Here is a 72,089-nt window from a genome sequence, read left to right on the forward strand (position 1 = left end):
ACACTTTACAATGTGCCAGAGGCACGGGTAGAATTTACTGGGGATATGTACAAGACAGGGCCACCTGGACCACTGTCAGGAATCAGAAGTAACACTTTCAGAAATAGCACTTAGAATGTAAAATTACTTTAGCACAAAATAGCACACAACCAGTAATCACTGGTAACCAGGACCTCACTAGCACCACCTGTACTAGGGAGAAAACAACCACCTACATATCACAATACCTGTAGGGGTGTAAGAACATAACACATGATGCAATGCATAACATTCATTCAGAGGTGTAAGGGAGGAAAACACATGATGCATCAACAATACATTCAGAGGTGTAAAAACATGGCACATGACGCATAAAAACACATTCAGAGGTGCAGAACAATAACAATGGCACCAAACTCACAAGTCACCACCTGTGACTGTCCCTAGGCCAACTGGCCTCTCTAGGGCTAGGACGCCCTGTGTCCCAAATGTCAGGGCCTAAACGTGGCAGCTGCCCACAAAGTGCTGGGCAGCTGTGGGAGACAAGGCTGGGGCCAGCGCTGGAGCCTCACAGGCTCTGACCAACTGACTGTCTCCTGAGCCTCTCTGGCTCAACCAACAATAATGCGCCTGAGCCCCTCGTGGGCTTTTAACTGCAGATGTGTCCCTTGAGCCTTCTCTCAGGGCTCACAACAAGGTGGGGGCAAGGTGGGGCCTTCTGGGGCCACTCCACGACAGACACCAAATGCCCCCTGAGCCTCTGGGGCTCGTAGATCAATAATGGCCGCCACCAGCCTCTCGGGCTCTTGAAAACAACTGCTGCCCTGAGCCTCGCTGGCTCTTCGAAAGAATGCAGCCGCAATGTGGGAGCCCCGCTCGGGGGACTTGGTTACCCAGGAATGCCCACACTCTTCAACAATTACCACGTGGCTTCGGCCTCTCTCCCGCTCCTCCCGGGCAGCTCCACTCACCGGGCTCCTGTGGCAGGGGGGGGGGCTCCTCCGGATATTCCGCTGCTGGGGCGGGTCGTCTTTGCTGGCTGCGGGGCTCTCCCTTCACTCAGGGAGCCTCGTAGCAGATGCCGGCTGCAGGATTCTTCCTCCCCGGCTGCTGCAGGAGTCCGGGGCTCTCTCCTCACTTGGGAGCCCCGGGCAGGAAAGGCAGGCTGCTTCCAGCTGTCCCGCAGTCCCGCCCACGGGTTGCCTGGCTTCCGGCCGGGCAGCCAATTGCAGCACGGCCCCTCGCAGGGAGGCGGGCACTTCCGGGTCGCACTTGGCAGCGGCCCGGCAACGTTTTAAAAACACTCCAGGCTGCGGCGGTGAACCGTCTAATTTAAATATAAGGCGAGGTGGGCTCTCACTATGGAGGCAATGTCCCTGGCAGGGCGGGCACCTGCCAGAGGACTCGAAAATCGGCAAAAGCGGCGTGGGCAGCCGCGGAAGGACAATGACAGCGCTCCCAGCACTTAGCCGAGAAATAAAGCACTTCTAAGCGCTAGGGCCACAAATAAAGCGCTTCCAACGCTTCAGGGGTAAAAGAAAGCGCTCTCAAGCGCTACGGGCCACAAGGAAGCCCTTCCAAGCGCAAGAGGCAAAGTCCAGGCCCCAAAGTCCTTGTAGGCAGGCAGGGGGGGCAAGGCTGGGCCCAGAGCCAGCACACTGGGTCTCCAGGCAGGGAGATACCCCAAGTGGCAGTCCTCTGGCCCAGCAGCAGCAACAGCCCCCTCTGGCAGGAACAGGAAAGAGAACCCCTTCTGCGGGGACACAGCCCCATTTTATACAGTACATTCCTTTGTCTGAAGGTGCAGGGTGGGGGCGGAACCAGTCGCAGCTGGTTTGGGAGCACTCTTGATGGCCCAACCACCCATTTCTTTCACTGGGGAGGCTAGGGTCGTTAGACACACCACAGGGGAGCGGAGCCAGCATTGTGTGGGGAAAACCCAGCCCATCCAGGACACAGGTACACTCCTCCCACACATCACTCATGCTAATCTCCCACTCACCACCGGGCAGACCCATCCAGACTTCCTGGAGCCTGGCATGCCAGCCAGCTCCAGCCAATCACGCTCCAGCACCCTCACTGCACACATATCTCAATGTCCAGAAGTAGCACTTCCCTTCTAGACAGATACATGCCGCATACACCATCTCGCAGCATTCACTCTCACGAGTTCACACATACTAAACTCGAGCCTGTACACCCCACGCATCAGGAACTACCACTGACACATACATTCCCCATGCATTCCTATGGGCGGGCAGGCCTAGCTCAGCACATCCACTCAAAGTGCGCACGCACTTTCCACTGGGACACAGTGAAAGTGCGCAGAAATCCTAAAATCACCATCACCAGGTCACCATTTCACGCAAACAGTCTAGGGGTGAACCTGCCCTAAGGGTCCAAGTCCAACAACATGCAATTGAAAAAAATTATCTCTGTCATTTACCAGTCTGGCGGAATATATGGGGGGGGTCAGAGATTGTGACATCTGACCTCTGGGGCAAGATCTCTGCCCCATAAAGATAGAGATCTGCATTCCACTGCCTCATGGCAGATAGGATGGAAATTTAGGAGACACATATGTGGTTCAAAGGAATTCCCTTTGAACCATGCCCCAACTTCAAAGGGCCAATGGGGTATAACTACCCAGTGCCAACCATGGAAGGGGAGATCCACTCTTGGGAACAGAGAACCTGTACTGCATGATGCACATTTCCAAAGGACTTGGTTGTGCAGAAGGAGAATAACTGCCCTAGGAAAGGATTGCGTGCCTTCCTGAATAGTGGCTTACCTGGGCCGACTACCTGCTGACATGTTGCACCCGCAAGTGGGCTTCCAAAGACCTATTGGCTGGTCTCCTGTTCTCTCTGAGGTCTCAGGGATATCAAAGATCTCCTACGAGGTGCACACACCATCTACTGGGAATATCGGGAGAGCGGTGCCCTATAAGTGCCCTCATCACCTGCTGAAAGCTTGACAGTGCATTGTGAGCTTGGAACTACAAAACTCGTGCCTGGAGACCAGAGAGCCTATTGTGGAGCTCAAGACATTGCCTGCATCTAAGGCAACGTGGTTCCGGTACTGCAGGGACCCCGGCATGCATAAGTGTCTTGTTGGTGGTGAATAGATTCACAGGTTGCGGGATCCAAAGTGGCCAGTTTTGTCGACTGTGCTGCGTTTCTCTTGTGCACCAGTACGACTACAAGCACATTGCATGCAGTGTCCATTTCACAGGTTGCAGCCCTCAGATGTGCGGGCATACCTATTGCCGAGTCTCACTCTACCTTATTCTACCTTGGCTGAACATTGTGCCTGTGTGTGTGTCCGGAATTGTCTGGAGCAACTGACATCAAGGTGTACCGGACATAGTACCTCCTTTCCAGGGAGGTACGGAATTGTACACCTACTTTTTGTAACCTAAAGTATCTGGTGCCACTCATCTGCGCCAGACCCTGTGCCCCGATTGTCGGGACACAACCCGGATCAAAGTGTACCAGATGGGGTGCCTCCGGAAGCTGAGAGGCTCCCCTGTGTGTTGTTCCCAATTCACTGTTTGTTCCCTCACTGGCCCCATCACAGTGGACCAACTGCCCTCTCTAAAGACTTTGTGATGCCAGGTTGGAGTGAGAGGAATTGACGAGGCTGGTGTGATGTTTCCGAGAAGGTTTGGGAGCCCGTCAAGAGAATGCATAACCCCCCTTTGTTTCACAGAACTGGGCTGGTGCCTGAAGGCCCTGGTGTACCCCTGTTTGTAACAAATTGTTGGACCTTTTCTGCTTTGCAACTTGTTGGCGAACTGCCTGAGTGGCACCAAGAAACCCTTTGTTTACGTCTACCACTTGTTTATGCTCATTGTCTATCCCTACCTGCTTTCTGGGGACCCGTATGAGGTGTGACCTCAGCCATGAATGGCCTTGTGTCCAGCGGGAGGTGCTGGAAAACTTCCATACGGGGTGGCTGGGACAGTAGGGATGAACTGGGGGGTAGCAGGAGGCTTGGAACCACGGGGTCTGCAGAGTGTTACCTATTGACCTGCTTGGTATCAGTGGCATCCCATTAGGGTATTGGGAGCTTGTGATTGTGGAAGTGCCCATACAGACTGGGCTGGTACTTCTTCCATTGCACCAGCAGTGCAAAGCGAGTGTGCTGGAGTGACCGTTTGTTGACTGCCTGTGTTTAATGATATTGGTCAGTGGGTTTGGGTTATACGTTGTTCTTTTGCTAACACCACTTTACATTTCAATAGTGGGTTGACCCACATGGCCTTGTCCCGTGGTGCTGCTAAAAGTGTTATATTTCAGTGCATGAACATATTATTGATACCGCTGTAGTCCAGGGTGCACCCTATAGCCATGTTAAATTGCCTTGTTATTGTGTGGGTGAGCTAGGGCCTGGGGCTGATAATGTGTCACACCACATAAGGATGTTGTATGGGGTTTAGTATTGGGCTTTTCCCATGTGTGCATATTATCGATATCTGATCAACACAAAATGGGGCTGGTAATCTTGCAAGTGTGATTTATGCTCCTCATGATGCATTGTTGGATGTGTGTGTTGAATATAAACTACATTTCTAGACATCACATGTGAAGTCTCTCTTTTGTGTTGTACTGAATATTTATGGTGTTTATGTGCTTTGCTCTTGCTTTACACATTATTTCTGTAGGGCACCTGACTGCTCAGTGTCAAGCTACCCAAGGGTGAGTGCGGGTGAGTGCGGGTTGTACAGTGCCCTTGATGGGAGTGGTGCATCTGCCTGGCTGGGGCATCCCACCAGCCAACTAGAGCGTGCCAGTTGCAACAGCCTTCAATCTTGAGTCCATTAAATGTTTGTATTTAGCCCCACCCAAGCTGCACAGCGTTTTTGGGTGAATACCTGCACTTATTTTTTCCCACTTAAAACACTTCCAGAATTGATCGAGAATTAGGCACCTTGTTCTGATTTGCACACAAAAAGACATACCTTCATCATCAAGACCGATGTTAACTACTGGTGTGAGAAATAAAATTGTGACAACAAAACTGTTCCACATTAATGACTTTTGCACTTTGTGAAGATGGAAAGCTTGTGTAAAACTGTCTGTTGGCAATGGTTTCTACCAAAAACCTTTTTGTTAAGAATTTTCTAGCAAAAATATTTTTACAGGAATTATTTAGCCAAATTTTAGGCTTTCAGGAAGTTTTCTCCTGGACAAACATTCTTTTAGAAGGTGTTTTCTCCCACTATTTAAAAAAACCCACCAAATTCATAATCTTCACGCACTTAGCAAAGTTTTTACAAAACACTTCACAAAGCACAACTACGCACTGTTCAACAACTATTTTCAAACATAATCTTAAACGTAAATAGTGAGCCAATGTGAGGCAATGAGCTACTAACCCTCTAAACTGGGCACTAAATCCTCCACTCCCTTCAAATACCAGGGTACTGACAAAAACCCACATCCTGACTCAGACTAACACAATACTCTCAGGCAAGGGTGAGTTAATTGAGGCCTTCGCCCATTCCCTAAAAGTAGGTTTGTTTGACACCTAATCAACCAAAAAGCACTATTTGGACATCTTTGCTTACATTGAGAAAATGCCACACAATCATCACTGTTGATGATATCATACAAATCAAACACAATATCATCTTTAAAATGTGAAAGAGAGAAGAGCCGCCGGTGCATGACTTTTTTTTGATGCACCAGAGGCACAGTGTGGTGCTCTATATTTACAAGGCCACCTAAAGCCACACTGTGTGCCTTTTCTTGGCCTTGTAAATATGGCCCCTTTTCACACAGCACTTTGTGTGAAAGGGTTGTGCCATGGGTGTTGCTGTGGATGTTCCCACACAAAACCCATGGATTCTGCGGTATTCTTTTTTAAAAAAAAATATTTTTATTGTTGTAGTGCAATATATACGAAGAAACTTATCGACAGTTATCATTGTGGCTTCAACATTCAGCCATACTTAACCTTGAATGCACTTTACATTTTCTATTTTAAGAACTTAAAAACTAAGAAAAAAGGGTCACTGATTAGATATCCGGCACCAATACTGACAGTTAACATCACCATGTATAATAGCAAAGCAGTTGTTCAAGCTATATGCCATATGATCATTATGAAAGGTATCTCCAACAGGCATGCACAAAGTGTCAAATCCCACCCACTACCCGCGCCCAACATCTCCTCTCAGCTCTAGCTTTCCTCATCATCATCCCCCGAGCTATCCATGTCTTCTTCCTCTGGTAGAGGCTCGCACACATCCCCTCTATAGGCATTCCAGGGCAGCCATAATTTATTCCACTTGCGTGGGTTAGATCTTTGTTTATACACCGCCCTTTCCGTTACCATGATCATGTCCATATTCTTACACCATTGGGCCAGGGTGGGTGTTGCTTCCGCCCCCCATTTTTGCGCTATATCGCGTTTTGCCAACATCATACCAATACCTACCCACTGCCTCCCATATGTCGACAAATCAGGAGGGCCCCACACATTAAGTAAGCAGAGTCTGGGCTCAGGTGCAATGGTCACTCGTAGGGTTTGAGCCATAGTGCGTGTGATTCTCCTCCAGTATGTCATGACATGAGGGCATTCCCAAAGTGTGTGGAGCAGTGTCCCTAGCGCTCCGCAGTTGCGCAGGCAGTGCGGATTGTCGGCCCTGTGTATTTTGTGAAGCAGAGTGCGCGTGTAGTAAACTCGATGTAATATCTTAAATTGCACTAGTCTAAATCTCGCTGATATTCCGGCCTCCCTGGGGGACGCAAGCGCGGCATTCCAGCAAGTCTCATCTAGATCCCCTACGTCCTCCTCCCATGCCTCTTTTAATTTCTGCAACGGGTCCGGCAGGTTGTTCAGTAATTTACGATAGGTGAGCGAAGTAGCCTTGCTTTCCATGTAATTAGTCAACAGTCGGTTCTCTAAGGGAGCCGACTCTGGGACCGTGACACCGGGTTCTAGTGCTGCCAACAATGCGTGCCGTATCTGTATGTAACGGTAAGTTTCTGTTGCTCCCATGTCATACTGCTCCCTGAGCGTCGCAAATGGTATCACTTCCCCCCCCACCCACAGGTCTCCAACCGCTGAGATCCCGATGGTGTCCCATTGGTCAAACCCCTTGCTGTGTCGTAGGCTACCCAGGGCTTTGGAGTCCCACAACGGCGTCATGCGCGTGAGCACTCCATCCCATTTCAGTCATGCTTGGGCTTTATGCCACAATGTCACAGTGTGCCTAGTGGGTCCCACCAGTTTCTTAAGCAGCCCTTTATCATAGAGAGGGGCCAGCAGGGTGGCAGCTCCAAGTTGTTTCCTATCCGCTAAAAGTGCCGGGTCATCCTGCGGACTATGTAACCACCTGTTAACCACCTTAAGGTGAGCCGCCCAGTAGTAGAGTTCCAAGCTTGGGAGTGCTATCCCCCCACTATACCAATCCCTAATCAACTTCGACTGTGCCACTCTCGCTGGCTTGGTCCCCCACAGTAGGCTCGATACTTGATTAGAAACCTGCCGAAAGAACTGCACCGGGACCATCGCTGGTGTATTCTCTAGGACATATAGGAAACGGGGCAGCGCCATCATCTTGAACAGCGCTGCTCTCCCTAAGAGCGTCAAGGGGAGGGTGCTCCAATGGCGCACATCTGTTTTCAATCGTTCAAGCAACGGTCGAAGGTTCAGGTGTCGGAATGTACCATGATCCCGCGTAACATTGATCCCCAGATAGCGGAAGGTTACATCCGCCAGTAACAGTGAACAGCTGTCACCCAGGTCTGGCGCCGCGCCATTGAGCATGTAAAGTATCGATTTCGTCCAGTTGATAGTATAGCCCGAAGCCTTCCCATGTTGTTCGCACAGCGCCAGTAGTGCCGGTATACTTATCGGTAAGTCCATCACATAGACCAGCATGTCATCTGCATATAATGACACCCTGTCCTCCCAACCATCCCCCCACTGCACGCCTCTCAGCAGTCGGGTAGTCCTAATGACGGTGGCCAACGGTTCCAGGACCAAGGCAAAAAGTAGCGGTGAGAGCGGGCAGCCCTGCCTCGTACCCCTCTTCAGCGATATTTCTCTGGAGAGACGACCATTAGCCAACACTCGCGCTACTGGGTCTTGGTATAGTAATTTGATCCACGCTACAAACTTCGGGCCAAATCCCAAGTGTCCCAAGACCGCAAACAGGTAACTCCATTCTACCATGTCAAATGCCATCTTGGCGTCGAGCGAGAGGATCGCCGCCGGTTCTGTCAACATCGGCGCGCGCGCCATTGCCCCATGCAGACGCCTCAAGTTCATCGCCGTGCTCCTATGTGGCATGAATCCTGATTGGTCAGGATGGATCAAATGCTCTAGATGCGGCAGCAGCCGGTTGGCCAATATTTTAGCCAAGATTTTAGTCTCGGCGTTCAAGAGAGAAATCGGGCGGTACGAACCGCAATTCTCAGGTGGCTTGCCGGGTTTGGGAATTGTCACTATGGTCGCCGTTCGCTGGTCGGGCGGTAGTTGACCTCGCTCCAAACTGTTCTGAAACATATTGAGGAGGGGCGTAGAGAGCGTGTCTGACATCATCTTATACCATTCTATTGGTATCCCATTGGGACCTACAGCTTTCCCCGAATGCAGGTCTGTTATAGCCGCCTGGATCTCCCCAGAGGACAAGTCCATCTCCAGTTCATCCACGTCGGCCTGTGACAGAGTGCGGGTAGGTATCCCCGTTAGAGATGTCACCGCCATCTCCGGGGTAACCTCCACGTCAGGCGTGTAGACCGCTTGGAAATGGTCAGCCATCAGTTCCACAATTACAGAAGGGTGTGTTTGCACTAGACCCTCGCCATCTTTCAGATGAAGTATGGTCTTTTGTCCGTCTCTCTTCCTGTCCAGCCATGCAAGGAGTCTGCCGGCCTTGTCGCCCACTTCGTATACTCTCTGGTTTGTGGCCGCTAAGTTATCTAACACCCTACTACGTAGGTACTCAGTGTGATGCCGTTGACATAAGTGCAGTGCATGTCGCGTGTCAGTGGTCGGATTAGTTGCATGGTCGGTGTTCGCTCTGTCTAGGTCGTTCTCAAGGGCTACAAGTTCCTGCTTTTGTGTATGTTTATGACTAGCTATAACGGAAATGGCCTGTCCCCTAAGGACCGTTTTATAGGCTTCCCAGAGGGTGGTGGGAGAGTCCACCGATCCCTCGTTCTCGGCAAAGTACGCTGTAGTACCCTCCCTCAGCTTCTTGGTTATCAGGGGCACTCTAAGGTACCCGGGGTAGATCGGGAATATGCGTGCTCGGGTCCGCTCTGGGTTGGAGACGATTAGTGTTAATGGTGAGTGGTCTGAAACCCCCCTGGGCCTAATGTGCACATCAGTGATAGTGAGGAGGCTGTGTCCCAGTGTTAGGAGATAGTCAATCCGTGACAGGCTGTCATGGACCGCCGAATGAAATGTATATTGTTGATCCTCTGGATGAAAGTGCCTCCAGAGGTCCACCAGACCTTGTGCTTCCAGGAAACCATGCAGGCGGGAGGGCCCAGGGTCCCGCGCACGCACCGGAAACCTATCTCGTGTGTTATGTGCCACAGCATTAAAATCCCCCCCCAAGATCAGATCACCCTCAGGCAGTTCTAACAGAAATTTTCCTAGATCGGGAAGGGCAATTGCATGCAGCGCCGGCGGAATATAGACAGAGACTGCATTTAATGGCCTCCCCTCCCACTGACCATGCACAGCCGCAAACCGGCCCTGCGAGTCCGTTTTCGTGGATTGAACGATGAAACCCGAGGAGCGGTGCATGAGGACACCCACACCCCTGGAACCCCTAGTGAACTCTGCATGGGCAACCATACTGTAACCCTTCCTGTCCAGGGCTCGCGCGTCCGTGCCCATTAGATGTGTCTCCTGCAGTAGGACCAAGGCTGGATTAAAGCGCCGTATACTTTGCAGTACTAGCCCCCTTTTGACTTTGTCCCCTAAACCCCGAACGTTCCATGACATGACACCCAATTGTGGCACCCGTCTCAGTTCCGCATCCCCCCTCCCTGTATCAACCTGAGACCGTACCGCCATAGAGTACCTTTCTGCTTGCACAATCGCCATGCTCTGAGGGAGCCCGATCGTGTTGCTTAAAACCTGCTAAGCGATACACATATGCCACGTACTTCAAATCTATATCCGTGTGACCAACCTGAAAACAAGAAACCTCCCCCCCCCAATTCCCCCCACCCTGCCCCCCTGCTCAACGCACTCAAAACTGCCCGCCCCCCCAACTCAGCAGAGTGCTTGAACCCTTCCCCAAACATAGTACTTGCACGCTGGGGTTAAGGACCCTCCGTAGTCAGCGACCCCCTATCTTCCAGTTCCGGAGGCCCCTCGTCCAGTGTCCATGGCGGCACGCCCGGCCAGCAAAGCAGTTGAACAGGAAAAGACGTTCGTGTGGCAAAATCATTCTTCCGTGTCGCCTGTTTCCGGGATATCGCGCAGAGGTGAACGGCGCCTGGGAATTCAGATGGGAATCGTCGGCGCCGTGCATGGTCGTCCTGTTGGATCGGCGCGGGCGGGTCACAGGCCTCCATCCCTCTAGCCATTCCTGCGCAGTTTCGGGTGTTTCAAAGAACCAAGTCTTATTGTTCGCCACTATCCTGAGTTTAGCAGGAAAAAGCATGGAATAAGGAATTTCCCTGGCTCTGAGTTCCTTCTTCACTTCGAAAAAGGTTCTACGTCGTCGTGCGACCTCCGCAGTATAGTCCGGGAAGAATGCAACTGTGGTGTTATGGATTCGGACCGGCGGGGAGTTCCTGGCCGCCTGCAGGATCGCATCTCTGTCCCTGAAGTTGAAGAGGCGAGCTATTATCGGTCTTGGGGTAGCTCCCTGTTTGGGCCGGCCTCCGGGAACCCGGTGCGCTCTTTCTACAGAGAAGAAGGTAGAGAGTCCTTTCGGTCGCAAGTGTTGTTGGATGAGTTCCTCCACATGCAGGTCCATAGCTCTCGTACCCTCCGACTCCGGAACCCCGACGATGCGAATGTTGTTCCGTCTTGAGCGCCCTTCTTGATCATCCAGCTTGTCGCGCAGGGCCCTGTTTTCCTCGTGACCCTCTCCATGCTCGTTTGTAGTTCCGCGACGTCCTCCACCAAGGATTTGGTCACCACCTCCATTGATTGCACCTTCTCAGACATCTTATGGAAGTCCGCCCGTATGAGTGTGATTTCGGACGATATAGAACCCACCGTCATCTGAACCTGGGCCAGGGCCTTCATGACATCATCAATGGTCGCCTTCTTGGTGCCCGCCGCCTCCACCGCCTTGCCCGGTGGCGTCTTGGGCTCCTGTGAGGAGGAGGAGGCCCGATCGTAGGCATATTTTTCCAGCCTGGCTTGCGCTGCTCCGCCCTTGGTGCCCTTACCAGCCATTCGGAGTGTGTCCGTGACTCAGTGACAACGGGTGTGCAGACCTTCCTCCCCTGCAGAGTGGTATCCAGTGATATGCCGCTCCCGTGGTAGCTCCCGGGGACGTGTCGTGTCCGCGCTGCTATACTGTGCCAGCCTGGCCTGTAGTGCTGTCTGCAGTCCCTATGATCGTCCACTGGTAGTACGGTGGGGAAGCCGCGGGCAGCCACGGGCGCACGGTCCGGGGCCCTCTGGTCCACCCCAATCTCGGGCCCCCGGGTATCAGCAGTCAAAGCCGGTATCGACCTCTCAAAGTCTGGCAGGCGCCACCAGGGGCACGAGCTATGCGTGTGCTCGAATCCTCACCGAGCTGTCCCAGCCCGGCCACCAATTCGATTTGCATTACGCCGTGTGTCCCGCTCCACCCCCGTGTCTCTCTGCTCCCAACTGGACACGGGGCCTCCCGGACCTGGGTATGCCCCCAGGGGGCAGCACGTGGCGATTGCGGCGTGCCAGGCGCCGGTAAATATGGCGCACCCCTCCCCCACAGGGGCGACTGTCCCGCTTTCAGGTGTACAGCGGTCCGCTCCGCCTACTGCGTCAACCAGTCTTTGCCCCAGCGGGCCGGGCACCCAGTGTTGCGTCTGCCGCCCCCTCGCTCTCTCGGGCGCGGGCGCCGGGATCACACAGGCAGGGGAGCTGCCCTCGGCACAGGATCATCCAGCGCTGGGACCCTCAGCTGTACGGTCGCTACCTCCGAGGTGACCACTCCGGTGCTGCAGCCGCCTCCCGGTCGCCTTCAGGTCTGCTTCCCGGCTCCAAGCGGGCACTTCCGGCTGCGTCTCCCCTCTCGCGGCTGACTTCCGGTCCGCCCCGCACCGCAGGCGACTCCCCGGCTCCAACAGGCACCAGCGGCCCCACCTGGTCGCGCTCTGAACCGACTGCCACACCGTCGGATTTGGAAGCAGCTGGCCTCCGCTTGCACCGCCCGGTCCTGGGTGTCGGCACCTTCCCGTAATTGTCAATTTTCCGGCGGATAAATGATCGGATAGTGAAGGAGGCCGCCTCAGCTACGGAGCTCGCCTTTTACACCGCCGCCATCGTTGGCTGCTGGCCACGCCCCCCTTCTGCGGTATTCTTAGTTTTACAACATTACGTCAAGCTGGTAAAGCGACAGAATCCTATGCCTCCCGGGGAGGCGTAAGGAGGCTCAACAAGGAGACATATTTATAGTTCTCTTCATCTTTTCCTCTTTCTATGTGTGGTGCATTCTGCAGAACAATTAGAAAGAGGAAAACACCTCACATGATTGCTTTTGTGCAGGAAGAGACACCTTCCTAAAACGCAGATACCCTTGCACCAGGGCGCAAGGGGGCCTACATTGGCGCATGGCAGCGAATTGGGCACCTGTGACATATTGTTGTCAATATGATGCATCACTGTGATTTGAAAGTGAAGCAGTGTGGCACAGCTAATTGGCTTGCAGTGCCGTGCTGCATAACTTTCTTGTAAATAAGGCCAACAAGATACATTTTCTTTGAAAGTATTAATGCCTAATTAGCTGCAACACTTCATTTATTGGTATAGTGATGTGTTGGCCTGAAAGATACATTAAGGCCTTACTAGATAAAATACATTCTGATAATGGATTATTTTAAGCTGTTGGCAGAAAGACATAAAAACAAGCAGTGACAAAACTCTTTGAAAATCTCCAGGTCATACTCTTCAACCAAGTATTGAATTACATCATGCTTCTTAACTAGTGTTGCATACACCCCAAACACAAAGAAATAAATTGTTATATTCTAAAAATGAAAGGCAGTTTAACAGTGAGAACAAAACAGTATTGACCTTCACTACAGACCTTACAAAATGTTTGCCAAGACAAATTCCAAACATATCTTAAACATTCAGAGCCTGGTTCATGAAATGCATTTTGTAGGACATAAGGTAGTAACTCATACTACTGTTTGTGAAATGCAATCCACAAACTAATGAGTGTAAATCTCCACTGCTCCTATCTTTTCTATGGAGAGTTTCTCACACCTATATGTTTACTACTTAGGGGCCGAATATGATGTTGGTCGGAAAGCATTCTGACCCAAACGGTTACGGAATAGTTTCCGACCGACTTGGGTTCAGGGAGTCTGACAAATGGATTGCGATGGTTCTGAACACCGTTCGGTCGGACTCCCATTGATTTCAATGGGAGCCTGTGTTCCTACCGACTACACAGGCTATCATTGAAAAATGGGGTGGTGCCGTAAAATCTTGCAACCTGTGGCAGGCCCCCCATGGTGCCTGCCACACTGTGCATGGTTGGAAAGGGGGGTCCCTTGGAAACCCCCATAGGCTCCCACCAGAGGCCTCCGTGTGAAGGGGGGCCTGTCCAAAGTCGGATTCTGACAGCCGATCCATGTCAGACAGACCGATTCGAAAAGGCTGTCCGAATCCGACTTCGCAATCGCTCGTTCGGAAACACTGCCTGTAGAGACATGTGAGCTGGCTCCGAATGGCTCAGTGACTCCAAATGCTGTTCGGACGTGAGTCAGAACCGAGTCAGACAGTCCAAACAGTTTCCAACCACCATAATTGGTCAGTCGGAAATGTTTCCAAATCGGTCAGAAACAAGGCTTCTGAATCGGATTCGGACGAACCGAATGCCATTCAGAACCTGTTGGAAATGGAGATTTCTGGTTGGCTAAGGCTTGCGCCAAAGCCAGGCAGAAACCACCACTCTAGTCAGGGCAAGGCAGTCACCCGCCAAGATAACCCCTGCTCACCCCCTTGGTAGCTTGGCACGAGCAGTCAGGCTTATCCTGGAGAGAAGGTGTAAAGCATTTGTGCGCCCACCCAGCAACAACACCCAAGGCCCACCACAAAGGAAACTCCACACAAGGTTATATATAAAAATAGCCTTTGTATTATACCAAACACATTAGATAATAAACACACAATTTACACTGTGCCACTGGCACGGGCGGAATTTACAGGGGATTATATACATGGGACAAGGCCACCTGGCCCACTGTCAGGAATAAGCACTTGGAAGAACTAGCACTTCGTATAAATAGCACTTTGTAGGAATAGCACTTAGAACATAGAATAACTGTAGCACAAAATAGCAAATGTAGCACGCAACCAGTAACCACTGGTAAAAGGTAAGTACCTACTACGCAATCCTAACCACCTTAGGCATATATCACGCAGGGAACCATGAACTCACTAGTATAACCTATACTAGATAAAACAACCTCCTAAGCATAAACATATGTTTAGAGGTATCAGAACAGAGGGTAGGCAAAACATACTACACACAGTACATTTCCTAACACCCAAAGCATTAGCACATAAGTCACCATAGCACATAAATCACATTAGGGTCCAGGTTGCTCCACTGCGCCAAAACCTAAACGAGCAGCTGCCCACTACTTGCTGGGCAGCTGGAAAGCAAACTGCGACAGGGGCTCTCCCTGGCCCTTAGGAGCAAAACTGTGTAAAGGATTGGAGCCCTCTGGCTCTAGAAATAACTGTGCACATGGGAGCACTCTGGCTCTAGAAATAAACATTTGCCCATCGTTGGAGCCCTCTAGGCTCTAAAACAATGTGTCCCCAGGAGCCATCTAGGCTCTTAAAAATAATGGGGCCTCGTGGGAGCCATCTGGGCTCGGGGAACGTGGGAGCGGCCCGCTGCCAACCGGGGCCGCTCTACCCTCTGCAATGCCCCCCTTGTGCGTGGAGCCTCGTGGGCTCTAGATACAAACTGCCCTCTTTGAGCCTTCTGGGCTCGAGAAACAATGCTGCCCGCTGGGGGAGCGGCCCGCTCTCAACTGGGGCTGCTCTACCCTCCGAACTGTCCCCAAAACAAAGTTAGCACAGCTGGGGGGGTGGGCACCGGCAATGTGCCCCGACGCCCCCTCTCTTCAAAGGAACACCAAGGGCCCCACTCACCAGACGGCTAGCTCCTGGCGAGGGCTCCTCCTCTTTGAGCGGCGGTAGCGCGTGGCAGGGCTCTCTCTCCTCATGGGAGCCCCACCTTCTCAATGCACCCGCTTTGCCCGGTATTCACCCGGTCCCCCATCTCGGGACCGGGACTTAGGGTGTGGAGCCTTCGCGGCTCCGAGGCAGCAAACTCCTCTTCCGGCCGGGCGGGACTCCTAGCCAATCCCAGCGCGGCGGTGGGCGGGACTTCCTCCAAAACCGGGAGTCCCGCCCCCGCATCAGGCACTACGGTGCCTGACTTCCTGTTTGCGGCACAAGGGCCGTGGTAGTGACTTCTTGGGCACAGAGAGGGGTAGGCACCCTCGAGGTAAAAAATAAATGTAGAAGCGGGGTGGGCACCCGCTAAGGAGCACATTGATGGGGTGGGCACCCGTAAATAAGAATAAAATAAAATGAAGATGCAGGGTGGGCTCCTGCGCACTCGGGGCATACAAAGGGCAGGAGCGCTTCCCTCTGAGGGAAAACGACAGTGCTCTGCCCAGAAATGAAAAATAAAGTGCTCTCAGAATTCTGGGGGCACAGACAGCACCAGGCCCCTAAGGAATGACCCCTTAAGCAACCAGGGCCCCAGCAACAATGCCCTCCTAGGTGCAGAGGGCAGGAGGGTCCAAAGGAAGTCCTCCAGCATCCAGGGCATCCAGGGGCTGGGCAGGGCCCACGGAGGCAAGCCTTCCCCTGGACCCCAGCAGCAGCACACCCCTGGTAGATTCAAGTCAGGAAACAAGAATAAGAACATTTAACATGAGGTCACAGCCTCTTTTTATACATACATTTCCTTTGTCTCCAAAGGTGCAGGCAAGGGGAGAACCAGATACAACTGGTACCTGAGCACAGGGACATCAGACGCACCACAGGGGGTGGAGCCAGACTTGTGGAGGGAAAGCCCGGCCCTATTCAGGTCCCAGGTGCAGCCCCTCCCTGCCATTAACATGCAAATCTCCCCATTCACCACCGGGGCAGACCCATCCTGACTCCTGGAGCCAGGCACACCAGCCAGCTCCAGACAATCACAAGCCTGACAGTCAATTCACATTTACTGCACAGGCAGGCCAAATTCTAGAAGTGGCACTTCCACACTAGACACATGATCGCTGCACATATCATCGCACAGCATTCAATCTCACAAGTGCGCACATACCAAACTCGACCTTGCACTCCCCACGCATCAGGAATTACCATGGACACACATATTCTCAATGCATTCCTATGGGAGGGCAGGCCACTCTCACACTGCACTCAGAGAGCGCACGCACTTTCACTGCGCCACAGTGCTAAAGTGCGCAAAGACCAGAAATCATTATACTAATGTAACATTAAAAAGGCAAAAAGTTCAGGGGTGAACCTGCCAGAAGGGCCAAGTCCAACAGAACCTTTCCGACCGACATCGTAATAGGCCCCTTAGATTTAAATGTGAGAGGGAGTAGCTGAAAAAATGGAATACTTATCAGTAAATGGGATGAGTTTAAGGAGGAGTAGGGAGGGGTGTCTGCACTCCACCCTACAGCCACACAAATGCAGGAAATACACTTTCATTGTCTAGGGAAGCTGCCCTCATCCCCCATATTGTGCATGCTAAGTCAGTGTATTCAAAATGGAAACCACAAGCTTCAGTACTTGCCCTCATAGACATAGACTCTTACGATCACACATGTACTATACACATACCATAAACCGACCCTCTTGACATACACACAGGAAGTCAGTACAAGGTTATGTGGTAAGAATAACAGTGGAAGTTTACATAAAAGAGGGTCAATGGTTCACACTCTCATTGGGCCAGATAAAGATGTCTGGTCATACTAAGTATTCATTAAACATGGCGCTGCCTCCACCTCTTTATGTACTACACCCAGGACATGAACAGAGAGTACTCAGTAAACTACGAAGGCATGCTTGGCATGCCAATACAGGCCACAAGACAAGTCCTGGATCTCACATTGTCAGGGACATGCCATGACCACTAGGAAACACTAGATTAGTGTGATGCCAAGGCCCAAATGAAAGCCAAGATACCAGATTCACGCACAGCTATTCAGGCAATAGGAGCAAGTCCATGTACTATGCCGGGAACATCTCTATCCTAAACGTGCCCTCTAAGGTTCTATAAAAAGGACTTCTAAGGTTCCTGGCTTTGCAGAGCTGTTAAAGGATGCACTGAGTATTTTAGTAGGGACTTGGGGCAGGAGGCCATCAGATGTGCCTTTGCTGTTGAAAAAATCCACGCAAGAGATCCTCCCCTCCACCATCTTGCAGAGTAATTTATAAATAATAATAATGTCTAGATGTGTTTGCCTGTGGCCATTAATGTATGTCTGTAAACAAACCTTTCATATCAAAATGAATTTTTCCCTTCAGACTCTCGGACTACATGCCGTCCGTGTAGTGCCTGAGTAACGTAAATGTTTTAGGAGCTACATAAATTTCACACACAACAGCATAAACATAGCAAAAAAATAGTTACCATGCGCTTCAACATTTCTGGCTGGAAAACATACAGTAACATTTTCTGAAGCACTTTCTCCCTGCCAACATATTCATTTATGCGGTTGTGCCTGCTCCCATGTAAGCACCTCAAAGAGAGCCCAAACATTCTTCTACATCTGAATCTCTCCCTGTCTGTATCACTTCAACAGTGGATATACTCCTACATGGTAACAATTAATCTTTGTGAAAAGGGAAAATGCAGAATCCTTATACCTTTCATACAGAAGAATACAAAAAGAAATTAGCTTTGATAAATTAATAGATTAATCCAATCATTCCATCTATCACTTTTTGTACACATTAGTGTGTCACCCTGATTGGGAAAGGTATAACTAGATGGAGGTCCCTTGAACACTGTGCCACTGGAAGCACGTTATACCTGGCCGATGAGCCCTAAATAGGGTGAAACCGGTCCTGGGTTTCTTGTCTTCCAGTTGGGAGAGGTCCTGACCTAGAAGTTTGGACTGGAGTGATTTGCATATGGCTGGGTCCAAACCGAGGCTGCATGGTGTGCAAAATAACAATGGACTGGAATGCCGCCAGAATAATTATCATTGGCTGAGATTAATTCAAGCAATCCATTCATCACTTTTGTGTATACTTTAGTGTACCTTTCATTCTGTCACGCATCAGTTGCAATGTCACGACCATTTGCATCAGGGCCTTTGATAATTTGCCCTCGTTAAAATCTTTTCCTTTTGTACATATATTCTTCTATGCATTCCAATCCTCCATGTGCCTTTCTCCACCTCCGTTCATTTGTCCATTTTGCCAGCTACACTGTGGAATGAAGTTGATGAACTTCCTGTCCACATTAGGAGCACACGTCCTCTATTCAGTGCTAATACACGACAAAAGATCCATGTCCCTGCATAGCTCATGCAACCTTGATTCCTATTGAAAGCTTTTTTATTGTTGCAGCTTCTTTATTCGGAGCCGGCTTTTATCTCTTATATGCAGTAGTTTGGTTGAAAGCACTATGGTAAATAAATATAATTACAAATAGTGCGCTTCTGTAATCAGAAATTCACCACTTGATATGCCACACATGCAAATTGTTATTATATAAAAGGACTTCTGACCCTTGCTTTTAATAGACCTTAGAGAAGACACATAAATATAGAGGTACATGAGTATTACTCATTACTTGCCATTTGAGAGTCTAATACATTAACCACTAGGCAACAAGTAACTCTATGCTATTCTTGCCACAGCCTGGGAATATCTGTTTTGTACGTGTGCTCTCAAAGATTGAAAAATAGGAGGCGTATTTACAAAAAAATGCTGGAGCGCGGTGGTACGCCAAAATTGGTAACTCCACACTCCAATATTTATAAAATGCAGGGATGCGTCGTATTTACTCAAATACAATGCACCGCTGTGTTTCCGAAGCGCTGATGCTGATAAAGCTGCCTAGCGCCACTGGAGGCACCCTTGCGCCATGTTGCAAAGATGCCTTTGCTGCAGGAGCGATTGTTTATGTGCCAGAAGGGACACTTTCCTGCACATTAACAATCTAGAAAGGCGTTTTGCTCTTTCCATCTGTGCACACATGGAAAGAGCAAAAAATGAGGAGTAACATTTCGCCAGTCTAAGACCAGGTATTCCCTGTTCTTCGTTTTTGGTGCTGCCCCCGCCTTGCAAATAGGGGGCAGCTTCAAAAGCAATGGGTGTTGCAGTGGAATGTCCAATGCAACAACTACCCTTTCATGCTAAGTTAAGTATGGCATGAGGCCATATTTACAAGGCGGCATTATCTGTCGATCTCCCCCCTCTTTCTCTCTCTCTCTCTCTCTCTTTCTCTATCTCGCTCTTTCTATCTACTTCTCTCTCTCCCTCTCTCCTTCTGTCACTCCCCCCATTACATTCTGTAAATTATGTAAAAGGTCTCTCTCTCATTCTGTCTCTCTCCGTGCTTATGTCCATCCCTCCATTATATTCTGTAAGTGATGTAGCTGTAGGGCACTTTCCCCTTTTGTAGCATGTTTGACCAAACACTATGAATACTTACTTGCGGTCTAGCGGGTAAGTTCTCTGACTCTCACTCCTCAGGTCAATGGTTAAACTCCTGGTCTTATAATCTCCCTGTCGCATCTCTGACTTCTGTTTCATTAGGAAGTGCTCCAGTCAATAAACATTACATCCATATTTTATTAATTGAATGTTGGATAATTTCCTATAGGACCAGACCACAGCGCTGACACATGACCATGGAGACATCATACGTTGAACCTTTAACCGGCAGATTGAGAGACTAAGATCATAACTACTATGTTACAAGTGTTCTCCACTGACTCAACTATATGGGATAAAAACATAAATATAACATTTGACGCAAAGTCAATATTGGCCATAGGTGACTGCACACTGAAAGCTTCATCATTTACAGAATACCACAGAGGGACAGAGGCGAGAGAGAGATTGAGTGCATGGTGTCCTCAAAAAAGCAATATTTTCAGACAGATTGCTAAGAGTAATATTTGGCCATTAGTAAATATGACAGTCACCTTTTCACCTTTTACTTATTCATTATGCACTGGAAGTCTATAATGAATCAGATGTTATAGCTGGAATATGACCCTGGAGACACCATAGGTCGATCCCTTATTGTAATGACACATTTTCTGGCACAGAAAAGGCCTTCTTTGGCAGGGACCTCTTCCCTTTTAAATGGTGGAAATTCAAGTAATGCTCTGTGAGAACAATGGCTTTAATTGGGCACAAGGTATGTCCCACTGTCCTTTTAATGTCCACTCTGTGATGATGGGGGTGTTGTATGTCATGTCTGTCTAAAGATAAAGAGGGGTCCATTTCATGTCAATGTATGGGGCCCCTACTAATTCCTGAGACCAGATGTCATTGGAGACTTTCCCTTTGCAAATACCAATGACATAAAATAACTTTAACACAAATAAAGACAGCTAAATACATAATAAAAATATTCTTAATTACAAGCACAACATGAGCACCTGTTGTGGATGGAGGGCAAAGCATATTCTGAATGCTGCCAGCATGTCCATGCTGGATCTACAGTCTTCAGGTATGCTCCAACACTGGTTATGTCCCCTCAAAGCTTAAATCCTTTCAAGGGTGAAAGGGTCAAAATACTCTGATGAATTCATGGGGTGAATAATACAGGGGTAGTGAGGTGAGATAACTTACGCCCCTACCAAATGGGGATCAGAGTGCGAAGTTCCCTTCCACACGGCCTGTCGTCATGACTGTGGCTGCTGAGTGGCTGCTAGAGAGATGATGGGGGTTGTCTTCCACGTTTATTGTACACAATGACTTACCTCACCCATGTGAGTTGAGGAAGTTCCCCTTGAAAAAACAGTAATGGCCAGATTTACTAAGGGATGGTGTTGCCCATGTGTCATGCAAGGTGGTGCAAGGCTATCCAAGCCTTTAACTGGGATTTACTGAGCCACGAAAAGGCACCTTGGGTGGGTCTGCGTGGTTTAAAAAATCCAAGTTAACCCCTTCCATGCTCATGACGAGCTGAGCTCGTCATGAGTTGCGCCGCTCGCATGCTTATGACGAGCTCAGCTCGTCATGTAACGTGGAAAATGACCGCAGCACGCATGCGGTTAAATAAAGGCAATGCCTATCACTGCTTTGCGCTACCTTGCAGCAGGAGGCATTCCATGGGTGAGGTGTGGGCATTCCCATGCATCCGCCCATGTATTTTGGGGCATTCCCAGATTTGCAAAGAGTTGTAAATATGGGAATGCGTCAAAAAGGTGCGTCTCCCATACCAGGCGTAATAACTTTGTTATTTTTTTTTTTTGTGTGTTGCATTCTGCATCACACATAGAAAATAAAATCCTTTAACCTTCCTGCACAAAAACAATCCTGCTCATTATGCCGGCCCTCTTGCACCATGGTGCAAAGGTGCCTGCGTTAGCTCTAGGCAGCGCCCTGTACACCAGCGCAAGAAGGCAACAGAAATGCGCCATATCTTTGTACATATGACGTATTTCTGATGACTCCTTTTCATGCATCGTAGTGCAGCAGGTTGCCTTGCTGAGCTGCATTGCGTAAAATGATAGAAAATATGCCCCTAAGAATGGGATAATTTAGGCCCTTAGTGCAGACGACCGCACAACCTAGGGCCTGATTCACAAAAGTATTCCGAGACAAAATCCTAACTTTACGAGTTTTGGTATTCACAAAAGGCGTTTAGGAGTAGTAAAGTTAGGATTCTTCTAAATTGAGACAAAATCCTAACTTTACGACTTTCGGTATTCACAAAAGGCGTTTAGGAGTAGTAAAGTTAGGATTCCTAACTTTACTACTCCTAAACTCAGACAAAATCCTAACTCAGTTCAGGAGTAGAAAAGTTTGGAACCCTAGACAAGTTTGGCACCCTAACTTTACGACTCCTAAATGCCTTTTGTGAATACATAAATCGTAAAATTAGGATTTTATCTCAGATTACTTTTGTGACTCGGGCCCAGCATGAGTATCTTGGAGTTCCCTGCAGAATGTGTGTGCATTGTAAAGCGCCGCCCGTGCATTTTCAAACATCTTGACCTTACATGACGTTTGCATTATTCTCTGGCCACATGTCTAATCGTAACTAAGTTTTTTAATTTTTTCAAGTTGAAACATTGTGATCCTGAGGTGCGCCAATCACAATAAAGCAAGTCAGTGAAGAAGAAAACGTCGAGACCTCGTCGTTTTCCAGGATGGGTTTTTGTTAGTGCTACACATACAGCAGCAGACATAAACTGCATGACAGGCTCCTAGCCCCCCCCCCCCTCCCCCACCTCTGTTCGTGGAGCTAATCTCACCATTACGACAGGTGCTTCAGGTAATTACATACATAAATATAATATCTGGCGAATATTTAATGTAATCAATGCATCAGGGATATGAAAATCAATCTCTCCTCGTAGACTACGGCTGACTGAGTCACATATTAACAGCATTAGGTCTGCAAGATGACAATCGATCGCCGGCAAGGATTTCAGACATATTTCTTGAAGTGTCTCATCACAATCGCTGTTGTGTAGCAAGCAGATTAGTTAGCTACACCTGTTTCGAAAGCACACGACTCCGATACCAGGGAGACATGACTGATGGTTATTGGTGTTGCAAAATTATGTCTTTTTCCTTTAATGTTTTTATTGAAATTGGCGGTAGCCCTCAAGACATCCATAGCAGAAGGCATCCTTTTATATCTGGCAAAGTGAAGAGATGTGTCACAGTCATCACGGTTGGATTAGGATCAACAACAGTCCTCGGCAACCCCAAAAACGTGGCCCACGTTTGCAGATCAAACCCTTTCATGAAACACTGCTTGGTTATTATTAGGCCTCGACAAAATTTTAATTACGCCGGAGAAATTGGAGTAATTTCAATAATTACTCATTGCTCTTGTGAAATTAACAAATTGCGCGATTACGCTAGTTTGAGTAACTAAGAGTAATTTGGGGCAAAAATCCTACTGCAGGAGCGCAGGAACAACAAACAGAGGGAGCAACCAGCCGCTGACTACTGATTTTCGTGCCCTATAGCAATTAGTGCTACTTTCTAAGCACAAAATGCATCCTCTGGCTCGTTTTGAATGAGAGGGGGCATTTTTCACTATAAAAAATAGAGGTAAATGCTGGATTACGCTTCACAGGTAATTACGCATAATTATGAGTAATTTTGTGGTAATTATGAGTAATTACTCTAGAGAGAGATACACCAGTTACTACCACACTTAGGGGCCGATAATGATAGCGGTTTTTCCGCATCCTCCAGGCCGGCGGAAGCCACCGCCGGCCCGGAGGATGCGGAAAAACCGCTGCGGAGCCTCAAAAGACCCACCCCCATATTAGGATGGCGGTGGGTCTGAGATTTCGTCCGCAGCCTTTCCGCCGCGGTCGCCTTCCGAACGCGGCAGAAAGGCTCTAACATGGCTGGAGGTGTCTATCAGACACCGCCAGCCATATTAGGATAGTGTGAATGTCATGCTTTTCCACGGCGGATTTTCCGCCGAGGAAAAGTATACAGAGTTTCACTTTGGGGGCCCATTGCGGGCCCCCTGGGTGAAGGGGGCGTGGGGGGTGCACATGGGGGGTACCTATGGTACCCCCCTGCATTTGCGAGCACAAAGCGGCAGGCACCGCGCGGTGCCTGCCACTTTGTGCATGCAAATGCATGGCATGCATTTTAAACATTGCGGCGGGTGCATCTTGCAGCTTCACCCGCCGCAATGTTAAAGATAGAGGATGTGACCGCCACCCTGGCGGTCACATCCTAATCAGCTCAGAGGGAACGCCTCAGCCCATGCGGACGTTCCCTCCTCCTCAGGGGTCGCGGACGGACTCCAGTCCGTCTGCGATCCTAATCGACCTTTTAGTTATTGTGTAATTAATTTTCCTGGGAATGTGTTGCTAAGTCAGCATTTAAAGCTTGTATGGTCAGTAACATTGATCAATACTTGAAAAACTGTAAGTCATAAAACTGAATACTTACTTGCAGTCTCAATGCCTTGCACAAGCCATTGAAATGCCCCTTTCCAACCAACTATAGTTTGGATATTCAATATTACATAAATCAAAAATATAGTACAAAGCTACTGAGAGAGAGTTGGGCTGGGATCTCTGGGGACAGAACCTATAATGAGAAAAAGAGAGATCTTGCCTGGAATGATGAACAAGGAAGAAATATATTTTACAGTGACTAAAAAAAATCTTATAAAACACCTAGGAGAAATGCATTCTAACTCCCTCACAAATTGTTATCTTTTACCTTCTTTGACTCAAACTCTTCATTTTGATACCTCCCTTGCACTGAAGTAGGATTTGGTATCAACTGCTCTGAAGTTCCCATATCTAATACCCTTGCAGAGATAAACTGTGAAGGGATTTTGAGAATTAAAACTGTAGAAACAAAGATACAAAAATAAAAATGTGTAAAAGACACACATCGGAGAAAAAAACACAACCTTCACAAAATAAATAACATCTAGGTCACACACAAGTTTGGATTTTCGCCTGAACGGATGTAGATTTTGACCAAAGCATATATAGGGCCACCTCCATTGTGTTTTAACATGATTTTGAAGGAATGGGTCTTGCATGCCTGTGGATCTTTTCAAGGCTCTGGATCACAGAGTATGGGTCTTGTGATTCCAGTTGTACCACAGAAAAATTAGTATGTATTATAGATCTGGATCAGCGTGGGGAAGTAACAGGTATTGCATTCAACCAAGTGGTCAACTGTTGGTGAAAACTGAATACATGTGCATACTCACCTACAGGCTCAACATCTTGCACAAGGTAGAAAGACCCCCACTCCTAACCAATCGTGTCCTAGACACTGATCATTACCCAAATCAGAAATCTAGTAACAAAGGGAAGGGGGGCAGAATCTCTGGGAATAGAGAGCTAAACAACAAAAAGAAAGAAAGAACAGGTCTTTAATTGCCCATTGCTCTTCTCAAACCAATTCACAACAGAAGGGGTTGAGGGAACAGTGCCTGCAGCAAACACAGAGAAAAAAGTAAGTTTATGTTCTACCCATAAACAAAATAAATCTCACAAAACTCACAAAATACATCAAATCTACCTCCCTTACAATTTTTGGAATTTTACCTAAAAGTATAGTTTCTGTTGATAGCAACAGCTCTCTAATTCGAGCAAATAATTACCTTGTCCCTGATTTATTGATAGAAAAGGGAAATAAAAGATATGGGTAGTGAGCGTTATGTTGGGGCGAGGACTGTCCCATCTCCCAGAAAACAGAAGGGGAGAAAAGTAAAGTAACCCGTCTTGCATGGCCATGACGTGACAGGGTGGTAAATAAAAGGACCTGAGCCCGGACCTCATGGACATTTGTGGCATACACATATGCATGCGGTTTGGTGTCCTTATTTACTTATGGTTGCCGTTTATTTTTTATGTGTGGTGTGAGCAGGTCATGGGTATTCCTGCCCATGCACGAGATCTGGCCCTGTGGCTCACCTATACTTTGCCGCCTCACCGGAGCTGTGTCTGAGCTGTGTGGACCTGCCTACGGCCGAGATTCAATCCTGCCTGTTTTGCCAGGCCGTTGCACGTAGCCTTTCACCCGAGCCTTTGGGAGCACCGCTTGTCTCTGATGGAGGCGGGAGCTTTTCTCTTCGGCTCCCCGACCTTGACGCTTGTCAGGGCCTGCAGCTGCTCATGCAGTGTGAAGGCGGGCTGCAGTTCCTTGTGCTCTGTTAGACTTGGCATCTTTGGCATGGTTTCCCCTGACTTTTTGCCTATACCTCCTGTATTTTTGATGATGTGCTGGATTTCGTTTTTGCTGGCTTAGATGCTTTGGGCACTTTGCCACTGCTGACCAGTGCCAAAGTGCAAGTGCTCCCTGTGTAAATTGTGATTACAATTGTTTCTCCCTGATTGGCATATTTGGTTTACGGGTAAGTCCCTAGTAAATTGCACTGAGTGTGCCAGGGCCTGTAAATCACATGCTACCTGTGAGCCTGCAGCACTGATTGTGCCACCCACGTGAGTAGCCCTGAAAAGGTATCTCAGACCTGCCACTTCAGTGTCTGTGCACAGTTTGTACACTGCCATATCGACTTGGCAAGTGCACCCACTTGTCAGCCCCAACCTTCCCTTTTCTTACAAGTAAGCCACCCCTGTGGTAGGCCCAAGGTACGGCTCCCCCGGGCAGGGTGCAGTGTATGTGAAAGCTAGGACATGTACTGGTGTGTGTGAAATGTCCTGATAGTGAAATACTGCCAATTTTGTTGTTCACTATTGAAAGGCTATCTTTCCCCATAGGATATCATGGGAAATGCTTTGTAACATCTTACACATATAACTTCTTATTGGGACAAGATAGAGAAATAAAGTTTAGGCTCTCTGAACTCAGAATTTAATAACACATATTTTAGTAAAGATTGTTTTTAAATTGTGTGTTTGAAAATGCCACTTTTGGAAAGTAGGCATGTTCTTGTTTAACCATCCTGTGTGCCTCTGAATGTTTGTTTATTGGCTGTCTGGGTTTGGAGGAACAGAGGCTGGGGATGTCCATTAACTGTAGACATCCAACCAGTGGGGCGGGGGGGGTTTGAGGTGTGCCCGGCCCTTCCAGGATGACTCAGACCAGGGCTGAACAGACCTTGACTGAATTTAGAGTGGTGGGAGGAGTTTTCTTGCACCTGAATAGGGCCTGTCTCCCTTCCACAATGCTGTCTCCACCCCCTGTGGTCATACTGCACCAGTGAGGAGAGACCGGTTTGGACTGGGATTAGAGACCCCAGCACAAAGAGAACAAATACCATCATCATATAAACTTTATTCGACAGTTAAGTCATAAAAGCACAAACGTTAAAAAACAGACATCATAATTCAATATACAACTCGATCTAAAACATCCATATTTGATCACTTTATAGAAATAATTAAGAAATGATTAAATTCCTTTGATAACTATCGAATACGTTATTAAACATTAGAATGGAATTGTTTTTGTTTTAAAATTCATTGTTATCACATTTGGATAATTCATTACATAAATTAGTGGTAACACTAATTCAAGATATCCAATATAAAAGGAGAGCTCATACAGCCTTCATAGATACACTAAACGTGGAGCTACCATCACAAATAAGCGTCATGGTGCAGGAGAATCATACAAAAGGCTAACTGCTAGCTAACCAGAAGCAACATCTTTGATCGGATAGACCATGCCCAACTCAGATACTTGGCCATGGCTATAGCTATAGGTGGACTGGGATCAGAACATAGAATTCGCAAAGCCTCAGCATGCCTCCTTATACCCATTAAGTTGCAAATGGGCTTTATCCACTTGCGACGTGGTGTAGCATATGCTGGGCAGAAGAACAGTATGTGGCTTACTGATTCCTGCTGATCCAAACATCTAAGACATTTGTCATTATTAGCTCCAGCCCATTTACCAGTGAATTACCTTATTGGCAGGGTGCCCACCCTGAGCTGAAAGTACAATTTTCTATCATGAGGCTGCTCAATTAAGTCCCAATACTGCTCTAGGGCGGGCCAGGACTTATATTCCAGGAAACGTCCTGTGAGATGGGTAGAGAGTCACTTGAAACATGCTGATGATAGGACCATTTCCCAATATCTTTCCTTCAAGATCTTTTTTGAAGGAAAGTCAGCATTAGCAGGATCATTCCATAATTCGATCATGCCCAATCTCACTAACAAAGATCTGATCTCATTCAACCATTTAATTTTATGGAAGGCATCTGCTTTGATTATATCCATAAGGCCCTGAGCACAGTGTGATAGTTCCTCTATACACCATATTCTTCGCCAGAATAAAAAAGGGCGAAGCTTGGCCATATCTTCCACTGCTTTCCTGCCTAAATCCAAAAGTAGTGGTCTCAAGGGGGTACTTTTTGGGACATCAGTAATTTTGCATAAGAATTCGTTCTCCGCTAAAGTTAGGTGCTTTAGGTTTTCGAACCCCCACAATTCGGCACCATGTAGGGCCGTGCTTAATATCTACATTCCGTAGATTTCTAATACAGGACTAATCGGTTTGGTCTGGGAAGATTTAAATTTGGATACAAGGATCCCTGATTGCTGTTGGAGTTTTAGGACAGCCAGATCGAGTTGGCTTTTCCAGCACATATCCTTCTGCAAAGTGACACCTAAATATGTAAAAGCATTGACCTGTTCCAAGGGAAGTTCATTCATGTGCACGCTACCTCTAAAAGATTTATGTTCGTTAAAGAACATAAATTTAGTCTTGGCAGTATTAATTTCTAGACCACGAAGAAGGCAAAATTCTTCAAACCGTTGCAAGGCCCTGTGGAGGCCGCTCGGTATTTTGGAGATGATCAAGGTATCGTCCGCAAACATGAGGATAGGGATACGTATACCTGCCAGCACCGGCGCATCCGTGGAGGCTAGAGAGATGATATGCCACTCCGTTGAAGAAAAGTGAAAACAGGGTGGGCTCCAAAACGCATCCCTGTCGCACTCCTCTATCAACGGGAAAGGTTTCTGTTACCTCACCCTGTAACCCCCATCGGACCCGGGCAAAATTGTCCTCATGTAAGCCGATAATCAATGACAGCAGCTTCGGGGCCATCCCCATCTTCCCAGGACTCGCCATAGTTTGCTACGTGGTACTAAGTCAAAAGCTGTCTTTAGATCAACGAACATGGCGTACAATGCCCCTTTTCCCAAAACCACTGTCCTCCAATAGATGGTAATAAAACAAAATACTTGGTCGATCGTACTTGTTAAGGGACGGAAGCCGGTCTGCAATGGGGACAGGATATTATGTTCCTCTATCCAAGTCTGCACCTTGCTCAAAACTAATCTACCCATGACCTTCTGCATCGAGTCAATTAGGCTAATAGGCCTATAATTGCCTATGACAGATTTATCCCCTTTCTTATACACCGGGATAATCTCTGCCCCTTTCCATGAGGGAGGGACTGTAGCTCCATGTGCAATTGTGCTAGCCAGGTGAACAATATATTGTCGCCAGGTTAGTTTATCATTTAAAAAGACATCGGCTGAGATGCAATCTAAGCCCGGAGCTCTTCCCTCTGTAACTGCTTCTAATGCCCTAAACCTCCACTGGGGTAAAAACCACGCCTGTATAAAATGTGTGAGGGAATATTCCTTTATTCCCTTCATCCGCACAGCTGGCATACTGTGGCTTAAAATGGTCAATCCACAGGTGCTGGGCTACATTGTTCTGGGGACGATCTGGACGTCCCCCCCTATCCCATTTCTAAGTATCCCAGAATAATTCTGGGCTCTTGGCCTCACATGCTTGTTTTCGTTCCTGCCATCTGCTTTGATCCCATAGCTTTTTTGCCTCCATCTGGGTTTTCCTATAACAATCCCGAGCCGCTCTTACGTTACCAGGGTCCCTAACTCTTAGGGCTAAACCCAGTTTAGCCCGAGCTTGTCGACAGGCCTCATTATACCACCCTTCAGGTTTCTTATTTATTGTACTCTTGCCTGAGCCCGATTTATAAAAGTATGTTTTTAATCAAGCAAAGAGTTTTACATGGATATTAATCATGGAGGCGTCAAAGTCCGGATTGTTGGCTCTAGCCCCCAATTCTCCTAGTACATTGTTAACATCATTATTTATAGCGACCAGCGTTTCAGGATGTTCAATGATTTTGTTCCATTTAAGGTGGCGCATATCATTGGTTAAAATGGGATCTGATACTGCTACACCGTGTGTTACTGGTGCCACCTCTCCCACATGTAAGTTTAATAATGAAGTGAGAGGATTATGGTCACTTTCTATGCGTCCCGTAACAGCCATATCTTTAAGACAATGCCACAGTTCTATGTTGACTAGCAAATAATCTATATGACTGGACCTATGGCTATTATCATATGTGCTGGCCCCCTGCCTATCGGATGGTGTTCGCCCGTTAGCAGCCCTCAGTTGTTTCCCCAGACACAGTCCCTTCAATTGGATGGCTACGTCTGTCCATTTTTTTATGGGTGTTATCTCTAGGTTGGGATTACCCCATCAGTCATCTTCCTCCTCTGTGAGACTCTGGTCTTCTTGCCCTAATGGCTCGAAGGTTGTGTTAAAATCCTCCGCTACAAACGGCAGACTGTTGCTAGGCACAGCATCTATCAGATCGTCTAAAGCTGAGATTACCTCTGATTTTTGCCCCGCCGGATGGCCTCATGCATAAATGTTATATATGTCTATACCACTACCTGAGGGCAAGCCTCGTCTCACTGCAAGGATATCATTATTCGATACACTAAGTTGCTGTACTTTGCAGCTTAGAGCCTGCCGAACCCAGATCACTAAGCCCCCTAATGGCGACCTTTGTCTTTCTGTATCGCAGGGACCTGGAAATTAAGATAGCCCAAACAAAAAACAGGCTCCACCGACCATGTCTCCTGGAAGAGGCAAATGTCGTGTTTTTCAATGAAATTAGACCAGTCGGGCAAAGCTAATTTGGATCCCAATCCCGCTATATTCCAAGATAACATCGATGTATAGCAGTTATTAAGGTAAGAGCCATCAGCATTACCAATCCTATCAGGTAGATATTGCTGCCTATTTTCCTTACATGGCACTGGAGCTAATATTAGATTTGATTCTCCCAGCAATTGGATTGGTGTTATCCCACAGCCCGGAGAATCCGAATCTGATCTCTCTGCATTTGGCTGGGTTCTATTAAGCAGGGGATCTAGTGCCCCGTTCTGAGTGTTAACCTTGCCAGCAGTTGAATTTCTACTCCCAGCTAACTTGCCATCATTTGGCACTAATACATTTATCCTCTGCCTAGGTTTGGATAATCGTCAATCACAGTCTTCCAGACCAGACAACACATCATATCTGTTGGTCAACCTAATTCCCCCTATGTCACTCCTAATCCATCTCCCCCTTCTAGTAACGTATTTCTGGGGGCAGTGTGGGTGATGGGGTAGAAATAAGTTAAGGGTAGGGATTGGATTTGCGTGGCTGAACATACCGAGACCCATTCACAGATGTGTTCAGCAGCCCTTCTATCTCTGAAATTTATTATAACACAGTCTCCCTCGATAGACTTTTTCCGTGACCCAACCCAGTCCACTCGCCTAGTGAACAGAATTTCAGCGGATACCATGGTTGGTAGTGGCCTGTTAGAATTGAGCCAGTGAATACATTTATTCATAAGCTCCATATATGCCTCCCTTTTACCCTGGCTCAGAGCTGGAACCCCCGCAAGGACCACCACATATGGTATAGACTCAGGAGGGAGATTTATACATGGTAGTCCGTTTGTTGGAAAATCACGGGGTGTGTTACTATTCTCTCTGGGTTGTTGGCTTTCAGGCCTGCTGCCATCCCCTGTCTCCACCCTCATTCTCAAAACAGTGTGACTGGTCACTGCAGTATCATTGGGGTGGGATGAAAGATTAATAATAACTACAGCAGGGGAAGATATATCAGCTCCATTGTTCGTAATCGGTGGGGCAAGATGATGATCATCTTCATTAATTTGCCCAGTCAATCTCTTTTGCATTTCTGTTGCCCCATTGACCCAGTTACTACCGGCCGAAGCAACCGATTGTTCAAGGCACACAAGTCTGTTTTCTATCATGTTATGTCTATCATAAATAGGGAGGCATGTCTTATTAAAGATTTTTTCCAGTTTGGTCCAGAAGTCCAGTCCCTGCTCAGTAGGTAACACGACACAAGGGCTAATTGTAGGTGTGATCACTTGGGTGATAGGCGGGCAAGTAGCAGGGCTATTTGGAGTTGTTGTCGTTATACTCTCCCCTATTTTGTTGGGTTTCTGGATTTTTGCTTTTCTTCCCTTCAAGGGGGCACCCCCGCACTTCCTTTTGGGGATTGGGTCGACTGCGGGTTGAAGTAATCCCAATTTGGAGCTTTGTGCAGATCGCGTTTTAGCACTTAGCATCGGTGATCAAAAATGCTTGTTATTGTGGTTGGAAGCATTTCAGGTGGCCGGTATGACGTGTCTACTAACAGGGGCAGTGGGCAAACGTCCAGCAGCTTGCAGTGATTGGAACCCCTCGCACTCGCCATTGCCATCTAACCTGATACGTTCAGCATCTTGTTGAGGATTTGGCGAAGGTGCCTGAGCCAGTCTACCCATGGACGACCGTTTTCCAAAGGCAGGGTCTATTGATAGTCTCCTTTCGGTCAACTCTATTTCGTGGGCCAAGACAGACGTTGCTCTCGTGAGAAACTGGTCCAGGGTGCCCACTATTGACCCACCGGTAATGGATTTTCTGCTCTTCCCAGCCTTAGAGGTGGTCATGACCGGAGAAAGGGTAGAAGCGCCAACTCCTTTAAGCGCTTAAAATGGCTAGTGTTTGTTAGATCTATAATAAGCGGCTGGATGCTGGTCATGCACTAACCTTTAGTTGTAAATGTTAGAGGGAGACCCCGTCCTGTCCTCAACCGTTCTCGAACGGGCTCAAACGGATCCGCCCTTGGCCCGGGCTTCGCCCTGCACGTGCCCCGCGCGTGTCCCGCGAAGCGGGGGCCTTGAGCAGTTTAATAGCGGCAGGAAGAGGAGCACAGCTGAAGCAGATGACGGGGCTGCTGGTCCTCGCAGTCCTGCGTGTCGGGAATCAATAACCAGGCACCAAGGGTCCACAGGAGTGAAGAGAAATCCCCTTAACCTCCAAAAAACAACCACAGGAATGATGTGTAGCATACACTCCTATAGGCTGTTCTCTAAAAGTATGGGGGAAAATTCCAAGGAGTGTCCACCACTCTCCCCATACATGGGGCGGAATCACAGGAGGGAAACAGGTCGGTCTGGTCGCAAGGACGCTGCAAGGAAACAATATGAGGATACCAATACACTGTGCTTAACATTCAGCTACAATTACATTGACATGTGATTAGCATCGCAGTTCACTTACCCCAGTTATGTCCCAGAATGTCCTTGAAGCAGGTAGTGGGTAAGGCAACGGACTCGGGGAAGCAGGAGTCCTGATACTCTGGGATGGACTACTCAGTATCACATTCACACGACACTAAATAAATAAAGAAATAAAGGGGTAACACGGGGACTTGAGGAGCAATGGCCGGCTCTTCTGGGGCAACGAAGAGCGGAGCATCTACTCACTCAAGAGAGGCGAAGCCCTGCCCGGGACCAAGCACCAGGCAGAGCAACACTCTCTCAATAGGTAAGAAGAAATCTTTAAAGGGCGAGTCGAATGACTCAGGATTTCTTTACTATGAACCAGGAACAAATGGGGACTATTGAATCGACTTCTCAAGTCAGACACAAGCTGTGCAATAAGGCTGTGCACACCAATGCGGGGAAAAAAGAATCGGCTTCTCTCACCAGCCGGGACGTGCACCAATGGCCCGGAAGGAAGGAGAACCGGCTTTTCTCGCAAGCCGGGGGTGAGCACCACCTTACGCGGGGAGGTCCGCGATGGGAAAAAGATCTCCAATTCCAATGTAATCCTCAGAAAGCGGAGGTGAAGGGTTCTTAACAGGCCGGGCAGGAACAGGGAAACGAGCGAGACGCTAGGGGTAATGGCGTAAGCTCGAAGCAGGAACAAGGAAGGGGGCGTGGTCACGGAAGTAAGCCAAGCGTCAGCTTACGAGTAGAGCGTTCCTTTACGTTAGTTAGGGACCGTCTCTAAAGTTCATAATCTCTGCCGGCTCTTAGGGAATGAGGTCAAAGCGACATGGGGTTTGCATCTAGCCACATGTCAATGCCTAACTCTCGCTGCAGGTCTCAAACCCCTAACACTGCGCTTAGCTCCCCAGTGGCTGCAAAGTCGGCAAGAGTTCAGAGTCCAAAGACTGCTATGAGCGGCACATTTTGGGGTATAAGTATTATACCTGAAACCCCAGAACTTTAGATCACTTCTGGACTCAAGAGGAACATTTGCCAAGGAGAAGAGCTGAAGAGTTGTAAGGAGGAGTACTGCCCCTTTGCTGTGTACAGTGTGAGGTTGGCCTGCAGTTGCTGTTTTAGCCAAGGAGAGGACGAACACTGCAACCTTTGCTTTGAACCTGCTTGAAGAAGATCTCCAAGGGCCTGTGTGTGCTGGTCTCCAGTTCTGAAGTCTCAGGGCCACAAACACTTCACCAACAGCTCCCCTGAACTCTGCTGCTGAGTGCTCATACCAGCCAGGAGATGCCTGTTCCAGTTCTGGCCCCTGGAGGTTGGGCTTGCTGCTGGGAGCTGGAAGGAACCTAAAGAACTGAAGAATTTGAGGCATTGCACTTCTTGCTGCTTTTTCTGATTCAGCACTTCTGTGCGAGAAGAATGCCCACTCATCGCTGTGCCACTGCCAAAACCAACACAGCGCCTGTCGCCACTGCAAGAACCGACGCATCGAAAGATTGCAGCTGAAGAAACCGACACAGCGATGCTCAAAGCTGCTGCATCGACCGCCAAGGCATCCCGGATTTCCATGCATCGTACCTGTGCAGCAAGTTTTCCTGATGCATCACCCTCACGACCAGAATCGTCTCAGAGTCGACGCATCACTTCCACTTACAGACCGGATTCGATGCATCACTTCCCCTGTGTGCAGCAGAACTGTTGCTTCGCCTACCCTTTGTCTCAGAACTGATGCATCTCTTCGTTTCTCAACGCTTCCCATCTCTGCAGTTGTTTGGCCTTGTGAATTCTGACTCATCTACAGGTACTCTGTGAGAAATCATGCATCCATAGTTTTCTATAGACACATTTGCTTGAAACCTTTTTAAAGTCATATTCTTATCAAATGTATGTTGGATTTTTGTAGTTCTGGTATTGTTGAATTTAGAAAAAGATACTTTCTTTTTTTAAACTGGTGTGGTGTCCAATTGTGTATTACTTTGTGTTTTGAGTACAAATACTGTGCTCTATGCCTTTGGGATAGGTCTGTCTGCTCATGCCAAGCTACCCAGGGGTGAGCAGGGGTTATCTAAAGTGCGTATCTCCCTTACCCTGACTAGAAGCAAGGGTCCCTATTTGGACAAAGGTACTTACCTCTGCCAACTAGAGACCCCCATTTCTAACATGCCCCCTCGTCAATTGTTCCTGTTTGGCCCTGTCCACCTTGCTGGCTCTGGCTTGTCCAGGCAAGTATGCATAGCACCTCTTCTGGCTGCTTGGCACACACTCTTTGCAACAAAGTGAAATTCCTACATTTAAAAATAATGTCAGCAGTATCATAATAAACTATGAAATCAATTCACTACAAAGACACTCCTCATGAAGGGGGATCATTCTTCTGCAGCCTATTTTCTGCTGACCATGTCGACACACAAAGTAGAGGGGACAGTGTATGAAAAAGTAACAAGTGACTCATCAACAGGGAGAGTGCTACTCATTAGCTGCTCTGTGATGCTGGTGTCATCTTCAAGGGCCCTAACTCCTTGCCCCACACTTGATTGGCCCGAAGAGTTATTTTTTTCTTTTCCTCTGCTCTAGTACCTCTTTTGATCTACGATGGCCTCCGTACCTGCGCTTGAACCTTTTATCATTGAATGCCTCCCATCTGCACAGGCAGCATGATGGAAAAACTAGGTTGAGAGGCTGGAAATCTACTTTGCTACAGTAGCTCTGAAAAATGATCGGTGTCGACCCGTGCTCCTGCATCTCGGAGGTGCCAACATTCACAAGATAGGGAAATCAGTAGTGGAAGAAGGGCCTTTTTGTACCTACGTTACGCTGAAACATGCCCAATCCTTACTATTAATAATTCCATCTACGCCAAGCCAGGCAGCTTCCTGATGAATTGGTGAATACTTTTTAGGTGTGACTGAAAGAACTGGCTAGCACTTGCACTCTCCCAGATGCTGATGATGAGATTTGCACACAGTTCATACATGGTTGTGCATCTGTTAAATTAAGAGAGAACATCCTACAAGTCCCAAGAATGACCATGGCGGATATATTAACGATGGGGCGATCTAAGGAGCTCTCTAAAGTGTGCTCCGTGCACATGGAAGCGCCACTACAACGTAACGTAAAGACTGAGCCTGTCAATGCAGTAATGGCTGGGGAGGCAGACAGAAAGAAGACCCGCCCCAAAATGAGCACAAGCTCCAAGGTGTGTTACATGTGCGGAAGACCCTGCCCTCATTGTGGGCCGTGTCCAGCCCAGAGCAAGAGATACACCTCCAGCAATAAACAAAATCCATTTTCCAAAGTATGTCGCTCCTCAGCCTCAGAAAAGGCGCAAAACCCCAAATCTGTCAGATCCATGCAGTCACCTGAGGCCCTGGAGGACGAAGAGGACATGAATGATGCTGAAGTGGAGGGAGCAGTCCATGTCATACACACTATGCAACCAGAAGAGTATCCCTAATGGCATATTCCCAAGTGCACAGTTCTCCTACCAGGCCACCAAGTTCTGACGCTGATTGACACAGAGGCTTTGATAAACATTGTTGCACAATCTTTGCTATACACTCTCCTGTTGCAGCCTGTCTTGCTCCCCACCATCACACTAGTGTTTACCTATGGATTTTCAATGCCACACTCACTGGTAGGGGTTTTACCACAAGCATATCGCTTAATTTACGCTTCACACATGCCAAGGTATATGTCACCAAAAACCGGCTGGGGAATGCAGTTGAGCTGTCGCACAGCAGAACAACTTCATTTGGTGTCCTTTGTTCTCAGCATGCACTTGGTTAGCGTGGACAATTTGCTGAATGGGTTCTTGCTACTTTTCCATGGCATCTGTGGTCTAAAAGACCATCTCATACACCTACACATTGATGAATCAATCCAGCTGGTGGCACAGTGAAATCGCCAGGTGGCCTTCCATCTGCACCCCAAGGTTGACGATGAACTGAGAATCCTGGCCCAAGAGGACATCACTGAAAAAGTGGAGCATCCTATGCCCTGGGTCATTGTAGTTGCCCATAAGCCCAAATAACCCGGTGAAGTCAGGATTTGTGTCGACATACAACTACCTAACATGGCTATTTGTCATGAACGACACCAAACACCCATTGTAGACGATATCATCGCAGAAGTGAGTAGTTCGAGATGGTTCTCAAAAATTGATCTACGAGCAGGATTCCATCAGCTCTTGCTGGCTTCGGAGTCCCGAGCTATCACTACTTTCTCCACAAATGTGGGTCAAAGGAGATACAAACATCTCCATTGTAGGGTGTCCAGTGCGGCTGAAGTGCTCAGGACACTATCAGGGACGTGTTGGCTGGTCTTGAGGGGGTCATCAATGTTACCAATGACACCCTAGGGCATGCCCCAAACATTGGACAACATCTTGACAGGCTGAAGGCCACATTTAAATGATTACAGGATAGTCAACTCACTTTACACTGGGAAAAGTGTGCTTTTGTTCAACAAGAGATCGCCTTCTTCAGGTACCAGTTCTCCGAACATGGGGTCATGCCTGATCCTGCGAACGTTCTGGACCTACAGTCAGCCCAAGCTCCAACCAGCATCACAGGAGCCTGAACGCAATCCCAGCCCTCTCCAGGAACTAACCAAAGCAAATGCTGTTTGGGGATGGAGACCTGCTAAGGAGGAAGCATTCCAAGCAACAAAACAAGGCATATCAGCACAGATCACGCTGGCTTACTTTGACCCTTAACATGAATCAGAGTTGTCTGCGGATGCTAGCCCTACTGGCCTGGGGACTGTTCTTTCACAAAGACAGGAAAATGGTGAAAGGGTCCTGGTGGAATATGTCAGTCAGTTGTGCTCTCACATAAGCCATCGTGGTCCACTGGGGGTGTAGTCATTTTCACCTTTATCTCTATGGCCAACCATTCAAAGTGCACACAGACCACAAACCATTAATACTGCTATTCACAGGATCCTCCTCAAAACCACCTCCTAGGATTGAGAAATGGATACTCCAATTACAGGAATACTGTTTCACCATAGCGTATTGTCCAAGATCTGTAAACCCAGCTGACTACCTCTTGAGGCATGCGAGGCCAGCCACTATCAGTGAAGAGTGAGGCTAAAGAGGTGGAAGAGTATGTGCAGTTAGTGGTAGATTGGTCAAGGCTGCTGCCAATCTCCCTGTATGACATTATCATCCCTACCCAATCAGACAACGGTCCTCCCTTCTCTAGTCAGGAATTTGCAGAGTACCTTGCTTCACAAGTTGTTCTCTATAGAAAAATCTGCCCGCTGGCTGCAGGCTAATGGTGAGGAGAACACTTCAAGCGTAATCTAACAAAGACCTGAGAATTGCACTAGCTAATGGTCAGAACATTGATTGCTCACTGTATGTCTACCTTCGTGAGTACGATCTCACGCCACACACTACCACCGGAGTGTCGCCTAGTACGTTGTGCATGAATCAGATGGTTGGTGACACCATCCCCATGTGGTGGACACATTGACAATCAGAGAAAAGGCTGCAGAGGTTTGCAGAAATGCAACGCATGAAATGACAGCATATCAAAGAAGCAAAGGGCCAAGCTGCAGCATTTCCAAATTGGTGACTTGGTACTTGTCAAAAATTGACAGCTGTGAAGTAAATTCTTGCTGCCTTTTGACGTATAACCATGGAAAGTAAGTGCTGTTAAAGGAACTATGATCACTGGCCAGAAGCAAGTTGCAAGAACAACAAGGACTGCATCTTTTTTCAAACTGTACCGACAGCCAGATTCAGTCAGTGAGAGGTGGTGGTGGTGCACCCCCTGTGACTGATTCCGTGGAGGAAGATGATATTATGATAAGTTCGCACAATTGTGGTTGTTCCTCCCCTTTGTCACCACTGAGGGGTCATGAGAGCCACAAAAAGTTAACTGAGTCTCCATAAAATGAATGGAGGGATACCAGCCGTGCATATCCGAGTCTGGGCGAAGGGGAAGTTAATGAACCTTGTCCTGGTCAGCAAGGCATGGGGTGATATGACCTATGCCATAGGTCAGCCCCATCAAAGAAGCTGGCTCCAATCTTCCTCAAATTCTTCAATGTATTATTCCCTGGAAACGTTTTTCCTGTTTATCTTTTTCAGTTGATAAGGATGTAGTATTGTAAAGATACAGTTTATACATGATGTTTGAAAATTTATAATTGCTATGCCCGCAAGAGCATATTTTTCTAGTTTGTTTTTATCAAAAGTCCTACATTTTGTTTTGTTTGAATAAAGTAGGAATGTTATGTTGAAAGCAGACGTCCCATGTCCCAGGAAAGAGACAGGGAGAAAAGTAAAGTAACCCGTCATGCATTTCCCAAGTGGTATTGGCCATGAAATAACAGGATGGTAAATAAAAGGACCCGATGGGAGGCCCGGACCTCGTGGTCATTTGTAGCATACACATATACGCTTGGCCATTTATCTTTTATGCAAGCAGAAGCACAGTCACCAATTCAACAGTGAGAACAAACAACTAAATATCCAACCAACAGACAAAATATTTCAATCTTAATCCCACTGTACAGGGTATTACAACTGATCATGATCCTCCTGTAGGTGCTACAATTCACTCTTGTTTCTGTGCTCCCGCTGCCTGCAGAAGGAGGTATGCTGCTCCTGTAGCAAGGGGGACTAGACGCACCCCAAGGTTCACCATACAGCAAGTAAACTGTAGTAAGCATGTTGACTGTAGACAAACACAGGCTAGAGCATGAATCACACTGCAAGGCATTAATATCCCAACATGGGCCGGTGCATTTCTCAGTGGGAACTGTAGAGTCTTCTTCAGCCTGGGTACCCGTCAATGAGTACACCACACACGGACCTTAATATTGCATGTCTTTAGTAGTCCTTGTGTAACTGCAAACTCAACATTCTAAAACAGCCTTCATTGCACTCCACTCTAACACTTAAGTCACAGCTGTATGGAGTCCAACCGGAGTCAAAAGGGTTCCATCCTTTCTAACTCACAATACACTACAGAAACCACAGAGTGATACTCAGACACTCAGAGCAGCAGGAGTCATTGCTGGCTTTTACTATCTCAGGTTGTCTGTACTTTAGGTTCTCCTCAGGCCAGGGAACAATCTGCAGCCCCTTACTAATAAAGCCTTCATGGAATTTCTAATGATAGACCGGTCTCCATTATTTCACTTCAGTATCTGGATCTCGTTCCTCCAGCCACAGGAATGCAAACAATACACTTCCACTGAGGGGGGAGGTGTCTTGCACTACACCAAAACAAGGACATCCAAAATGGATCCTCTGCCTTACAGCACTTCTTAGACTGATACACATGCATAGTCTTACCACCATACAAGTAATACACACATACTATACATATAAATGCACTTGACATACACATAAGATTTCAATGGAGGGTTCTGGGTGTCATATATCAGTGGAACTTTGCACACGTGGGGCAATAGTCCACATCCTAAAAGACACAGATAAAAGGTTCTGATCACTATAGGAACGATGACCGAAGCTCAAGAAGGATAAGTGAAGCCTGTCCCGCCTAGGAAAGCAGAGTCCAGCCGCCCGATCTCGCTCTACATTGATCGGCGCCCCTCTGCCCTCCTTGCGACCCCAGGACACTCACCCGCCTGATGCAGACCAGCGTCGCATCCAGCATTCCAGCATCATCGCCATTACCAGGAACGAAGAACTCCTCAACTCAAGCCCGCCGTATAGTTCAGGACCTCAATCCACCACCGGAGCTCCGAGACTCTCGCCTCCGGTAAGCCCCTACGCCTGTCGCCAAAATGGCGGCTATTAAGGACATCGCCTGACGAGAGCCTCCTCCGGAGCCGCTCTTCTTTCACCCTGCAAGCGCTCAGACGGCCAAATGAGCACCAAGCCACAGCCCTGATCGTGATAAATAACAAGCAGTCCCTTCAACGAAGCTGCAGGCTCTTCTCCGCCTCAAACTTCTCGCCTGTTTCCAAAATGGCAGACAAAGTAGACGCCGCCTGACCCTAACATACCCCGGAGTCGCCCTTGACATTCAAAAGGTAAAGACCACGGCAGAGGCGCCAAGCTACAGCCCGATCCACCTCTAGTGTAACTGTAAGTCCCCTCCCTGGCTCCCTTTGCTGCCCATCACCGCCTGTCCCCAAAATGGCAGATTAAGAAGACGCCGCCTGACTCGAATGTCCATCGGAGGCGCCTCTTCCACCTGCAAGGCAACGTCTACTACGTGGGCGCCAAGCGACAGCCCTATCCTCCTCCTTTTTGTAATTAAAAAGTCTCCCACCGGCTCCCTCTGCTGCCCACCGCCGCCGGCCTTGTGCCTGACCTCAAAATGGCGGCCAACGAAGACAGCGCCTGACTTCACAGTGAAGTTTTGACTGCTAAACTCGAGTGGGGCATCTAACAGGGGGACAACGGAACGTCCTCTCCCACTATTCACATCCACTTCCCCCAAAAGGACCAAGGAGACCCTGTAGACTCAAAATTCCTTACCTTTACACCAGACAAGGTGCAACTCCTCCAGAATGATTTTGGATGATAGAGCTTTTTATCAACAACCTTAGAACTGCATCAGGTCAGATCCTGTACTGAGCTGGCCATTGGTGTGTACGTATGGGAGGCTCTCTGCATGTCCTCTCCTGACCAGAATCTACATCTCACTCCATTCTCAAGACGCTAGTCTACAAAAAGCCCAACTACCAATCGAGTCCGATCACCTGCATACTCCCAAGCAGTACCACACGGGCTCTAAGACCCTCTCCACCAGCCTGGAACGTCACCCTCAACACTCCACGGGAACACCTCGGTTCGATACTCTGGGCCACCTAAGCTCCAAGCTTCACATGGCAACTCATCCAGGCTCTCCCACCCTCTACTATCCTCACGATGGCCCGGGACCAACCGCCCCCTCCTCCTCCAATCCCACTTGCCCACCTCAAACCTCACAGTCGGAACTCCTTCACCATCCTCTTCCCCCCCTCCTCTCTACAAAGCTCCGACGCACTTTCAAGCAGAAACTCATCCGCAAACATAAAGAAATCCCTAATCATTGACATCTATCACTCGACCACCACAGGACCGATGAAGATGGACCTAATATTCCACACCGAAAGACCCGAATATTGGGTCTTCACAATCAGATCGCGGATGTTCATCGCCAAAACCACCTCCACTGCTCACAGCTGCAAATTAACTACGATTCTTCCGTTCAGATCAGTTGACAGGGGCTATACAACCGTGACTATCTTCACCAACGGCACAGTCCTCATACAAGCCAACAATGATAATTTGGAAGCTTTTGACTCCTTATTTCCCTCTCTCAAGTCAGCCCCTCCTACCCACCTCGCATCAACACCCTCACCGTCCACTCCCCCTACAGACAGAGAAGATCGCGACTCGACCCATCCCGATCCACACACAGCCCGTCAGGCTCCCCCCCGCCACATACCACCCCAACGCCCATCCATCCACCACCAACAGGAAACGCAACTCTCACCCCCTTCCCCCCCCTTTACCTCTCCACCCCCCACAGCTACCGCCCACCCCCGAGGACAATCACCCCCGGTCAACAGACAGTCCACAGCCAACGAGCCTCCCCTCTAATCTCCCCCCAACTCTCAAACATCCCCCGCCCTATCCTCCTCCCGACCCTCTCCCCTTCCCTCCCATGTCCAATCTCCCACCCAGCCCTCTTCCCACACCACCCCCTCCCTCTACCCCGATCCCTATCTCTCAACCCACTCTCCCTAACCACAACACGCTCGGCCCCACTGCAGATGCCCACAACCCCCCCATTGATTCCATAACCAAACGGCTCTCAGCCTTGGAAAAACAGGTCGACTCCATCACCCAAGGCCTAATAGAAACCCTCCTCAACCTAGGTATTGCCTGTATTCCCCCTAAACCCCCTCCCCGAACACCCCTCCTCGCCAACCCCAACATCACCCAGGGTCCCATAGTACCCCTCAGTGCTCAATATAATCCCCCCAAACCTTCCAACACCCCTCCCCGAACGCCCCTCCTCGCCAACGCCATCATCACCCAGGGACCCACAGAAGCCCTCAATACTCACCCGATCGATCCCTATCCCAACGACCTGGCTTCCAGTCCCAAAAAAACCGAACTCCCCAGAGCCTCATGGACCAAGCCTCCGACGACTAACCCATCTCACACCCTAGCAGGCTCAAAATACCTGACCACCAGACCACTCAGATCAGAAGCCCCTATGTCAGACAGTGAAGCAGCATTACTAGCCACGACCTACGACTCTCCCATCTCAGTCTCACCTAAATCTAAAATCCAAGTAATCACTGGTTAACGGAAAGATCAACCCACCCTCAAACGACAAAGATTACCAGTCCTCACCGCCATACCCAGAGAAGTTAAAGACAAAACCACCAGTATTCAGGAGAGAATCACCAACTGCCTCCTAATGAACTGCAGATCGGCCTCATTACATGCAACGGACATAGCTGAAGCCATCCTCACACACGACATAGACGTTGCGTTCCTCACTGAGACCTGGCTTAATAAGTCATCTCCCCCCTGCCTAGACATGCTGGTTCCACCGGGATTCTCCCTCATCTCCAAAGACAGGATAGAACAACGAGGAGGTGGAGTTGCTATCATCCACAAGGACAGCTGGAACATCACAGAAACCTCCCCCTTTGAATACAACTCATTTGAATGCCTATCCGCTTCCATCAAAACCAAAGACAATGACTCTCTACTCTGCCATCTACTTTATCACCCCCCGGGCAGAAACAATGAGTTTGGAGACCAACTATCCAACCTGATCGCTCAAGACGCTCTCGGCGATTCCAAAAACATAATTCTTGGTGACCTGAATCTCCGATGGAATGAATCCCATAACCCTCTAATTAGATCACTATCTAACCTCCTCACCGATAACAACCTCACTCAACATTGCACCGAGGAGACACATTACAAAGGAGCCACACTGGACGCCATCATTGCACAAAAGAATTCAATCACGATCAACCACATACTCCCCGTTGACTGGTCAGATCACCATATGATCCTATTTCACATTAATCACCCCATCATCCCGCTTAAACCTCCCCAAGACCCACCCAAATGGTCAAGAAACCTCTCCCAAGTCCCCCTAGGCATTCTAGAAGGGCAGCTAAGTTCACTTCTTCTAGACAACTCTCCACACCTTTCGACCAATGAACTCATTGACCACTACAACTCTGAGCTAGTCTCCATTCTCGATAATATAGCTCCTCCAAAGCTCAAAAGAAGCCGCGCCACCCCATCTAGAACGTGGTTCAATGCGGACCTCAACGCAGAAAGAAGAACATTGAGAGCCAAGGAAAGAAAGTGGAGAAACAACCCAACAGCCATCCTTCGCCTACAACTAAAAACAGCCCGCAAGAAGTATAACAACGATACCAAAACCAAGAAATCCAGCTTCTTCCGAGAGTCTCTAGCCAACGCCAAAAACAGACCTAAGGAGCTCTTCAACATAATCAGACATCAAACATCCAAGCCTCTGCCCTCACCTTAGCAAGCGTCCAAAGAACTTTGCGACAACTTCGCCAGCTTCTTCAACGACAAGGTCCTAAAAATTGAACTCTCTCTAGACATCAGTAACGCGGCCATCCCTCAGACCCTCCTCTCTGGCCCCTCCCCCCTCCCGTGGCTAAGCTTTCGCCACGTGCAGGAAACTGAGATAATCTCGCTGATCTCGACCTCCAAACCATCAGCTCACATCTCAGACCCCATTCCTCCCTCACTAGTCAAAAAAATGAAGCTCACCTTAGCATCTATCTGGGGCAAAATAATAAACAGCTCCCTACAAAGCGGAGTGGTCCCTGATTGTCTAAATGGGACAAGTCACTCCTTTGCTGAAAAAACCCGGCCTTGACTCTGCAGATTTGAACAATTTCAGACCGATATCTAACCTCCCTCTACTCGCCAAAACATTGGAACGCTGTGTTCTCCTGCAACTGACTCATCATCTGGATAACATCAATCTCCTGGATCCCCTCCAATCTGGCTTCAGACAAGGCCGCAGCACTGAAACCGCGATGCTGAACATCATAGATGACATTCACGGTTCTCTTGACGCTGACAAGTGCTGCCTTCTCATACTCCTTGATCTATCCGCAGCTTTCGACACGGTAGACCATAAGCTCCTCATCAAAACTCTGCAAGCAAGAGCTGGTCTCGGCGAAGTAGTTCTTGATTGGTTTTCTTCCTTTCTCCACAACCGTTCGCAAATAATAAAACTGAAGAACTTCACCTCCGAAATGCAGCAAGTCAACAAGGGTGTCCCCCAAGGATCAGTACTTTCACCTCAGCTCTTCAACATCTATATGGAACCGCTCGCCAAACTACTCAGGAATGCTAATATCCTCTTCCACCTCTACGCGGATGACACGCAGATTTACCTGGAAACCTCTTCACTTAATGACATCCATAGACTAAATGCTGTCTTAAAAGATGTTCAAGACTGGCTGACAAAAAACCATCTGAAACTCAATCCCGACAAGACCGAAACTCTTCTCATCTCAAACAAAGAAGACAATCCTCAAATCACTGAATGGCTGAAGTCGATTGCTGCTCTTAAAGGTTCTCTCACGCCAACTGATTCCGTCAAATCTCTGGGTTTCACCCTTGACCCCAAATTAACCTTGACAAACCACATTAAGAACTCGGCAAAAAGTGCTTTCTTCAACCTCAGACTGCTGAACAAAATCAAACCTTTCATTCCAAACAAAGACCTTAAACTAGCCACTCAATCTCTAGTTCTATCTAGACTGGACTATGGGAACTCAATCCTTACAGGTATCCCCAAATCACACTTGGCTCCATTAAAAACAACACTACATGCGGCAGCAAGAATGATCACAGGATGCAAAAAAATTTGACCACATCTCCCCAGCACTCAAAGAACTTGAATGGCTCCCGGTGGAAATGCGTAGCACCTTCAGAACGGCCTGCCTAACACACAAGGCCCTCCACACCGGTAAACCAGAATACTTGGCAAACAAGCTCACAAAAGCAGGCCAAAGCAGATATTTGAGAAGCTCCAACTCCCTGTTGCTCATCCTACCAAAAACCAGAAAGAAGAAAACTGCGGACTGCTCCTTCACTGGAAATGCCCCCAAAATATGGAACTCTATCCCCCCTCATATCAGAACTCTACCTTCCTATGCGGACTTCAAGATCCAACTCAATTCCTTGTTCCTCACCCGCTCCCTAGGTCCTAGATAACTAGGATCTCCCTCAGAACTATGTGTTATCTCTGTATCCTTCTACCAAAAGTCCTACTGCTACGAACTTCTCCTCCCCCAACATTGTCTCTGAGGACTGCCTTTATTTGTTACGTATCTTTTTGCTCATCATGCCATTCCTTTTACTGTAAAGCGCTCTGCTACCTTCGGGTCTTGTTAGCGCTATAGAAAACTTCTAAATAAATAAATATAAGATCACAAATCACATTACACTGTCACCACACCATTTTATGCTGTACCCACGACAGGGACAATAGTAGTCTGTCCACTGTGAGGGTATGCTTGTTGTTCCCTTGAGTTCACCGGACAGGGCTTGGACCTTGCATTGTCATGGACAGTCCAATGCCTCTGCACTTCCAGGTTAGGAGGACAAAAGAGCCAAAAATTAAAATCAGGATACTAGATAAACCCACAAGCAGTCACTCAGAGTAGGGGCACATGCAAAATCTCCAAAGAGTGGACTTTCCTATCCCAACAGGGTTTGACTTGCCAGTGAAGCTTTGGGTCAGACCTGCATGCTTTCCTGAATTTGATGGGTTCTAGATGAATGAGGAATAGATGGACTGTCCAGGGTTGCCTTACTCAGCATGGGTTGGTGGCAAGGAGGATAGGGTTGTCTTCTTGAGTTGGTATTCTGGTGCTGTGGTTCTCTTAGTTAGGAGTGTAACTGAAAAGAAAGAGCTCAGTGAGCACTCTGTGGTTCAGAATGGGGAGATTGGGCCACCCTCAGCTCAGGCCTCTGGAATTGGACTGGACCAATTCTTTCTTTCCTTTCCTTATAGATACAGCAGGCAACGGCTGGGGATTAATGAGCTAAAGAAGCTGGCTAAAGCAGCAGTCTGTTGAAGTAGGGTCTCCTGTGCAAGTGTGGGTTGAGCTAGTACTTTCCTTTACCCCCCTGCTGCAACTTTTGGATACAAATCTTCTGCTGATGGCTGCTGTAAAGTCCAACTTGAAGTTGTACGGTGTAATCTAATGACTAGCTGCTTTTACTTCCCCACATTGGTAACCTGGGTATGGAAATAATGAGACAGGAACAAAATATTGTAATCATCATCCCCTCCCTCCGGAAAACCTGCCTCATTGGCTTGCTGTGTGTGTGGACAGTGACTGGAGGCAGAAACTCCCAGGCCTTCAATTTTCCTACTTTTACAGGCTTCAGATTGTGGAAAGAGGTGTGATCATAGGGATGCAAAGCAGGAAATGTGATTGTCCGTTTATTTTTTAATTTTTTTTATTTTAAAGGTTTTATATAGCGCTGGCTGAACCCGGAGGTATCAGAGCGCTTTACATGAGCATCAGATCGTAGTTACAGGTTACATCGTTACAAAGGTTACACAGTTATTAGAGCATGGCAACATAGTTACTTGTAAGGTGAAGATAAACAATAAGCACAAATACGAAAGGGGAAAAGCAAACAAGGGGAAAGATTCTGGGAGGGGGGAAGGAGCTGGGGAAGTAGATAGGTAATGAAGGTGGGAAAGAGGAGGGGAGGGTAAAGGACATCGCAAGGAAAGATGAGGGGAAGGGCGACGGAGACACAAACCGGTAGACGATTCAAAGCAACGTCCAAAGTCCAGTAAGCTGTGATCCCAGGGGAAGTGGTATCACTTCCCTATCTCTGTTGCAGCATGCTCCCTTTACATAGTGGACTCTCTCAGAGGGGTCTCAGAGACTCCAGGCCTACATACTGGATTCTTCCCCAAAAAGGAGAGAGGGAGTACTTTGGCAAGGGGTGCCATAGCATACCTCAGCTATTAGTGGCTCCCTTGGCACGGTGGACTCTCTTAGCAGGTACGCTGAGACTCCAAAGTATAAATATTGGATCTTTCCCCAACAAGGGGAGAAGCAGTGCTTAGTCAAAGGGCACAAAGGACAGGGGGCTACGCAGACTAGCAGGTAAGGTGAGAGATTCAGGGGAGAGAGGATAGGAGCTAGGAGCTAGGGAGGTAGACAAAGGGAGAAAGAGTACTAAATGGGAACAAATTTAATTAATGAGTTATTATATAGCGCTGGCTAGACCCGATGGAATCAGAGTGCTTTACATGAGGGACAATAATGTTGCAAATTACATCAGTTAAAAGTTACATAAGTATCAACAAAAGCATTTAAAGAACATAGGGTAACAAGGTGAATGGAGCACGAAGGGTAAGAGGATAGGGTAAAATGGTAGGAGGAAGACAGGACGTAGCGACGAGGGGAAAATAGTTACAAAAGATACCAGAAAAAACTTTTTAGGAGCATAGAAGAAAAGGAAAATGGGCTGAGGAATGGAAAGGGGGTGAGGGCAAAAGGGGTAGTGTATAGATACAGCGTAGAGACGAAGGGAAAGTTTGTCCATGGTCCGGCTGGGTAGGTTACAGCCGAGGGGGAATCCTTCGTCCATCTCCTCTTCAGCTAACAGGTAGGTCCACCAGGCATCGGTCAAATGGTTAGGTCCCAACAGAAAAACATTAAAGCGGAAGAGGGCAAAAAGAATGGAGTTTAGAGGGGGAAGGGGGTGGGGTGAAAGGGTAGGATGGGAAACGACAGAGAGACGAAGGAAAGTCTGCCCAAAATCCGGTTGGGTAGGTGACAGCCGAGGGGAATTCACAACCCATCTCCTCTTCAGCTAACAGGTAGCTCCACCGGACATCGGACAAATAGCAGGGTCTCTACGGTCGAGGGAAGGTTCAGAGTACATGTCCAGGAGGGAGAGCAAGATCAAGGTCAGGTGAGAGAATGTGGACTTGTTTTCATAAAAGCACTTTTAAAGCCAATTTAAGTCTGAACAGACACAGGTCACATGCGCCAATGAAATGGAAATATTTATTGGATGACCGGGCATGTTTACTTTTGCCCAAAATGAGCCAGCGCAGAAGGGTTGTCCCCTGTTGCCAAGGTCCCTGAAAGAGGCTTCATTTGAAGCATCGTGGTGCTGGGAAAGGAGCCAGAGCGTTGTGCAGCCTGCGGAGGTTCACACACAGCGTCTGTGCTTGACTGACCCCGAAACACAAGCAAGGGAGACAAAAGATGAGAGGCACTTCTTACATGTTGTCTGGTGAGGACAATGCACGTGACAAGTCAGCCTTGAAGTATCCAATGGCATAAATGCTGGAAAGAAGTGGCCATTTTCAACATCCGATATTGTAGCTCAGGGGGTTAAAGTACCCACCCCTGAGATCCGAGCGTGATCTTCAAGCTAATGGCAGCCTAAACGCATCCTTTCATCCTACTGAGTTCCGACAAGCAGAGAGTCAATTTCCCTTGTATGCTAATATTTTATACACACATATATGGGTTCTAAGAATAGAGTATTGGGTGAAACGGCATTACTGTTAATTGTTGGTTTGTCCCATCTGTAGTTCCCAGGAGCTGTCATAGAAATCCAGAAAAGCTGCATGCGCATGCATTGGCCGGGAAAAGTCTCTGTCCCATCACAACTGAAGAAAAACAAAAAAAGAATATAATGCACGGTCTAGTAAACCGGTAGGAAAAATGCATGTACCTTGGAGGCTAAAAGCGTACTTCCCTCTCTGCGCTGCTGCAGCAGTGTGTACCTTCCTGTTGCTTATCCTTCCCCGGACACAAAAGTAACTTTTTCTCTTCCCTTTTCTTTTTCTTCAACCGCCCCCCCTCCCCCCGGTTCAACCCTCTTCCCTTTTGCGTGCACGCGGAGGTGGTGGTGAGGCTTCCGGTGAAGGGCATGGGTCACCGGCGTGCCACGCGGCGCTCTGCTCCGTGCGCTCCCGCGGCAGGTGCTAGCGCCGCACTGCCCCGCTCGTGGCTGCCGCGTGGGAGGCGGTGCGGGAAGCGCCTGGGTCGGGGCAGGGGAGGGGAAGGTGACCCACAAACATGCCCCAACAAGATCCCAATTTTACCTCCATAACTCCCTGACACTACCTCACTGCAATGAGCTTAACCTGTTTCTTTTGCCACTCTAACCACATCCTCATGTTGGTATAGGTCTCAAGGTAGATCAGAGGATGTGGTGATTTTGTACTTAAGCAAACACCCAGACGCCCCTACTGCTATATTGCTGTGTTATTGTGAGGCATAGGAATACAAAATGGAGCATTCCCAAGATCACACTTGATAACGCGGAAGTCAATATAATTTAATAAGTTCAACCCATAACTTACAATGTTGGCTTCAGCTCCATGTTATGTTCTTCTTCAGATGAATGAATCTTTTCCACCATTTTTAAATGGAGAATACTTCGAAAATATCTTAAAAACATCATTAAGTTGATGATGAGAGTTTAGGATCGGTTCAAAATCTTTATTTCTCGTTAAGAGTTAGTAAATTGTTTTCTCAAATATGTTCAATTACTAAGTCAGATAAATCTGTTTTCAGAAATATCGAATAATAGGTCATGGTTAAAGTCAAATAATGAGGTGAATGACAAAAGTGGTCCATAATGGAATTAAGTCCCTATTCTATATAGATCAGCTCAGTATTTAGGCAAAAGCCATCAAAAGTTCTTTAAAAAAGCGAGATCAGTGTACCATTTCAGAGGTCGAACTCCCCACGAAGAGTAGTTCAAGAAGACACAGCCGAGTCCTCCGTATGCGAACAACAGATGCTGCAGTAGCTACACCCGTAAAGGCACGAAAAGAGAAAATTAATCAGAAAAGATCACTGCCAAAGTGGCATGTAACAGAAAGCCTTCAGCAGTAGCTTACTGCAAACCTCTCAGTAGAAAGATCAAGGCTGCGCTCAAAAACTATTGTGTCCTGCCCAACTAGGAAATATGCATTATTGTAAAACAAAAACAAAAATGTACACTTGTATCAATCCATTTCTGTGTTAGATCATCTCGAGCCAATGAAGAGAAATCGTCTGATGGTCTGCATCTTCTTTCGTTTCCCATGAGAAACACACGATGTCGACAGTGTATTTCTTAAAAGTATCAGTTAGTTGCTAGACATTCATGTACTTGGAACATTTGCCTTGGGTTTCCATTTAGAAATTTTAGCAATGTCTAACAATTAGCTATTCAGTGCTCCACTGCTTAGCAATGAATGACTCTAAAGACAGAAACATTTTAATTGTAAAGTTCTCGTTAAATCATAGTATTCACGTCTTCATGCAAGCCTTATTGTTTTATTAGAACATTGGAATGTTGGGAGCTCCATTGAAAACAATGGAGTGCTCCAGGCTTATAATGGCTGGTATAAGCCTGGAGCTCCAACATTCCAATGTTTCTTTGTTCACTGCTCTGGCTGTGAACAAAGGCTTTAGGGAGCCTGAGGGGATTCAAATCCCCTTACGCTCCCATAAGGCTTTGTTTTTTTTTGTTAGAACATTCTGCCCTCTAGTGGCAGAATGTTCTAATAGCCTTATAGCCCTTTGTAGCTGGGCTATACCGGCTAATAAAGTCCCTCTCCCTTGTTAACGCTGGAGAGGGCCTTTAATAGCCGGTATAGCCCTCTACGGCGGGCTATAAGGCTTTATTAGAACATTGGAATGTTGGGAGCTCCATTGAAAACAATGGAGTGCTCCGGGCTTATAATGTCTGGTATAAGCCTGGAGCTCCAACATTCCAATGCTTCTTTGTTCACAGCTCTGGCTGTGAACAAAGGCTTCAGGGAGCCTGAGGGGATTCCAATCCCCTCACGCTCCCATAAGGCTTTGTTCTTTTTTGTTAGAACATTCTGCCCTCTAGTGGCAGAATGTTCTAATAGCCTTATAGCCCTTTGTAGCTGCGCTATACCGGCTAATAAAGTCCCTCTCCCTTGTTAACGCTGGAGAGGGCCTTTAATAACCGGTATAGCCCTCTACGGCGGGCTATAAGGCTATAATATACTGCTCACTATTCAGCATTGTATGAGTATGTGAAAGGTAAACTATCTAAATACAATGAGAACATGTAGATTAGAAAAGAGAAATGCATTTTATGAAGTCACACACATTCTACAGCAATGACAAGTCTAAACAGGCCACATTTGGGTAATTTATTAAACACATTTGGGCATAGTTTGGCATTTCTTTAAAGCCATTTATTTCTTAAAATGAAAATAAGAAAAGATAGAAAGAAGAGTGATGCCTAGTCTGGGCCTAGTAGTGGAAATACAATTGAAATTAAAGCTTACTGCATTTTGTGTTATTTTTAAAACAAGCTAAATGTTACTTTTGCATTCAAGCTTTTATAGGTTTAATAAAAGCACATGTTCCTGCATGTTACTTTATTGTGTGCTGATACATTAATGTCTAAGGCAAATTATCAATTCTTTTAATAACGTTTCAAGCTAGATTTCCTGCTCTATCACATCCATCGTGAACTTTGATATTGAAGCTGAAGGAGCAACACAGAAATATCAGAGCAATTGCAATGCTTTTGTTCTACAGTGCACTCTATTGTTCTTTGCATCACTCAGCCTCCATCTGGCTTCACTAGAACGGATAATTGTTTTGGTGAGTCGTTGTATAGAAATGAAGTAATGTTCGGATAAACCCAACACCACAACGTTGCTGCAACAGACGTCAGCTCTGAAGAATCTACATATAACAAGAGAGCACCTCATCATATGCTGCAACTACCAGTTGTCAATATTTTCCAGTTTGTGCTACTCATTTACAGGAGGATAAAAGTATGTGTGCCTTTGTGCAAGACTCAAACTAGTGACCTTCTGGGCGCCAGTTTGATTCAATGACAAAAATTCATCTCATTGAGGTATCCCTCAGTGTGCAACTGTTTAAAAAAATCTGGAGCCTAAAGTGAAATTGAAAGTCTTACTCACCAACCAAAGCTGCAGCTAAAGATTGATAGTTGAGGGCATGTTATGCCCTATGGCCACCACACTTAGCTTCAGACATCTAATGCCCCCCAAAGGGCTCTGGGGCCCGGGAGACAAGAAATGGAGCAGTTATGAGACAGATGATCCAGTGTATGACAGCAACAGATAGGCGTTCCTGCCCGATCAATGAAAATTGGTGGAGTTTCATTCCCCTGAATCACCATGAATTACATTAAAATCACATTAGATTCTGCAGAATTCCGCTGCACGACGAACTGCGCATTCGGTGCTATTTTCAGAGTGCTAAATGCACCCTCGCTTCTAAAAAAAAAAAGACGCAAAGGTGCATTTTGGACTATGAAAATATCGAAGCCAAACATACTGAGTAGAATCTAGTGGTTTCTGAACTTTAGAAATCATTGCATATCACTGGGCACCCGCCCCTTTCATACTCTGCAGTGATTAAGACTTTTAATCACTGCAGAGTATGTAGGACTCCAGTGAGTTGGATATGCAGTGGTCTCTAAAGTTTAGAAGTCACCCTTACAGTACTCTGCATTCGTTGAAAGTTAATTACTACAAAGTATTCAAGAGTGCCGAGAAGTGTGCAGTGATTTGTAAACTTTTGAAACTAAACCACGCTTCAATTTCGCCGACAGAGTGGCAGAATTTAATTCATCGAGTAATCCTGAGTTACAGGCGCGGCCGGCAGTGGGAGTAAATGCAGGGCGGTGACGTGGGGAGGGGGAGGGGCAGGATTTTGGGGTAGTAATGTATGGATTACGGAGTTTTACAGGTAAGTAAACATTTAAATAAATAAAACAAATTTTGTTGAGTACACTGCATCCCAAAATGCGATGCAGTGTGCGCAACGAAATTCGTTTTATTTATTGAAATGTTTACTTACCTGTAAAACTCCATAATCCCTACATTACTACCCTCCACTCTGCCCCTCCCCCTCCCCACGTCACTGCCCTGCATATACTCCCACTGCCGGCCGCGGCTGCTGACAGGGCCGGACTGGCTACCGGGCGTTGTGGAATGCCGCTTAGCTGGGGGCTGATTTCGTTCATGGAGACCTGCGTGTACTGAACGAAAAAAATGTTGCTTTAATTATTTTGCAGTACACGCAGGTCTCCATGAACGAAATCAACCCCCACTGCAGTAAAATCAGCCCCCAGCTCGGCAGAATTCGAAATGCCCGGTAGTCAGTCCGGCCCTGGCTGCTGAGTTACAATGAGTAACATGGAATTTCTAAAATTCTTCTGACTCCGCCGATGAATAAAAACCCAGCCGCAACCTCCTGTGGGAGTACCGGCAGGGCGGTGACGTGGGGAGGGGGTGGGGCAGGGTGGGGGGTAGTAATGTATGGATTACGGAGCTTCCCAGGTAAGTAAACATTTAAATAAATGAAACGAATTTCATTGAGTGCACTGCATCCCCAAATGCGATGCAGTGCACGCAACGAAATTCGTTTTATTTATTTAAATATTTACTTACCTGTAAAACTCCGTAATCCATACATTACTGCCCCCCACCCTGCCCCTCCCCACGTCACCGCCCTGCAGGTACTCCCACTGCCAGCCTTGGCTGTTAAAACCTCCGCCCAGGCCTAACGAAAAGTGGGGCCAGCGGAGGTTGAGTGCTGGTGCATGAAATAGTAATAATGCAGAAAACAGTGGTTCTCTCGCAGAGAGTGTTGAGTTTAAACTCTTTTGGCTCATGACATATAAACAACAAAGTTAGAAAGTATACAGTTAAGTGTATTTACTGTATAGTTATTTATCTAATAAAAGAAAAATATTTCATACTGTAGACGCTCCAACACAAACGGTGCAGTGAAAGTGTATGATGACATAAGTGAAAAAAGTATGCTGGTGCTATATATGAAAAAAACACAGTTGATGAGAATGCAGAACAATGTCATACATTCACCCCAGTACAGAGATCTGGGCCTAAATCCATCGTTTTTTTGCACTCCACACCACCCCAGTTCAGACATGGCCATATGCAAATCAGCCTTGACCCTGTGCCTCATGGGAACAGTCCAGCCCGAACTGCCAAACCATATCTTTCCTGGACCGGAATCAAGCATCCTAGGACCGGTTTCTGGAACCGGTTTCTCGCTATCAGCCATCTTCAGCCAGGATAGCTTGACTCCAGTGGTGTGGAGAGCATGGGACTCACGTCTGAGCATACCCATCCCACTCGGGGTGACAAATGCAAAAACAACAGTTGATGGACAGAATGCAGAACAATGTCATACATTCACCCCAGTACAGAGATCTGGGCCTAAATCCATCGTTTTTTTGCACTCCACACCACCCCAGTTCAGACATGGCCATATGCAAATCAGCCTTGACCCTGTGCCTCATGGGAACAGTCCAGCCCGAACTGCCAAGCCATGTCTTTCCTGGACCGGAATCAAGCATCCTAGGACCGGTTTCTGGCTATCAGCCGCCTTCAGCCAGGATAGCTTGACTCCAGTGGTGTGGAGAGCATGGGACTCACGTCTGAGCATACCCATCCCACTCGGGGTGACAAATGCAAAAACAACAGTTGATGGACAGAATGCAGAACAATTTCATACATTCACCCCAGTACAGAGCTCTGGGCCTAAATCCATCGTTTTTTTGCACTCCACACCACCCCAGTTCAGACATGGCCATATGCAAATCAGCCTCGACCCTGTGCCTCATGGGAACAGTCCAGCCCGAACTGCCAAGCCATGTCTTTCCTGGACCGGAATCTAGCATCCTAGGACCGGTTTCTGGCTAGCAGCCATCTTCAACCAGGATAGCTTGACTCGAGTGGTGTGGAGAGCATGGGACTCACGTCTGAGCATACCCATCCCACTCGGGGTGACAAATGCAAAAACAACAGTTGATGGACAGAATGCAGAACACTGTCATACATTCACCCCAGTACAGAGATCTGGGCCTGGGGTGAATGTATGACATTGTTCTGCATTCTGTCCATCGTACGATACGGAGGGTTGATTGAATCTGAGACTGCCGTGTTCTGAATAAAGAGGACACTTGTTGGAAAGTTGAGCGAACTCAAACGGAGACTTCTGTTCTGCTTGTTTTTAGTGAAGATTGTGAGTGCACCAACAAACTGTCCTGAGGATGGTCTCGGTGAAATAACTGGGAGAGACCGAAACGTCGACGCTGCTACACCGTTTGTGGCTTCAGGATGTCATCATAAGGAATATAATTATTTTGAATATCATAAATTATTATTGTATGGCTACTTAAGTGTATTGCCCGTACATATGTACAAATGGTGTGTGTGATACTACTGCAAATTTGTAAATTCTGACAGTAGTACTTTTGTGTTGCCTTGGAGAATGTACCTGAACAATTAATTTTGTCTCTCATGACGATTGCTGATTTGTATATAAACTGAGTTCAATATCTGAAAAATGAAATCTTTTTGATATTAAAAATGTTGTGTTTTCGCGTCTAGTTAATTAATTAGTTCACGTTAGTGACAATTGAAAAATAAGAAAGATTTGTGAAATAATTCCTCAAGGATCACTCTCTATGTTAAGGCCGCTTGATAATATGCCCCAGGGATAGAAGGCAGGACAAGGACAAGCATAAATAAGACAACATAAAGACTAACCCCGGGCATAGCTGGTGTAGCGAGACTATGCGGATGTCCACGGAGTTAGGAACAAACTCTGTGGAACTCCGATCCACTCCGCTCCGCCACCCACATCCAGCCCCCTATTAAAAAATTAATTATACATTAATGACAACCTCAAAATAAACACTTATCTGTACTGTGGCGAACCCGGACTACCCTCCTCCTCTTCCTCGCCATCTTGCTTCTACTTAGGCCGATCATCTTGCAAAAACTGTGCATGCGTCGCGCACGTGCGCATGCGCATTTCTATCAAGGAATGCGCATGCACGCGTGAATGCCCAGTTTTCGAAAGATGATTGAGCTCAATAGGAGAGAGATGGCAAGGAAGAGGAGGAGGGCAGCCCGGTGATGCCGCAATACAGGTAACTGTTTATTTTGAGGTTTTTATTAATGTATAATACATTTTTAATAAGGGGGTGGAGGCGGGGGGCTGGTCAACTCCGCTTTGCTGCAGAGTCAGAGGTTTGCCTTTTGCTCTGCGTTCTCCGCGGAGTAGGCAAATCTACGCACACTCCGCGGGCGGAGCGGTGTTCTCCGCCTGCCCTTAATAAAGACATAAATACATTTGCAGAATCATGCACACGCATAACCAAGAGCAACCTACCTAGAAAATGCCCACATAACTAATCTTAGCGAAAGGGTAGATTAAACCGAAAACCAAAATTGAAAAAAACAAGTATTAGTAGCAGCTTTGTCCATAGACAACGGAATTGTTGGTGTAAGAATGTACGTAGCTCTTCTTGTCTTTGAAAGGACTTTGAAACACCGTCTTTCCAGATTTCATTACTAGACCGGAGTCTACCATTATGCAGTTACCTTTTAAATTAAAGTCATGGGCTCAGCTCAGCAAACTCTTTACGAAGATGAACAGTCTCCTTAGCAAAGTCATGGTGAATGTAGATTTTATGTACATTTACCATTGCTTGATCATCACCAAACGGTTATAGGGCAGAACTTTAAACATCATTTGTCAGGGTTTACCTTGACGAGAATTGCGATCAGAAGGAATTCTCTGTGCCTTGTCCAGGTTTTCTAAATACTGCATACAATACTTTTCTTCCACATCTTCTTGCAAATTAAAAATAGTTAAGTTGTACTGGTGATTACTGTTTTCTAAATCCAACAACAACTTACTCATTGGTAAGATTTTAGCTGCCATAGGTGTGAGGCTATCAATTTTGGCTTTATTATCTTGAATTTCAATTACGTTGTCAGAAAATTTCTGAAGCAATACAATCAGTATTTAAATGCACAGCCTGTAGCTCCTCTAACAGAGAGGATTAAGAAGGTTCATTAGAGTCAACACTTTTTGTTTTAACAGGTGGAGGAGAAATAGTTTGTTTACATTTGTTATGTCCAGTAGAAATATTTCTTCCCTCCATTTTGTTGAAATATTGATACTCAAATATATGAAAGTTAATTCTCACCAGAAATAGTGCTGAAGAAGCAGAAGTAAATTATATTCACCATAGAAGCTGGATGTACATCAGTTAAAACCAACTGTAGGAGTGGCTTTAGGTCTCAGCCTTGCCCTTTCCTGAGCTAAACTCGGCCCTTCTGACAAGAAACAGGAAACCACAGCAGAACAGAGACAGAGCAACTGGCAGGAGCAGCAGAAAGGAACCAGGTACAAAACCTGCCCAAAAAAGCTTCCACAAACCTTCAAAATGGAAGCGAAGAGGCCTGCAAACCAAGATCTGGGCAAAAACTAAGTAAAATTAATGCCCTAATCGTCCATTTGAATCATTGTTTTTTAGACGAAGTCGTAGCGTCAGTGGGAGGCGGCCATCTTGTTGCACGATTCCGCGCCTCTCCCACCCTCTTATGTTCTGATGCTATCAACGGAATCAATGTAAATACCACTGTTACCAAAAGAAGTACCACTCTCTGTTGCACTCACAGCCTTGCAAAAACGGTAATATCTAAAGGTTGCTGCCATGTTCACCTCCATTTCTCTGTGGGCCTTTTCCTACATTTAATTACTGAAGTGTGACAGGAACACTGTTTATTTCAGATGTGCAGTCTTGTTAACTCTTGACAGTCAGTGAGTAGCTCATCACCCGCTGCCCAAAGCATGACAATGCCTTAGAGGGACCCAACTTCCACTTCAACTTATGATGCTGGGAGGCTCACTATGCTCTTGCATGCATGTATCTGAAGCACTCATCCGTCGGTTTACATGCAGTCTGTCCATAGCCAGTCCTATAAGATAGTAGATCAACCCCTCGGTACACAGGAAGGCATAGCCGCCCCCACACGTTATGACATATTATGACAATTGCCTAAATGGCAAAGTGATTTATGTGATTGAGGTCTGTGGGCCCATTTCACAAAGGCAATCTGAGACAAAAGTTTAACTTTAGGACTTTTGATATTTGCAGAGTTTATGTGCGAGTCGTATCTATATGTCCGCGGTCGGGCTGGAATCTCCAGCTTGGCCCATACTCTCCTCACCCGGGCCCTACCCTCCGGCTCAAGCCGTACTTTCCGGCCGGATGAAATGTAATCAATGTGCCAGAATGCAATTTTGACAAAACCTAACATTAGGAACGTGTGATAAATGGAGGATGAGGTCATGAAAATCAGTTTGGGCATAGAAAAGTGTGTGGCCGTACAGTACATCATATCCGAGAAATGTTTGCTGCTTTGCATCATGGTACATGCAGTCCACAATTTGTGCTCCCCTCAGCGTTGACTGTAATGTCAACAGTACAGTCTACACTGAGGAGAGATCATATTGTGGACTGCATGTACCATGATGCAAAGGAGCAGACTTTTCTGGGTTATTATGTAGTGTCCGACCACACCCTTTTCCCTGCCGTGCCCAAACTGATTTTCTTGACCTCCTCTACCATTTTTCACTAGATCCTAATGCTCCTTGCTGTAAAAATTGCATTCCGGCCCATTGATTACACTTCATCCAGCCCGAGCCGGAGAGTATGGCCCGAGCCAGAGAGTACAGCCCAAAAGCCGGGAGTTCCGCCCAAGTCAAAGATTCTGTCCCGACTGCAGACGTAAAGTTATGACTCATAAATGACCTCTGTGAATACCAAAAGTCATAAAGTTAGACTTTTGTCTCAGATTGCCTTTGTGAAATGGGCCCACAGACCACAATCACATAAATCACTTTGCCATTTAGGCAATTGTCATAACATCACACAGATCATAAATCACTTTGCCAACTAGGCAACTGTCATAACTTTACAGGTAGTGCACTAAAGTAAATAGTTATAAGTTGCACATGTCATAAAACTATCATGAAAAACATAATCACTGCACACATCACACCTACCAAATATACATCATTACATCAGGACATAACATGCAGCAGTAATGACCAAAACACAGGGAGATTCACCTACATCTACATATAGGGGCAGGTAAAGCAACAATAATGAATAAGGCACTTGAAGTACCCACTTCCACCCTAAACACGAAAGTCACTTAAGTACTTGCGGTTCTTCAAAGTATAAATGGTATTTTCCCTTGTTCTCCTCATTGTAAGACCGGGGGCCTCTGTCAGGGTCTTTCCCAGTAATGCCAACAAGGAAAACGCCCCCATGGCATGTGCAGGCATGGGGTATGGCACACTCACCTCCCACATCGGTGGAGACACATCACTAGGTCCCCTGTATGTGGAGTGATCCAAATGAAGCTGCCCATGAATGCAGTGATTTTATCAGGAACAGTGGTCCTTAGCTATGGAGAATGTAAAATGTATTGATAGCAAACATAGACTTAAATAAGTGCTACGGCGTACTTTTTCTCCAATTTCCAGCCGGACAAGGAATTATTTATTTTCAAGGTTGTATGAGGAGTTGCGAAATACATGGAACAAGGATCAAACACATTGGGTACAAGCCTGTACCAAGTCAAGGAAAATAAACAATAAGTAGAAAGAGTAAAGAAAGTTTAAACAGGCAGAAGTTGGAGCGAGTGGCGGCTTGCAATAAAATACAATCTTGTGCAAGCACAAACCAACAGTAGCTGCAATAAATATATACAAGTAAACCATGCAGTACTGTTAAAACAGTCGACGTGACGTTTCCATCCCTAGCTCCTAAAATTAAACTGGGATCATCTTCAGGACTATTGTTAAAGCTAATGCCTGAATTGTTAGCAGCCTTGAATGTCCTCAGGCCGAGCCAAAACCGTAGGTGCGTGTGGGAGTCACAGCGCACGACAGGATACGTTATTGTAGTTATCCGCAAGCCGGAGCTTGGGGCGGCTTCCGTGAGCTAGTGGGCGGGAGGAATTCCTCGTCGTGGGAGCCTGTGTAAATTGTGCAGGTCCTAAGGGTTGGATATACCTCGGATGGTAGATTGACTAGGGCTCGGCTGCCGGCTGCCGGCTAAGTGCGCTGGGGATGCCCAGACGTGGGTCCCAGGCACTCCACACCACTTGGAGTCAAGCTAGCCGGGCTGAAGAGAGGTGTTACCTCGAAACCGGTCCGGTCCTCGGATGCTTGATTCCGGTCTGGGAAAGATATGGCTGTTGTAGTTCGGACTGGACTGTTCCCATGGGGCAACAGGGTCAGAGCTGATTTGCATAAAGCCATTATCTGACCCAGAGTGGTGTGGAGTGCAAAAAAACGATGGATTTGGGCCCAGATCTTTTGACTGGGGGAGTGTGTGACATTGATCCACATTCAGTCCATCACTTGTTGTTTTTTGCAATTGCCGCCCTAAGTGCGCTGGGGATGCCCAGACGTGGGTCCCAGGCACTCCACACCACTTGGAGTCAAGCTAGCCGGGCTGAAGAGAGGTGTTACCTCGAAACCGGTCCGGTCCTCGGATGCTTGATTCCGGTCTGGGAAAGATATGGCTGTTGTAGTTCGGACTGGACTGTTCCCATGGGGCAACAGGGTCAGAGCTGATTTGCATAAAGCCATTATCTGACCCAGAGTGGTGTGGAGTGCAAAAAAACGATGGATTTGGGCCCAGATCTTTTGACTGGGGGAGTGTGTGACATTGATCCACATTCAGTCCATCACTTGTTGTTTTTTGCAATTGCCGCCCTAAGTGCGCTGGGGATGCCCAGACGTGGGTCCCAGGCACTCCACACCACTTGGAGTCAAGCTAGCCGGGCTGAAGAGAGGTGTTACCTCGAAACCGGTCCGGTCCTCGGATGCTTGATTCCGGTCTGGGAAAGATATGGCTGTTGTAGTTCGGACTGGACTGTTCCCATGGGGCAACAGGGTCAGAGCTGATTTGCATAAAGCCATTATCTGACCCAGAGTGGTGTGGAGTGCAAAAAAACGATGGATTTGGGCCCAGATCTTTTGACTGGGGGAGTGTGTGACATTGATCCACATTCAGTCCATCACTTGTTGTTTTTTGCATATGCCCCAAAGGGAGCACTCAACAACCGCTTACTTCTTTGCAAAAGAAAGGCAGAAGGACAGTCCAGTCCTTCTCCTGCTCCAGACAGGATCAGCAACTTCAGGGCAGCCCACCCCACATGCATCAGGGGCAGGGCTCCGCACACAGTTGTCAGCTCTCCTTCCAGGCAGGTTCCTTTTCAGTTGTAGCACAGATATTTTCTTGAAGTCTTTTATTTCCCTGAGACTGCCAACAGGAGGCAAGCACACGCAAGCACACACAAGCCCTTGGAGATTTTTCAAAAGAAGGATACCCCAGCATGGTAAAAAGAGTCAGTCCTTTTCCTCCACCACAGACAGAAGCAGAAACTGCAGGCCAACCCACCCCTAACACAGAAAAGGCAGCACTCCTCACACAGCTCTTCAGCTCTTCTTCTTGGCAGGGTCCTCTTGTTTCCAGAAATAATCTAAAGTCCCGTGGTTTAAGGTATAATACATATACCCCATTTTCTCATTCTTCTCTTTGTGGCAAGGGTCTCTGAGACCGGTCCAAACCAGTCCTGTCCTCCCTTGTCCAGCATGACCACAGGGGATGGAGAAAGCATTGTGCAAATGAGACAGAGCCTATTCAGGTGCTAGGGAAACTCCTTGCACCACTCTAAATGCAGACCAGGTCTATTCAGCCTAGCGATGAGTCACACAGGGAAGGCAGGACACACCCCAACCCCCTTAGTGACTGTCTAGAGTGAATACACATCCCCAGCTCCTGCCACTTCAAAACCAGACAGTGAATACACAAACAGGCAGAGGCCCACACAATGGTAAATCAAGGAAATGCCCACTTTCTAAAAGTGCCATTTTAAATCACACACATTTAAAAAACACTTTTACTAATAATAATAATAAATCTACATTTGTAAAGCGCACAATCACCCGCAAGGGACTCTAGGCGCTGCGGCCGTCGGGAAGATTAAGCAAGCTATCGCCCAGAGTCACATGGTGCTGGGCTAATCGGCCGCCGGTGCCAGGGATCGAACCGTGATCCCCAGAATCCAGAGTCAGTCGCCCTAGCCGCGGCGCCACACCTCTTCCTGGTGTGTTATTAAATTCTGAGTTCAGAGAGCCTAAACTCCATTTCTCTATCATGTACCAATTGAAAGTTACACATGTAAAATGTTACAGTGCAGCTCCAATGTTTCCCTATGGGGCAGATAGCCTTGCAACTGTAAAAAACGAAATACACAGTATTTCACTATCAGAACATGTAAAACACACCAGTACATGTCCTACCTTTCACCCACACTGCACCCTGCCCATGGGGGTACCTTGCTCCTAACTGAGGGGTGCCTTACATATAAGAAAACTGGGTACATTTGGACCTGGCAAGTGAGTGCATTTGCCAGATCAACATGGCAGTTTAAAACTGCACATGCAGACACTGCAGTGGCAGGTCTGAGAAACCTCTCCTCGTCTACTCATGTGGGTTGCACATTCAGTGCTGCAAGCCCACTTGCAAAAACATATATATATGCCAACCCACTCTGTTTAGTTTTGCTCTAAGTCATTAGCAACAGATCAAGCTCAATTTTGATTTGTTAGGTATATTTATTTTTACCTTCTCTTTTAAATGCACTTCATAGAAAAAGTCAAATGTTTCTATGTCAGAAAAAACAACACAACATATATAACAAATATACACATTAACTTATACATACCATTTATCAAAAAACCCACATTATTACATACATGTAAACATTCACTGTACACTATACACTAGACTTTCATTATATACAACCTCACTTATACAAATCTATTTTCATCCGTTCCTCTGGCAAATATCAACTCTTCGCCTTATTGACAATCAATGATTCCAATCAGAGGAACAGTAGTAGACAAAGTCATAGTCAACAGGAGATAACACTCGTTATCAATTCTATGAATCAATAGTTATTAGTATTTTAAAATTGTATCTCCGTTCTGCCGACGCGTTTCGAACACCACACAACAGTTATGGGTTCTCCTCAGGGCTTTGTCACTTCTATCTGCATGTGTATAGAAAAGAAGAAAAGCACCAAACGGTGTTTCAGTGTACATTCTCTAGCCTCATATGTCTGCATGGCTTACATTATACTGCGTTTAGTCCATATTACCTTTCATGTGGCTGTGGTAGTCCTATGTTCGGTTTTTAGATCTTTAGAGCTGCAATCTAAAGAATAATTCTATTTTAGAGCCAGACTTGGATTGAGCCTTAAGGTTACTTTAACAAAACACTGCGTGACATACCTTTGTTTAATCTTGTGGGTCTGCTTATGGGCGTCTCCCTATGGCTCGGACACACTTTTCACCTATGGGCAATGCAGGGTTGGTTTAGTATGTGTAGGCTTGTGTAACCTCTCAAATGCGTACAACAGTTTACAACTCTATTCCTACCTTGTTCGGTGAACCGATCACTTCAGGAGCGTGTCACTCCATGTTTAAGGTAGTTTCTGTGTGCGGGCAATCTATAGGAGAAAAATGGGTTCTAAGTACACTTCTTGCTATTTAAATGGAAGCTGAGTCCGCTTCGTTGTACATCTGTACTGACCTTGTTTATATTGGTCCTCCGGACTCTTTTTGAGCGCGCTGCGAAGTTCCCTTCAACTCACTTCTAATGATTACACTGTTTTGGAAACAAAGCAAGGCGCGCGTTATTTCCCCTTTCTTAGCGCAGCATTTGATTAACAGGCCCTGGCACACTCAGTGCACTTTACTAGCGGCTTACCAGTAAATAAAATCATAATCACAATGTACACAGAGAGCATATGCACTTTAGCACTGATCAGCAGTAGTAAAGTGCCCAGAGTCCTATAGCCAACAAAAACAGGGTCAGAAAATTAAGAGGCAAAAGGCAAAATGTTTGGGGATAAACCTCCAAGAAGGGTCAGGTTTAACAGTGAATCCATGATGTATCACTATATTTTAGCGTGAAATACATCTCACAACAATTTTTGACGTGAGGACGCGTTTCGCAGATAAAAGTAGCTCAAAAACAGAAGTGGTTTGAGCAACAGTCACTTGTGTACTAGCCATTCCTATTACTCCAGAGCACTCACCCTAAAGTTTTGCAGTGAACGGATGATTGCATAACATGGCATAATGGTGTCATTTTGGATATTACGCATCACAAGCAAAATACAAAATTCTCGACATTTAAATTTTGCCCATGCCAACACCTGACACCTGACCGCCTCTTTATCTCCACCGATGTAGCAAATTGAAGCTTATAGAAAATATTCATATTTTCTATACAAAAGTATCCTGACTGGACATTTCCTTCTATAATAATGCTTGCAACTCATATGCCTGTTTTGTAGTGTGTGCCATCTATTGTCTTATCCTTTTAGCTTATCCTCAAACGTGTATCTCTTCAATCCCCTGTGTTTTAATTGCAAAAGAACGAGTGCCAGTACCCAAAGCTCAGCTCAGAAGCCCGCGGCCAGTGCTTTTAAATGTTGTTGCACCGAATACTAAAGACTGCATAGTCTTTAATACTCCTCAGGCCTCTTTAATCTACTACTAGACACCCTCTTGCCCTTTGCTCTTGGCTTCAGGAATAGCGTGCTACCCTCAGAAAAAGGGATTCAATGCCTAATCAGGGGTCATAAACATTATATAAAATCCTTTGCAATTAACAATTTAAAATTATTCTCTCTCTTGCTTTCAGTCAATGACCTACGAGGAAACATACGTACCAGCCCCCAAAAATGAGTTCTAGTGAGTCTCACAGGCAACCACCGGCTCAAATTAAGCACCATCTATCCCTTGCAAAGAGATGAACGTTTTTCACAGTTTGCCAAAGATCTTTTATGGTAGATCTAAACTACATGCTGTTGAGCGACTAGGAGAACATCTATACAAACTGCGAACTATACAATATACACAGCACTCTTCCAACATCTCAGTTTGGGGAATGTTGTTATTGTCTGCCTGGATAAAGAAAGTTTGCACCCATATGGCTTACTGGGACAATATCCCCGTCCCTTTCTGTGCCCCTTCAAAGCAAATCTACTACCACTTTCTTTACATGAACCCGCTGCTCTAATTCCCTGTGGATTGAGATTTAGGTCTGCGCCTTGTTTATCCCTCTTGCTTTATTGTTCAAGTATATCTGTTTTGTTAATGGTATCTGTTCCAAAAGCAGTTATTGGGCGAGGCATGCAAATGCAATATTTTTAAAATGCACACCCTGAACCTCTGTTTCATTATCAGATGATGGATGATCCTGGGGGTTTGGGGGAATTTGCATGATTTGGTTTTATGTAACCTCAGAAAATGTTAGGAAAATCAAATGAAATGAAGTGCAATTGAGTGAAAAACAAATATGGCGTATAGTGATATATTTCGAGGAAGTTGAGTCCTCGTGTCCATTTTCAATGTGAGGATGCATTTTGCACTTAAAAAGTAGCGCGTAAAAGACAAGTACCACTAACAACAGCTGCTTACGTTCTGGTCTTTCTCTTTGCTGCCGTGCTCTCAGGCGGTAATCTTGCTATTTATGCAGCATAATTACGCAGCATGTGATATGACGTAATTTCAGGAGTTTTGCGTAGAGAGCTTAATGCGAAATTTCCAATATTACCCAAATTATGCCAGTGTACTTAAAATTTCACCATGGCCTCGGCATCTTGCAATAGTGAGATTGTAGCATAAAAGTAATGTCAGTCTTTATGAATGTTATGGTCTGCTGAGGTTTATAGAAAGCAAATTTATAAATACTCTCCCTGAAGGGGCATCAATAGGATTGATTTTCACAGGATGGACTCTCCTGGTATTGATTTTTTTACAACATATTATGAATATTTGAAAATCGTTGGCTTGCTGTATTCCTGATATCCATACTTCTGCCTAATATCCACCACCCTCCCTGTGTTGCTTTGGAATCGATTTTGGCTGTACACCGGTCTGACGCCCTGTGGGACATGACTCACATACTAAAGCAGTAAAAATTATTAAATAAATAAAGACATCCATCCATCCACCCATAAATAAATAAGTCAATGTGCAGCGGGTGCCTGTAACGATTTGGAAAACGTCACAATGTACAACCGCAAGGAGTTGCAGGAATGATGGGCCTTTCCTGACTAAAAATGCATCTTCTATTACCTACTGCAGCACAGGTTTTCCAGACTTGATACGGGAAACAGCCATTACAACGAAACTTTTACAACGAAGTGCTATTACAACGCAACTTTTACAACGCAAACTATTACAACGCATTGCTGTAGGGGGCGCTCTAGGATAGGGAATAGGTTAATTTACTATCCAATAACCTTCCCTAGTGTCCACGGGGACTGGAGTTGGAATAGTAAATTAAACTATTCACTATCCAGCACCCAAAAGCATTATGCGTTGTAATGGCATGCGATGTAAAACCTGCGTTGTAACAGCATGCGTTGTAAAAGCATGCGTTGTAGTGTCATACATCCCTTGATACACTTCATAGAAACAATTGTGAAAGCACACTTTGCGAACATAGAGGAACAGATGTGTACTTTAAATATTTTTCACAAAATGTCTCACTTTTTAAATCACTGCAGCCCTGAAAATGACTTCATACAGTCTTAAGTTGTAATGCCAAGCTGAGCAGTAGACAACTGGAGGCTGTGCTTTCTTCCCTTTCACTGCAACAGGATGCCACCATCTTGTACGTTTACTGGAAAAAATGAAGATTGGGAACATTAATTAAAATGCTTTAGCAAAGATAACGCTGTATTAAGATGTAAAAAAAACATTGTAAACCTAAGCTCCTGTGACAAATAGAATATTCTACAAAGCAACAATATTTTTCAGTATTGTTTACGTAATAAAATCTAAGTTAAAAATAGTAATAAAGTACCCCCAAAAAATTGAATGAAACATCAGTATAATTGCTGAAAAACAGCCCTCATAATTGTAAGTACGCTCGCTGGAGCAAGTTTAAATGGCTCCATTAATATCATGACTTGTTCTTGCATCAGGTGTAAATTGCTCACGCTAATACTGAGGGCCAGATGTATGACCATTCCAAATTGCGACTCGCAATTTGTGCTCAGTTGCTAGTCGCAAATTGCGAGTCTCAATTATGAATGTACAACAATGTCAGAGACACTCATTGCGATTCCCAATGGGGTCGCAGAATGCGAGGTTCATGAATATTAATGAGCCACTCGCAATTTGCGACCCCATACGGAAAGGCTGACCCTCCCAGGGATGGTGGTCTGCTGGGCTCAGCAGACCTCCATGTCTGGGATTGCTTGTCAACAAAGCAGTTTTAAAAAAAATGTTTGCCCTTTTTCCTTAAAGGAAAACGGGATGCATTAAAAAAATGAATGAATTGTTTTGGTTTCGTTTTTTAAGGGCAGGGAGTGTTCCCTGGGACCACTGCCTGCCTTTAAAAAATATTTTTGGACCCACTCACAAATGTGAAGGGGTCCCCTGGGGACCTCTTCCCATTTGGGACTCCATTACCATGTGTTTTGCGACCGCAATTGCGGTCGAAAAACATTCTTAAATAGGGTAGAGACTCGCAATTAGGAAGGGACACCCTTGGCAGGCCCCTTCATAATAGCGACTTGCAATTCCTAATCAGCGAGTCGCAAATAAATTGTGACTCGCTGTTTAGGAATTGTAAATGGCCCTGTGACATTTTGCATGCGCAAACGGGTCGCAAACCCGTTTGTCCATGCAATTTAGGATCTTACATCTGGCCCTTAATAAACTCGATCACAAGATCATGTCTAAATTCACGGTGAAGGTAACCCCATGAAAATTCAACACAAAAGTGCAATCATTCATTCATCCATTAACCATGAAATGTCCACAGAGTTTACGGTAAATAATATTCTCATGGAGAAGATCAGCTGACTGCACCTCTATGTCCTAGCTGCAGCACTGGCAGTCAGAGACTGATCTACTCTGAACTTTTATGTAACACTTTAATGCAAGTCAGGAGACGAAACCAGTTCGATAACAATCTGAAAGTTCGATATCAGAACAACTACGAATAAGATGGTACAACTTCTTAGATGACCGAGAAAGTTGTAAAACAGCTCATTCCCTTGGGGAAAGAGTGGGGCGTCAGAACTAACAGGATTAAGTCAGGAGCATATTTCATGGTCTCAAGAAGGGCAATGTGATGTTACTGTATTTAAGAGAGGATGTGATATTTAGTCGTGGAAGAAACAATGGCTTAGTGAAATACATGTAATGAAGGATCCTGTGCACGTGCATAAACTCACCAATAAGATTTGATCTATGGTTGTATGCCAGGCAATTCGGCATCTCATAATCAACAACCTGATCAAATTTGTATGTCTGAGACAGGGACATGGTTATGCCGAAGATGGTGGCAGTCGCCTAATCAAGGAGCTCTTGATGACGCTATCCTATGCTTTAGATATCCTAGATCAATGGGCTTGGAACAAATCCCGTGGGCTGCACGGGGGCACTCAAGCTGTGCTGCTTTGATCTATGCCATCCTTTTGCCCCAAATGTCATTGGATGTGGCTTTGATGTTCCTCGTTCTGGATCAAACATGGTGCCAGCCGCAAGAGTGAAGTCTCCTTGCGTGGCCTGCTGGTCAGCAAGGCGCTATCCTGGCAGGATGGTGTCTCAGTTCTGCTGTCCATGTTGGACAATGGTGGGCTGGTGGTGGCAGGGCCAGTGAACCTGCATTGGTGGAGTCTTTTCCTGTTTTGGGCTGGGCCAACCTGGTTCCCAGGAGCCTTGAGAGAATCAGAGACCATCTGACCCACCTTGGCCACTAACTGGAGGAAGCGAGTGCTCCTCACGCTTCCTTTAATGAGGTGTGAGGGGTGTTGATAGAAACCAGAAGAGAAAGAAAAGAACCCTGCCGTGGATACAACAGCCCAAAATTAGGGTCCCGTGTGTATAGATACCTTTTTAGGACCAGAAAGCAGAGCCAGATTTAGACAATTACAACATTTGTATAGAGTCCATTTTTCTCTTCATTTTATTATTTTTATTGTTAGGTTCACACAAGTAGTAGTTGATATAGTCTTATTTAAATAGATTCAACAATTAAATCATAAAGGATAACAATTTATAAATATTAATACTTCACAGTGAAGTCCCACACAACATCACCCATACCTCATCAATCCTCATTCAAGACGCAGTCATACAATATCACTCATTCTATTAACTAAAGTTAAAAACCATATCATGGTACACAGTAGCCTGAATAGAAGGTCAGATGGAAATACACTTCGGCTATAGAGAGATAGAATTCAATAGGAAGCCGGGTGAGAAAGGGGGGGCAGATCCAACGGATGGATATGGATCAATATCTTCAAGACATTAGACCCCTACGCGCTTTTCGGTGCAGTGGCCAAGTCGGGCCACACCTTCATCAGGGCCAGGAGGTACCGTGGAGGGAGGAACAACACAATAGGATGAAGGGTGCCAAGTAGAGTAGATTAGGAGTCCCAGCAACAACTAGCGGTCATTTATTAGTATGTTCGAGTTAGTTAGGGCGTTCTTCCATAATTCAGACGTTTTTCTGATGAATGCACTGGGTAATTTCTAAGGCAGCGGGGTTATGGCAGGTTGGAGGATTTTCCTCTCAAGTTTTATCGGTATGAGGAGGACAGTATGCTCATTTCACGTGGGTCATTCCTGTTTGGATAAATGCCCACTAGGTGTCCTCAGGATTCAAGACGGCTAGGTCCGGGGTCCAGATAAGGGACAGGACGATGGTCTTCTATTTCTATATTTGAGATCTTAGCCGTTGTTCCTCTCGCTACGATTATCCTAGCCGAGACACGCAATCTCATCGAGGTCACGGGTTAGAATCTTCATATAATCGCCAGGGCAGGAGCTCTGATCTCGGGGGGTCATCATGCCGGGCCGCCGCCTCTTTCAAAATTGCTGGGTCCTGATAGAAAACCAAACCCAGCCTCTCCACCAACACAATGCTCCTATCTCAAGTCATAATATTGGATTAGACCTGAAAAAAGCACCACCATCGACTGTATCACTGCTAAGTAGACGAGAGATATGTCAATATGGCCAATTGGAGTGAGAGAAACATAGGTGTGAGCATAATCCACCAAAAAACCCTCCCGGTGCTCCCCTTCTTTCTACGAAATGCATAATTGCTGGCCACATAGCAAGACAATGAAAGAATATAGCTAAGAACAGTAATGTTCATCTGAGATGCTTTGAGATGACTAGTGAGATGTGATGGTATATTTTCTCCATTTAAAACAACAACGGTCTCATGCATACAAATTTATGCGAAATAATAAATATAGACAGAATCAAATCTATATTTGGAGCGACGTATCCAGCCGGACAGAGGTCTTCAAATTTACTCAATGAAGAATTGATTCAAACAGAAGGAATACCTTCAACAATTCACCAGTGTGGGGCACAAGCCTGTACCCAGACACTCTCAGATCCAATACAGAACAAAGAAAGGGCTTTATAAGGCAAAAGTAAAGTTTTCTGTGTAAAAATTCGAGTGTACAGAAATATCAATCAGCACCATTTACATATACATCACATATAAATCAAGTTTTGTAAAAGGTGCAAGACAGGTCGACGGCGTTTCGGTCCCACTATTAAATCATGGGGACCATCATCAGGACATTAATTAATGCCTTAACGTTTTTTAAGCCTCTAAATGCCAGGGTAGTTAACCATTCGATTCAGGCACTGGGATAATGGCCTATTGAAGGCGTAGAAGCCCACAGTCGGGCATGATGACTTGGACCGTGTTACAATAGTGTAATCATGCGGTACCAGGATTCTACCGGATCAGTCGGTAGTTCGGTAGTTCGGTCTGTTTCCTGGCTTGGCTGGTACATGTTCTCCAACACTGTGGCAACCCCCCAACCCCCCCCCCGAGTAAGAGGGTATTGAGAGTCTCCATAGATGTGACCCATAGTAGTGAGTCACTGAGCTAAAATGGTTACGAGGGAAAATTTTTGTTGTTGTGGATGAAAATATGAAGCCATCATAATTATTTGAGGTGGTCAAGCAGAGAGCCACGAGGGTG

This window comes from Lissotriton helveticus, chromosome 11 (assembly GCF_964261635.1).
Source record: "Lissotriton helveticus chromosome 11, aLisHel1.1, whole genome shotgun sequence".
NCBI lineage: Eukaryota > Metazoa > Chordata > Amphibia > Caudata > Salamandridae > Lissotriton > Lissotriton helveticus.